The 72,089-nt window shown below is 31.5% G+C and overlaps 4 protein-coding genes across 4 annotated transcripts; 3 read left to right on the forward strand and 1 right to left on the reverse strand.

Moving 5' to 3' along the window:
* The first annotated feature begins 19,073 nt into the window (after window positions 1-19,073).
* On the forward strand, window positions 19,074-30,480 carry LOC134689796 (solute carrier organic anion transporter family member 3A1-like). The gene is made up of 9 exons (XM_063549764.1): window positions 19,074-19,728; window positions 20,451-20,537; window positions 21,866-22,045; window positions 22,437-22,601; window positions 23,674-23,857; window positions 24,510-24,642; window positions 25,883-26,040; window positions 27,208-27,269; window positions 27,976-30,480. The coding sequence occupies exons 1-9, from the start codon at window positions 19,074-19,076 to the stop codon at window positions 28,326-28,328; spliced, it is 1,977 nt and encodes a 658-aa protein (XP_063405834.1). The 3' UTR covers window positions 28,329-30,480.
* Window positions 30,481-35,478: 4,998 nt separating this feature from the next.
* Window positions 35,479-41,506, reverse strand: LOC134689797 (collagen alpha-1(I) chain-like). The gene is made up of 5 exons (XM_063549765.1): window positions 41,416-41,506; window positions 40,392-40,412; window positions 38,086-38,127; window positions 37,163-37,648; window positions 35,479-35,867 (listed from the first exon to the last, which is right to left on the reverse strand). The coding sequence occupies exons 1-5, from the start codon at window positions 41,504-41,506 to the stop codon at window positions 35,479-35,481; spliced, it is 1,029 nt and encodes a 342-aa protein (XP_063405835.1).
* Window positions 41,507-50,388: 8,882 nt separating this feature from the next.
* LOC134689798 (short-chain collagen C4-like) lies at window positions 50,389-57,708 on the forward strand. Its single transcript, XM_063549766.1, has 6 exons — window positions 50,389-50,473; window positions 53,809-53,840; window positions 54,183-54,255; window positions 55,261-55,281; window positions 56,989-57,030; window positions 57,392-57,708. The coding sequence occupies exons 1-6, from the start codon at window positions 50,389-50,391 to the stop codon at window positions 57,706-57,708; spliced, it is 570 nt and encodes a 189-aa protein (XP_063405836.1).
* LOC134689799 (putative uncharacterized protein DDB_G0288537) lies at window positions 57,709-59,032 on the forward strand. Its single transcript, XM_063549768.1, has 2 exons — window positions 57,709-57,836; window positions 58,717-59,032. The coding sequence occupies exons 1-2, from the start codon at window positions 57,709-57,711 to the stop codon at window positions 59,030-59,032; spliced, it is 444 nt and encodes a 147-aa protein (XP_063405838.1).
* The last annotated feature ends 13,057 nt before the right edge of the window (window positions 59,033-72,089 follow it).

The raw sequence follows: 72,089 nt of genomic DNA on the forward strand, positions 1-72,089 counted from the left end.
CTTTTTTCATTTTATTATGCTGTGTCACATGCTATAGAAATAAAGTATAATTGCAACACAAACTTGAATATAAATTTGATGTTTAACGAAATAACTTAGACATTGATTCGTCTTGAGTCTAACAATGTTGTTAATAGGTAAGATTAAATAGAAAGTATAACAAAGGACGATGTTCAAACCTCGGAAATTTATTCAATTCAAATATACAAACCAACGTAACGAAAAACTGGCACAATTCAGATTAAAAGTTAGACTTCATGACATTGCTCATTGTTGAAGGCCGTACGACGAACTATAGCTGTTAATTTCTGTGGCATTTGGTCTCTTGTGGAGAGTTGTTTCGATGGCAATCATATCAAATCTTCTTGTTATATGATGAGCGTTTCCTAACATGCACTTAATTGTTTATGAGTTCAGTGAGTTTAATACAACTGCTTTTGAATTGTTATCCCCAATTGGTAACATCTTCTCGATAGTCTCGATTTAGAAGTGTCATAATTTAAAACGGATACTAATTTAATTTTAAATAATTTAAAATTGTCCATGAGGGTCTATTTACCCTTTCAGAACACCTGAGATCACCCCTAGTTTTTGTTTGAGTTTGTGTTGCTAATTCTTTAGTTCTCTATGTTGTGTCATGTCTACTTGTTAATGGTGTCACGCCACCAATTACGCCCTCAAATTTAGAACGCATGTGACGGTAGGCCTACTCGGATAAAAACCAGTGCATTTGAAGTCATTGTTTACTGAAAATAACCAACAAATTGGCAGAAATGAAACTTTTGATGAAAGACAAATATATTAAGACCATTTTGAGCTAAAATTTACTTATTTATAAGTTTGTATTCAAAATAAAGGATTAATGCACTCCATAGTATACTAATTTAAGATTTCCAGAAAAAAAGGGGTTATTTTCAGTGGTACCTCTATTCGGAAGACCTTTTCTTTTTTACACGATTGTAAACACCTGTTGAAAATTGGCCTGTAGAAAGCTGATACATGAAAGATTCAGGATATACCTGGTTTCTATGAAGTTAAACTTAAGGTAAAATATTTAGAAAGCTGTGAAAATTATAAAACAAATTGGTTAAACAGATAGGGACTTTTAATTGGTGGAAACACACCTAAATGTCTGTGTGTCTTTTTTCATTTTTAGCGATGGTGTTGTCAGATTATTTTCGATTTATGAGTGTGACTGTCCCTCGAATATCTTTCGTTCCACTTTGTGAAGATTATTTGATAGAATTTTTTACTGTATGAATACCAATAAGTGGTATATTAACTTATTTATTCGATTAAATTTGACAAAAAAAAAAGTAAAAAGAACCATTTATCATACAATTATTTCGTATGCAAGCTATAGTCCAGGTTTACCTTACCATCTTTGTTTTAGGCAAACACGGTATAAGTCCTCTTTTGTCGTGTCCTTTTCAGATCATTTTTGACTGAAAAGTTAGAATGACCTTTTACAAATGGTTGAGGTCACTCGCAAGTTATTTATTTTCTATCGTCACATCCCAATGTCTTTATCCCCGTATTTCTGACATCCCAAAACGCATGTAATTCCTTCATGAATGATATACCTTTTATTGACTTTGTTCCATGTTTTTGTTTGGTTTTCTTCTTCTAAAGTTATATATCTCGTATAGTATACTGGTGCATGTAAACGAATCCTACATTATGACTGATCCATATTCAGGAAGTAGATTTAAAAATGATTTTCTAATGAATACGTATGGACGTACAGAGGGACAAGCATGTAGCTGAGATTATTCCGGTTGCACGTCTGTCTGTGTATACCTTCGTGTAGAAATAAGCCATGTATAAGAATGGATAAGTTTGAAAAAAATTGTGTGTTGAAAAGAGGAGAGGCAAACGCTGAAAGTGACAATAAAAAAACTATTTTCTATGTAGTGTAATAATCTAAAATTAAGTGATTGTTCTCTTTCATTTTCATTTTTTAGTTTCAATTTTGTCTTAAAATCGGAGGGGGCATACTTTTGTCCTTTTTTTGCCCCTGTATCTTATACGTACACTACTATTATGACATATTTGTTATAAAAGCAATGCCTCGAGTAATTTCGAATACCGGTATGAAAAATGAGACTGTTCTATGACGACTTTTATTTATAGAAGACAATAATTTATGAAATACAAATTATTGTATTTATTGGCTCTTAGTAAAGTTCAATAGCGTATTTGAATAAAATTTCAAAGAATTAAATTTACCACATTACGAACAATTCTTAGCTCATCTTTAGAACATGTAATGTAAACTTGTTGAAATGAAGTTAGTTTAAAATTTGCCATAGTAAGCTTTAAAAATTCCTTCTTTTAAATTTGTCTTTTAATTAAGATTTATCATGCATGTCTCTAAACAAAGTATGCGACGCGTAACAGCTTATAAGTCTAGGTGTTCTCATATATGCATTTGATACGGTGCATTTATTATGGATATGTTTCAGACAGCAGTGTATTTTGGTTTTTTTCTTGCTCTATTTTTGAACATGTCAAAGTAAGCTTTAAGAATTCGATCTTTTAATTTAGATTTATTATGCATGTCTCTATACAAAGTATGCGACGCGTAACAGTCTATAAGAAGTTGTTCTCTTACATGCATTAAATCCGGTGCATTTGTTATAGATACATTTCAGACTCCATTTTTAAAATAAAATCTATAAAGCATAGAATTTTGATTTTTTTCAATTAAAAACGTAGATTCAATATATTTTTCACTTCCAACGATAAGGTAAAACTTATTTATAATGTATAGTTCGGCGTCCGCAAAAAAGAAGCCAAGTAGAGTGTTTATAAAATTGAGAATGGAAATGGGGAATGTGTCAAAGAGACAACAACCCTACCATAGAAAAAAAAACAGCAGAAGGTCGCCAACAGGTCTTCATATACTTTCAATTTATAACAGACTTTTAAAAAGCTTGTTATTTTTAATCAGAGTGTCAACACGAGCAATACGAACGCCATCACGAGATGGTTGACCGTTATGGAATACTAGTAGCCGTTTCACAAATGATATCGGATATGTTCCTTACGTCGTAACAACTATTTACCGGATTTGTTATCACATAAGCAACACCACGGGTGTCACATGTGGAGCAGGATCTGCTTACCCTTCCGGAGCACATGAGATCACCCTTAGTTTTTGGTGGGGTTCGTGTTGTTTATTCTTTTGTTTTCTATGTTATGTCATGTGTACTATTGTTTGTCTGTTTGTCTGTTTCATTTTTAGCCATGACGTTGTCAGTTTGTTTTAGATTTATGAGTTTGACTGTCCCGTTGGTATCTTTCGACCCTCTTTTATAGCCTGCTATAGAGACAGCTGAGCTTTTGAAACATGTAATTAGGTTTAAAACACCGGTAGCATTAGTGTGTTTCAACATTGGATAAAAGGAAAAGTCATATACATTTAGATTAAACGTGCTATGCTGTCCTCGTGCTGATAGTTCATTACATTTCTAGCGAAATGTATTTTTTTTATTTTATTTACACTTTTTTAATGTCTTACTTTATTTCATCGAAGAAGTCTATCTTATATACTGTTTGTTTTGTAAACCATTCACAACTTAAAATTGGTTTCAATGTTAAACTTTATATAAACTACAATACATTTTTGTTTTCGGCGTTTTTGTTAGCTCATTTAAATGTTTGTTTGAATGACAAGTCAATTGTGGTTTATGTCTAAGTTTACACAGTATGAGTTATTTTTTTGTCACATAACTATCATGTATATTTGGGTTGTAAAACCATGTTGTCAATTTAACAAAACTTAAAAACTTAAAATACATTAATGAACGCAAATTTATACAAAAACCTTTGATTGAATAATTATCTAGATAATAACATTATACTCCCGATCATATTATCAAATATTTGGGTACATTTTTTACTATCGTAGACACACGTGTTGTCAGCAGTGTGTAAGGATATTTTCTAGGTAAGGTTTGTTAGAATCGTGATTAAGGGTTTCCCGAACAATTATTATGGTTTTCAAATGACTAAGGAGTAATAATGCTTGATTTCGATTTTTGCAATTCATCGGGCATATGTACCAATAACTGTAATAGCTATTCGGAAGAATATTTCACTGTGTGTGCACCTTATCATGCAGGTTGTACATCATCTATGAAGGTACATTTCGTAATATGTTTTTGTCTATGAAGAAATACCATCAATAATGCATCGCATACTGACTAACACGCGTAGCATATTATTTAAAAGTGTGTACCACATGTTTGAGTTTACTTCAAATAATCAAGGGAAAAGTTATTAATTTCATTTTTATAAGTTTAAGGAGTAAATCATAAACAAGGTTGACAACCTAAGGCCAACTGAAATTTATGTTCATTTTAGGGTAGACCAAAAACTTTCTGCCAATCAGAATACGTATTACATCAAAAATTAGTGTTCGGGAGTGAGTCAAACTCAATTGGAACATATCGGTAGAAAAAATATAATATAAATCATGGTCAAATTTTACTTTTAACTTTGGATCATTATTAGGGAAAGTTGAGTTTAGAAAAATTTAAGAGTTTTGTTCGGCCCCCTTTAAAAAAATAGTTCACAAGCTTCTGTGTATTATGTCGCCTCGAACGTACTAGGGCAAGGATATTCCAAAAACCCTGTTCCATAAGCATGGAGAGTGATTCTGTTATTATTGTAACTATTCATCATAGTTGACAATATTTAAGGCCGCAATTCTTTCTAACCATACTTTGTAAACGTTGTGTCGCCTTTGTTGTTCTTTTCTAAACGCTACAAAAGTAGAAACAAATACATACTAGTTTAATAGAGATTTCTAATCAAATGACTTTACTCGACATAAACGACCTAACTCAACGTATTTCGTTCTATAAAATTGAAGTATGACTGAGGGGAGCATTTACTGCATGCATGTTTTGCTCTTTAAACAAGCACTGTTTGCTGGAATATACTGTAAGTAAACATCAACAACAACTATTTTTTTTAATCTTTAAATATTTGGTCTTTAAAATGGCAATACAACTTTGAATTAGAATGCATATGAAACTTTGAACTTTTTTTCGACACAATCATTACAATGGAACAAGAACTGTAAGTTAGACACTTGTATTCAAATACACCCATCATTTCTTGTCATTTTTCTCGAAAATTATGAATTTTTAAATTTTCCAAGACAAAATTTAGCATGAAAATATAAAAATAATAAATTTCTAACGAGAAGGTTACCTTTTTATAGTTTTTACAAGTTTTAATGTTTAAAAAAGATTCAAACACACCCGAATGTAAGAGGTGTACCAGATTTAAAAAAGATTTTTCTTTAATTTAATTGAAGATAATTTGATATGGGCAGCAATTCATATCATTGATATATTTATCAAAAAGATATTTTTTTCGTCTTTTCCTATACTTATGTATGGAACGAGTTTTTTGCCATGTATACCTAAGCATGCATTTGCGGATACAGGGGAAGAGTGCATTTTTTCCCCTTTCGATCGCTAAATATTTTTTGAGAATATCCTTTCTTCCACAATATCTATACAAATGTTTAGCGTAAAATCGTCCAAATTATCTTTTGCATCGCTCCGCTTGTCAATATAACGTTAGCACAGTAATGCGTTCGGATTAAATAACATTATTATATGATTTTAGAACAGCAACCATTTGCCTTTACAAAATAAAATCACCAACATGTATGTATCTACAGAAAAGCCTAGACATTTTTTTCTTATTTTAAGTTAATTCTATAAATTTTTGCACCATACATTAATTTTATTGACCTAATATTTGTATGTCCGGTGTAACATTTCAGATTACATAAAATTCATTTTTCTACGTTCTGTTGTAATTTTGCACATACAATCTGTGAAATGTGGTATATCAGCTTCCTTCTAGATTTATATCATTTCATCATTCCCGTTTTTTTGGTATTGGCTGAAATTTCAAGCAAGCCTTCAACGAATTATTCAGCAGAGGAACCTGTCTTAATGTGTTATGGGGAAGGTCTATAAAATTTTTAGTTTTATTATTATCCCTATAAAATAATCAAATAATATTAAAACTATACGCAATAGAAAATTCTGTAAAAGATAAACATTTTTAAAGTTTCAAATGTATAAAATCGATTATCGGGAACTACACTTCATTCAAATATCTGTGATCCGCCCATAAGCACAAATTGTATTGCACTAAAATAAAAAAAAAATGAAATGATTGTGGTTCGTCTTTAATAAATATTTTTTTAAAAACAACAATGTCTGAACATTAGGCATATCGCATTAGATTAAAAGTTTAAGACTACACGGAATTGGATTTTTCCGTGATTTAGTAGCTCACTGAACACAGAAATGTGATACTCCAGCTATAGTACTGATGATGACGATGATGATGATGATGAAGAGGAGGATGAAGATGATCAAGAGGAGGAGAATAAGGAGGAAGAGTTGAAGGAGTAGGAGGAGGAGGAGGAGACTAATGTATGTTTATATACAAAAATGTAACAACTATGTAAATTGGTCATCTCATTCATTTTTAATCAGAGACACGTGGGAACAGCCAATTACCATATACTATAAATTGATAGTTGACAGGTCAGTGTGTATATGCAGATTACCAGTTTGTCAATTGCTAATCAAGTACACCTTCCAAATTATAAGCCTCGGTCACACTTACCGGATAAGACAAACGGACGCCTAACGGACGCTTAACGGACGAAAACAAAATTGTTACCCGTTGGGAGTCCGTTGATGTACTAACCAATTAAAACGGATGCTTAACAAATTCAAAACGGACATGCAACGGATATGCAAAGTACGAGAAACGGAAACGTACAGGACAGAACGGATGACGAATGTACATTCATCGGACGAGTACCGGCGAATTAAACGGGCACATAACGGAAGCGTACCAAATAAAACGGACGAATAAGATATACGGAAAAAAATAAAGGCGACCATAACAATACATATTGATCGCATAAATATTTAAAATGTTTCCATATAACTGGTTTTGGTGTGTTCTTCAAAATGCCGCCAAATGGCAGTCTCTGGCCTGAAAAAGAGCTGCTTGATTGTGATAAAGTGCCTTTTTTCTAAGATCGATTATGAATAAGAATTCATGAACCTTAAGAAATCTTATTGGCATTTCAATGGACATTTATCCCTTTCAGATTCGTTCATCATCCGTTTTATCCGTTATACATCCGGTAGAAGTCCGTTTCACATTCGTTCAACATTCGTCTTATCCGTTAGCCGTCCGTTAGAAGTCCGTTGATAAATTTATCTGCCAGACCTACAACTTAACAGACACGTAACGGATACAAAACGGAAAGGAAACGGACGAGTACTGTACAAAACGGACGACTACCGGACGTTCAACGAACATTTCATTCGTTGGACGTCTGTTCAAAGTTTTGAACATGCTCAATTTTTTTCACCGGAAAAAACGGACGTCGACGGATAAAACATACGCTTAATGGACATGCAACGGATATGGACAGACATCTTACGGATAAAAACGGACGTCTAACGAACATAAATCGATTGAAAAATAGTTATACGTTCGAGCTATTTGTTAAGGTGTGACCGAGGCTTAATGAATTTGTATACACATTGATTTACATACATTATTATCAATAACAATATACTTTTGTATTTAATGCTTGTTGACTTTCACTTGAAAAAAAAAATGTAGGTCAACTATTGAAATTGAAAGAATTACAAGATATATATTATTTTTTTTAAAATATAATCTTCCCATTGACGTGCATTTCCCCGGAGATTGCAAATTGAGGAGATTAACTGCAGGAGAAGATAACATTTGAAATGATGCTTTATAAAGTATGATGCAATTCCATTTATCAACTTTAACAGAGACACATTCTACTTCACACTTTGAGTTCATTTTTTCTAATTTTCTAAAATTTCTAAAATAAATTGTATCTAATAATAAATACTCACGAAAATTAAATATTAAATAACATTAAAAAACGAAAAGAAGAAGAGACATTAATCTTATAACGACAAACAAAAGCAATACAAATAACAAATAATAACAGGCTCATAAATTTTGCCAAGTATATCGGAAAAACAAAGTCATGGTCAAAACCATGTAAGACAACTCAAATGATTCGTATGATATCAAAGTTATAGATACGTATATCTACGTGGTCTTATGACAGGGAAGTTAAGGCGGGAACATCAATAACCAAGTGCCTATATAAAAATCATCATTTCTTTCATTTTTCTTCATCTTAGAAATATTTGATATTAATAAAATTGATTATGAATGGGTTTCATAGTTTATGAATAGCTTGTAAAAACTTGAGTTACGCATTTAACAAAATATTCGGTTGGCTATAACCGGTCACGTTAGGTGCGTACATGTACGTCGTGTTAGTTATGTATGTCATTTTATTGGAAATCTCTAATAAGTCTTTACTGACCCTGTTTGAACTTTAAATAATGTATGCACATGTTGTTGGTAAACAGACTCTTTACAAAGGTAGAAACATATACTTCGGTTAATCAGGTTGAAGTAAGAAACAAATGTACCGTTTGTACTAACAAACGACAAATGACAAACTGCGGACGCAATTTTATCGTTGAAAGAAATTATCAAACATGTGTCGATTTGCATCGATTTTGTTAGAAAGAAATGCACCCTTTAACTTTGTATTAAAATTACATCACCTGAATTATTTCTTTTCAAATGTAAATTTATCGCTGTACCTTTAAATATACAAAGATACTGTTTTCACAGTATATATAGTCACATTTCAACGATTCATTTTTTAAACCTGAGGGGTATATGTGTCTTTTTTGTTGCAATTAGAGCTTTTGAAAGAGGTTATCAGTTTATTTATCTATCTATCAAATTAAATGACTCCATTATCGAAATCTTTTTCCCCTCTCTATTTTTATTACATAACCAACATAGCTTAATTACAGTTACAGTTTAAAAATAACAGTTAAAGCATCATTTAGTGAAAGATTTTGACAGAGGTTATCAGTTTATGTATCTATCTATCAAATTAAATGACTCCATTATCGAAAACTTGTTTCACCTTTCTAATTTGATAACATAAAACAAAAAATATCTCAATTACATAAATATTTTAACAACAACAGTTAAAGTGACATTTAGTGACATCCGACGCCGAAAACAAACCCATCAATTTACCCTTCATCCTGTTAAAAAATATCTCAGTTAAGATGTGATCTCTATTGGTATGTTATATAAACAAGGGGGAGATGGTTATTTTTTTTCCTCAACAAAATCTGAATCGCAATTTCAAGAAAAATGTATTGTGGTTAAGCAGCTGACAAAAAATATTTTGATTCCAGATTTTCGTTAATTTCTGACCCAGACTAAAAAATATCCCCCACACCCCTTTTAATGTTGAAATATAACATAACCAAGATGTTGTAAACTTTCAACAAACCTCCTAAGACATTGTCCATCATTTTACAGAAAGTAGAAAGAATCCTGACAGTTTAATATCAACGTTTTTTTGTCCTTGAATAGAATTTTGGGAAACGAAAATAAATCATAACTTCATTATAGACAACCCACGTTTTAGGATAGAAAACCATTAGTGTTTCAAATATGATGTTTAGTTTATGGATAGTAAAATTACTTTACAAAACTTAACGACAGACGCACGATTTTTTTTATAAAACCCATCAGTGGTAGACGTAAGATATGTAAATCAACTACAAAGTTAAAGAGCGTTGATAACATTTTAAACAGATTCTGCAAAGTGTGGTTTAAGTAATGCACGTTGTTTGGATAGTTGACCAGAAGAGTTTCAAAATCTGATTTGTTAGGTAATAAACAGTAAACTCACACTAAAAGACTAATCAGGGACATGTTTTGTCAATACGTGCGTTATAGCCTGTTGTTGGTGACCGCAGATCTTTTGATACATGTAAATAGGTCTCAAACACTTGTAGCTTTAGTGTGTTTCAAAATTGAGTAAAAGGAAGAGTGATATACATTAAGGACTGAGGCTTTATGCTTTCCTAATGCTGAAAGGTAAAATCTGCAATTCTAGCAAGATATCCTGTTAATTTCATTTACACTTGTTTTAATGTCTTACTTAATTTTATCGATCAAGTCATTACAATATATTGTATGTTTTGTCATCTACACACAACTTCATATTGGTGTCGTTGTTAAAGCTAATATAAATTACAATATGCTTTTTTGTTGGTGTTTCTGTTAGATCATTTAAAAGTTTGTTTTTCTTAATGTCAGGTCACTTGAGATGTGTGTCATTTAAATTTTTGTCAAATAACAATATAATGTATATGTGGGTTGCACAACCATTATTTAGCCAATGATGTTATACATGTACTCCAAATCATAATATCATATATTTGGGTAAGTTTTCATAGTTATAATATGTATAATGATACATATGAATAACATTTTTTTCTCTCAAGACAGCAATAGGCTACCCTACATTGTCGTAGATAAACGTGTTTGCAATGGTGTGTAAGAATGTTTTCTAAGTAAGATTTGTAGGAATCGTGGTTTCGGGTTTTCACGAAATATAATTATGGTTTTCAAATTCATGACTACGGATTAGTAATGCCTGATTTCGATTCGCCAATCCGAGGTTTGCTAGTTTAAAAACCATTATGTTGGATTGATAATCAGCTATCTAGGTCTGATATCAATTTATCTAAGTTTTAGGTTGAATGTTGATAATTATAAGAGAAAATTTGATAATTCTAAGAATAAAGTTGATAATTTTAAGAATAAAGTTGATAATTTTAAGATAAAAGTTGATAATGCTAAGAGCAATTTTGACAATTCCAAGATCAAAGTGGAAACTATATGAAAAGAAATAAATGAAGTTGACCCTCTTTGATAAGCTTCAATTATATGTGTTAATACTTTTTACTATCAAAAATAGAAAATACTTTTCTTGAATCGGTTAGAATATATGCCCTTAATATAATTTTAAAAACAGTCAAATTTTCAAAGGTGTAGAATATCTATAAAATTGTGTTGTTCAACCTCCAAAATAACACGTGTTCTTTTTCGAATTTTATATAATTTCGTATAGTAGGTTAATGATATGATAGTTTATTCTCATAAAACCATGCAAATGCATGTTACAAGAGAAGTTATAAGATAATATACATAAAAATAAAAATGCATTAAAAATGCATGAAATTCAAAATTTCGGATGAGAAAACATATAAAAGAGTATATATTTATACATAGTCAAATGTAAAAGTTAAAATCGTATAAAGAACTACTCTCTAGAAGTATAGATAAACACCGAACTTTGAAGGGAAGACACCATAATTGATATCCTATCATATATACAGGTATATAATATTTACATTTCATTTCATACCCTGCATGCTTGAATTTACCAAAGTATGTTCTGTAGTTATACTATACATTGCAAATTCTGTCACTTACATACAATTCATATTGGTGTCGTTGTTCAATAAAATATAAACTACATTATGTTTTGTTTTTGGTGTTTCTGTTAGATCATTTAAATGTTTTTTTAATGTCAAGTCACTTATGATGTATGTCATTTCAATGTTTATAATGTATATTTTGGTTGCACAACCATGTTGTCAACTTAACAAAACTTGCAAAACTGGAAATACAATAATGAAAGAAAATTGAGACGATAACCTTTGATTAAATAATTATGTAGCCAATGGCGTTATACATGTACTCCAGATCATAATATCATATGTTTGGGAAATTTTTCATAGTAACAACATGTATTATGATACATATGAATAATATTTTTGTTCTGTTTTAAGAAAGCAATACGCTATCCTAAATTGTCGTAGATAAACGAGTTGCCAGCGGTGCTTTAGAACATTTTCTAAGTGAGATTTATAGGAATCGTGGTTTCGGGAAAACCGAACTATTATAATGGTTTTCAAATTCATGACTACGGATTGATAATGCTTGATTTCGATTTGCCAATCCGAGGTTTGCTAGTTTATAAACTATTATGTTGAATTGATAATCAGCTATCTAGGTCTGATATCCATTTATCTAGGTTTTAGGTTGAATGCTGATATTTATAAGAGAAAATTTGATAATTCTAAGAACAAAGTTGATACTTCTACGAGTAAAATTGATAAATGATATGAGCTGTTCCAAGATTAAAGTCGAAATTATATAAAAAGAAATAATTAAAGTTGTCCCTCTTTAATAAACTTCGATTATATGTGTTTATACTTATCCCTAACAAAAATAAAAAATACTTCCCTTAAATTGGTTAGATTCTATGCCTGACATATAATTCTAAAAGCAGTCAAATTCTCAAAGGGGTAGAATATTCATAAAATTGTGTCGTTCCACCTCCAAAATAACACGTGTTTTTCGAATTTTATATAATTTTGTATAGTTGGTTAATGATATGGTAGTTTCTTCTCATAAAACCATGCAAATGCATGTTACAGAGAAGTTAAAAAATAATATACATAAAAATAAAAATGCATCAAAAATGCATAAAATTCAAAATTTCGGATGAGAAAACATATGAAAGAGTAATATTTACATAGTCAAATGTAAAAGTTCAAATAGTATAAAGAACTAATCTCTAGAAGTATAGATAAACACCGAACCTTGAAGGGAAGATACCACTATTGATATCCTATCATATATACAGGTATATAATATTTACATTTCATTTCATACCCTGCATGCTTAGATTAACCAAGGTATGTTCTGTAGTTAGATTATTTGTAAAAATTGTTTTTCTGTGCAAATCAGATATTTTTTTCTGTAAACAATTAATTGTGGTTTATTTAAGTTGAAGTTAGTTTTTGTATCATTAATTAGTAATATATCTAGATGAGAGTTACGTTACATTATAAAAATAGAACTCACATGTTATATAAAAAATTGGTTGATTGAATTCGTATCAATAAATTAATTTTACGGATAAGTATTCTGTAGACGAAACGTGCGTCTGGCGTAAAAAAAAGTTTATCTTGCTATCTGTGATATAATTTAATTTCAAGATGCTAAGCTAGTATAGTTTGTGTTAAAAAAATTTGTTACTCAAAGTATTCGTCTAAGACAGTTTGCTGCTCTTAATCAATTTTTTAATTTAATATAGGATTTCGCTATACATGAACTTTATCTTATACTTAATGGAAAAATGAAATAAAAAATTGGGCCCATCGTTCATTTACGCTCACAATCTTCTTTCGAAAAAACATACATTTTTGTAAAGGACTTTTTTATGTTGAACTAAAAGGAGAAATAGAGGTAATATCGAAATAAAAAAAAGAACTTAATTACAGAAATCGCCAAAATGTAACAATATATTAGTTTAAGTACATTTTTTTGAAAATTACAATAAAAAATATAGGTCACCGATGAGTTAAAAAAAGCTATTTCAATTTCAATACCAGAAAATGGCATTTCTGCACCAAAGGCAGATAATTTGGAGCTTTTTAATGATGACATTTTTTTGGGAATTTGTTTTGTACCATATGATTAAGTAACAACTACTTAAGGTCATTAATGAAATTTGTAATGAAACATAAATGTTAAAATATTGTAAAGCCAGGCAAAGATATTCTATTCAATAGAAACATGTTAGTAAGTATAAAATGTGAAATAGTTGTATTTTTCTAAAAATATTTAAATATCAATATTGGTTAAAATATAAAACATTTGTCTAATTGCAAAATATATATAATTTGTTAAACATCACATAATGGGATCTCTATCTGTAGTTAAACGTATTACATTCAACTATATTTAATTGTATTGTACACTCTGATAATGCTTGAGCAGATTTTAAACCGTAACGCAAACTTTGAAGGGTATATACAAAACTAAAAGTCAAACATTAACCAAATTTGTCTGAAACACTTGTTTACATGTATGAAGGAGAATGTGTTTCTTATCGAATTGACTGTACATGTATCAGTCATAAATATTTGATTTGGAGGTTAAACAACCAATATGCATACTACAGTTTAATTGAGGTCTGGAGCTTGCATAGGAATCTGATGTACAGTAGTTGTCGTTTGTTTTACCCTTTCACGTTCCGCCAAATTGGACGTAAACTTATGGAAAGACACTATCAAAGTTCAATCGCAAATAACATTCGCACTGAGGCTTACATAAAGGTCGTTTTAGGTCCATTTGAGAGATAATTGATAAAATATTTCAAAAAATATAATATATCAGAATTTTTGTCTTTTGAAGTCACGTGTTATCTGTCCAAAAGTCACGTGACTTGCAAAAAAAAAGTAAAAAAATACAAAAGTCTTCCGAAAAAGGTCGTGTGGAGACTTTTATAAGGGCTAATAGGATAAAGTTTAGGTGTCAAAGCAATGTCCTAAGTCTGATAGACACAGGAAAGTTACCATTATGGTATAGTTGGAGGAAATACGTGCTATTTGCCCCCAAACGTTGATGCCGGCAACATGCAAAATAACGGTTTTCAGCCGTTTTTTCGTCAAAAATCTTATAATTGACACAAATTTTAGCTTAAATTATGTTTTTCCAAGCAGCACATAGGATTTTGACTTTGAAAGTAAAGATTCAATGAATTACCAATAATTACTTTGGTGTTTTGGACCTATGATGTTTTATTTTAAGGGGGGTGCAATTAGGACACACATTCTTTAAAAACATACAAACATTGTTTTTGAGTTGACTTTTGTATGTATTCATGACCCTCTTTTTGAAATTGAAAGTAAAGTTAAGTTAAGTTTCATTTAATATAGGAAATTATTTTTTCACCTCCGGCTTTGAGGTTCGAACATGCAACCTTCCTGCTGTGGGCTAGTGCAGCTTCCCACTGAACCACGGGAGTTCCAGTTTAAAATATCGAAATTTTAATACTTAACTCTTTCATAAAGCAACGAAGTGAAAGTAATCAAATAATCAGCCTGTTTACTGTTTTCGTTTAGAAATTAAGTCTCGATATAACATAGAATTGTTGTAAAACCCATTATTTTGAGCAAATATAGGATGATATCATACTGTAGTCTGCCATTTTTTTCTAGACGTTTACCGGTTTCTTTATTTGAACAAAAGTGTTTTCGACATTTCCATAACCAGGCACCTCAGAAACAATGTTCTGTTACATCTATTTCAACTTCGAAAAAAAAAATCATGACTTTTTGTCTTTTTTGTCTTTTTTTCAATTAATTTGGAAAGAAATGACCACAAATTGAGAGTGCATTTCAAGTAAATGATTCCGTTGGTACACTTTCAATCACTTTTTTCACTTAAGTACAAGTTTTAATCATACTTTGAATAGTTTCCCTCAAAAATACACGGCGAAGTTAATAAAAAAAGTCATATTGCCCCTAAAATCAACAGTTTATTTTTCCATACTCGACGGAATTATTAAGTTCAAATTAAAAAAAAACACGGTTTTTACAGGAGAAAACGTTGTCCGTTAGGGGCGATTTGATACCAAACCGTACTCGGAAGAAGTTTTAGGCACCACTAATCACACAGCTGTGATATAGGGGATTGATTTGAGCCATCAACCACTTCTGTACGTCAACAAATGTCAAATATTCAATACTTTGCGCAAGTAAGTTACCCAAAAATATAGCCCATCGGTACCAGAGTACCGATGGGAACAGGAAGGGGTTAATATGTAATTTCTCGTTTCTCGTTTTTTTTATATAGATTATATCGTTGGTTTTCCCGTTTGAATGGTTTTACACTAGCTTGTTGTTCGGTGTGATTGACATTGACCTATAATGGTTTCTTTTTTATTGTTATTTGAATGGAGAGTTGTCTCATTGGCACTTACACCACATCTTCCTATATCTATGTCAGTTTACTGCTAGGAGTATGTTGTTCTTTTTGTATTATTGTCATTTTATTTTTTGTATTTTGTTACATCTTCTGACATCCGACTCGGACTTTACTTGAACTGAATTTTAATGTGCGTATTGTTATGCGTTTACATTTCTACATAGCCTAGATGTATAGGGGAAGGGTTGAGATCTTATAAACATAATTAACCAGCCGCAAGTTTGCGCCTGTCCCAAGTCAGGAACCTCTGGCCATTGTTAGTCTTTTATAATTTTTAATTTTGGTTTTTTGTGTATAATTCGGAGTTTCTCGTTTGAATTGTTTTACATTGTCTTATCGGGGCCTTTTATAGCTGACTTTGCGGTATGGGCTTTCCTCATAGTTGAAGGCCGTACGGTGACCTAAAGTTGTTAGTGTTTATATCATTTTGATCTTTTGTGGAGAGGTGTTTCATTGGCAATCATACCACATCTTCTTTTTTATATTTAGTGTGACTTCCTTTATTAGTGTATTAGTATGCATATTTTTTATTGGGCCAGCTGAAGGACGCCCCCGGAAGCGGGAGTTTCTCGCTACATTGCAGGCCCATTGGTGGCCTTCGGCTGTTGTTTGCTCTATGGTCGGGTTGTTGTCGCTTTGCCACATTCCCAATTTTCTATCTCAATTTTACCTGTGTATTTTATTTGTACAGTAGTCAAATAGTCGGTGTATGTGTCTTTTGTCTCATTTTTCAAATTTTGAGTTGGAAAGCTACTTATCACGTTTCATTATTCCCTTAGGTTTGAAGGCTGATATGATGAACTTCAAAACCATTAATTTGGAATGGGTGAGCAGATATGGGAAGGAGGGAAGGGGGGGTAGTCAAAGGTCATCAAAATTTCCAAAAGAAGAAATAATACGATTTTGGCCATTGTTTCTTGAAATTTTATAGCATGCGCCTACGTGACCTGAAAAGAGATGGGTCCGATTACTTTCAATTTAATTGATTAAATTACAATTATTTTATCATTTGTATGATTAAAGTATTACAACATTTCGGAAAGTGTCTGATTGAATTAATGATTACAATAGCAAAGTAATCATAATTACATCTCATTACAATGAATTTGAAAAAAAACCATTTTGAATGATATGAATGAATTAACATTACAATCAAATTGTAAACAAAATACAAGTCCTATAAATCATTGCATTTAACATGTTCGGTTAATTTTTAAATTTTTAACTTTTAATTTAGTTTGTGCTAATTCGATATAGTTTTCACATATCTGATTAATCTGTTATCATATACATTGTCCTACAGCTATACTCAATTGGAAATTGCAATAAAAACCTTAATTGGTTTCCTACATGTACCTGTCAATTAAAAGTTGACAAAAATCACAATATTAACAAAATATCATAATTTAGGATTAAAGAAGAGGATAATATTACGTGAATATAATAGCTATTATTGTATAGCAATATAATATTTCCCCCAGAACGTAACAAAAAATGTTAGCGTGCAATAAATTCTGATATTGCACTAGTGCAATAAATCTTCAAAATTCATGACGTCATCAACGTTCAAATCTTAGATTAAACCCATTTTTACTTTCAAATATTATATTGCTATACAATAAAAGGAATATTGCATGAATATTGGGGAATATTGTCCCTCCTAGAACATATATTGCACTCGCAAGCTCGTGCAATATAAAATTCTACTCGGGACAATATTCCTCAATATTCATGCAATAACCCTATATTATCGAATATCTATATATATACATCTTTAAATTGTGAATATATGTACAATATCTTTTACTGAGGCCAGTGCAATATATGTTACTACTTGTATAATATGTCTCTCCTTAGGCTATAAATTATTACTTTTCAATACTTTAACAGTTTATTTTTTTCTGAAGTATAAAAATCATTTAACATGCTTTATCTTAGCTTGTTAAAATTTATTAAATAAGAATAAAAAAATTGTTCATTTATTGACCATCAACACAGTTTAGGATTTTTGTTCATTGTATTCAGAATGTAATCAAAAAGTAATTAGGATAACAGGGTATTTTGAAAAGTAATTGATTAAATTAAATAACATGTAATCAGATTTTTGCCATTGCCTGATTAATGATTAAAATGATTACATGAAAAATTGTTATCAATTACAGCTGATTAACGATAACAATTACAATTACCCCAAGGCTGGACCCGAACAGTTCCTATGACATTGAAATAAAAAAATCATGGGTCACTTTGGCGCAGGCAAAAAATAGTTGTACCTGCGAAGTTAATAATAATTACAATATCTGAATAATAACAAACAAACTTCAAACCTCAGGGAATATTTAAACATAATTAGTAGCTTTCCGAAAGAGAATTTGATAAATGAGAAAATATGGGGCCTAAAACGGGCCATATCGTACCTTTTCCTTTACTGATAATTGATTAGCACGCGGCATTTGGGATAAGAGAAACAGATGTCGGCTCTTAGTCACAATGATTGGTATGTGATTGTAGCCTAGGACCTTCTGAAATTATATTTTCAAAATCTGGCTCATCTTGTCGATGTATCACATACAGGATACATATTCATTTCAAATAGGCATGAATAAGGTGTTTCTTTATTTTTATAACTGTTTTCACATTTTTTGACCGTTGTAAGACAAATATTTCTCCTCACTAGTAAAAATTCTGTTCTTGGCTAAGGATTGGTTGAAATAAAATTGAGACGTTAAATTTCTTGTTTTCCTCTGCGTGTTCTTATTCTGACGTCATAAAAAATAGGCGACAATGACAGATGACGTCACATCAAAAGTACACAACTTTCCTCAAATCTTTGAAAAGAAAGGATAAAAATAATTGGAGAAACAGATTTTACCACTGTACATGTTGTTACTCGTGTAGTCCGAAATTTCTCTACTCTCAACAGTTTGATTTTAATTATGTAAACAGCTCGACAAGCCTCGCGCTTTTAATATTTAAATGTAACTGTCTCGAGTGTAGAAATATCATAATACATTTGTTGCAGTTGTTGAATCTATATGTCACTAGACAAGAAAATAACAAGACATTTACAGATTAATAAAGACAAAACTAGCTCATATAGCCGTGTTTATAACGTATGTCATGTAATGCAAATTTCGACAATCAAAGTCTCTTCCACTCTAGCAAAGGTTAGAGTATTTGAAAATCCAAAAACCTTCTTCACATATAAAAACGACTGAACTTTAGTTTGTTAAAGTTTTTTTTCACCTTTCAGATTCTATCTTTCGACGGAATTGTAACCCGAGTCCGTCATGACTTCAAAGACACAGTGTGGCATTGGACGGTTTACACCTGATTGTTTGCAATGTTTTGCAAAGATCAAATTCTTTGCTATATTTTATTCTATAGCAGCGTTAGTTACATCGACTCTGTCCGTTTATATAGCTTCACAGATTACCACCCTTGAAAAACAGTTTGGATTTACTAGTACCCAAAGTGGCTTATTAATGAGCTGTAATGACATTGGCTACCTGGCTGTAACTCTGTTTGTCAGCTATTTTGCAGAAAAAGTTCATCCACCTCGTGTTCTATCCTTTTCAACTATTCTATTTGGTGCGGCTGGATTAATTTGTGCAATACCATATTTCATGTCACAGATGCATTCTAAAACACTTTTGTCAAAATCGTCGAACTTAAATAGAAGTAATGCCTTACGAGCTGGGATGGCACCAGGACAATTGTGCCGAGCGTCATCAGCGTTCATCCAGTCAAATTCTGCAATGAACTGCAGTTCTAATTCTAATCCCCCTGCATCAATTGGTGTTGCTAACGACTTTACTCCTGTTGCCATGGCAATTATTGCAATTGGAATGATAATACAAGGAATAGGCAAGTCACCAAGACAAGCTTTTGTTACAACATATATCGACAACAATGTTGACAAGACAAAAACAGCTGTATATGTTGGTAAGTTTTTGTTTTACTTTAACGTGGATAACATATTTTATTGCACTCTATTGCTGCTAACAATTTCATTAGTGTACATCATTGCACTAAATATCCCTGATATATCAGTTATTAGGTATCCAGGGAGAATTTCTAATAAAAGTAAATTGATGTTACATTACAATATTACAATATTTTAAATGATTTCATGTTTACCGGAGAATTTCACTTCCGTCCGATAGTGGTTTTAATATTAGATAAATGTACATTGTTTTTGCCATCCTCATCTTTGTGATTTGGTAAGTTTGTTAATATGCATACAACTGTCATAATTATAAATAGCATGTCTTACTTATCATTTTCTTCAGGTAATACCTGTTTCAAGTGTGTTCGTTCAGTTATCTGATATAGTATAGCGTTTTGGTTTCGTAATCTTTTATAAACTTTCCCTTTTTTATCATTTTTTTTGTTAATACTTCTTTTAAATTGCTAAAAAAAAAACATAAACTGAATAGAACTTTTACTGAAAAATCGGTGAAGATACCAAGGAAGCAATTAAACAAACTGCGAAAAAAACCTAATTGCAAATAAAATCATAATCGCTTAAAAGATAATCATAAAAAAACCATAACTTTTCACATGCCGAATGAAATTTATCTAAGAATGTTGCATTTTAAATCACAGTGCATATAATTTAAGTTTCTGTATGCCTAAACCTAGAAAAAAATAGTATATTGTTACAGGCGGTATCATGGCAGTTGCTATATTTGGACCAGCGCTTGGTTTCGGACTCGGAGGACTGTTCAGCAGAATGTATGTAACTTTAGAAGGTAATGTGCGATCTAAAGTAAGTTTGGTTATCATGAAATGTTAAAACGTTATAATGTTATAAGCGGTTAAGTAGTAAGTAGCAGATTGTGAATACCTTATACACTACTTGTATATGGATATTGAAAATGCACAGTTGCCTATCAAAGAAGCAATGTCTAAAGTTAATATACATCAGATTATGGGTATGAATGTTGATACGACATCCTTCAGTCCAAGTCAAAATGCATAAAAAGTGAGATCATTTAACACAAAGCTATGTTTCACATTGAACAGTAAGCTATGAAGAGCCGCAGAATGACTAGTAAAAATCAAATCAGTAAAACCAACAGTCTGATCTATTTGAAAAAGGAGAATCCATTAACAAAACACAACCACTGAACCACAGGCTAGAAATGATAAAAAAAACAATCTCAATTTTCATTTTTGATTCAAAAATATTGTATAAGATCAAACGGATTAATAGAACAATATTTTTAATGATATGTGTCATTAAATTATTGAAAAAAAGCGGCTTAAGATTTTCATTTGGTCTGTGTTGAAGAGTTGTCTCATTGGTAATCATATAACATCTACGTTTTTGTTTTAAAAACATTTACTCGTGGCAATACTTATGTTTGCTGTTCAAATTGTTGTTTTAAAGCTGTTTGTTAGTACATTTGTAAATTTGACCTACCGAATTAGACTATTTACCGGATCTGTAATCACATAAGCAACACGACGGGTGCCGCATGTGGAGCAGGATCTGCTTACCCTTCCGGAGCACCTGAGATCACCCCTAGTTTTGGTGGGGTCCGTGTTGTTTATTCTTTAGTTTTCTATGTTGTGTCATGTGTACTATTGTTTTTCTGTTTGTTTTTTTAATTTTTAGCCATGGCGTTGTCAGTTTGTTTTAGATTTATGAGTTTGACTGTCCTTTGGTATCTTTCGTCCCTCTTTTGTAACAAAACAGTGAGCAATCTGAAACCGATATTCGTAACGCATATATCGATGAATGTCATCTTGACCTTTAGTTACGGCAAAATCACGAGTTTGTATCTAAAGAAGTTTTGCAAGGCCTTTATCAGTAAGCAAGGGTTCTCAGGTGCTTACTATTGAATGAGAACTCCTTCAACAAATTTAGTTTTTAGACATAAGTTATAAGCATTTTTAGAAGCTGATTTTCTGTTCCAAAGTATAGGTATCGACATATATATAATTGTATACAGACTCCCACTTTTTACCTGAATATTAAGCTTGAGAGTATAAATAGTTCAACTTATGTAGTGTTTTAACAATATTGAATTGAAATAAATAAAGAAGATATTTATTTGAAGTTTATAAATTGCAGATGTTGATATTTCGCCACGTGACCCTAGATGGATTGGTGCATGGTGGGTAGGATTTTTAACATTTGGAGCAGGAAGCTTGATAACTGCACTTCCTGTCATGTGCTTTCCAAAAAGATTCCATGAAAAAACGAAAGAAACAAAAGAAGTAAAGAATAAAAGAAAAACGCGATGGATAGTAGGTAAAACAGATGAGAATTGATATATTTATTGTTATTCATGAATAATAGATTTCCCAAAAATCGCTCAAAAGATTCCCAAAAAACACACAAACTTATTTTCATTAGTGGATGTTATCACGAGAGTCGTTGTTTTGTCGACAATTACAACAGCATTACTTATAAGTTAGATTGCAAAAAAATGAAAAATCGGGCATAATTTAAGTGCTATAATTTTTTTTTTATTTTAATAACACACTGGGAATAAAGCTAGAATGAAGGGGAAGGTTGGATTATATGTAATGTTACTGTAATAGAAGCGAAATGATTTTAAAGTTATAAAACAACATCTTTCAAATGTGTATATCTTTGTTTTAAGATTTCAATGTTCTCACAATTATATGTTTATTTTCAGGATTTTTTAAAGCTATATACGCACTATTTCGTAACAAATTTTATATGCTGATCTTGTTTAGAAAATGTCTGACTTTGATTATAGTAAGCGGAAGTATTGCATTTGGATCAAAATACGTCGAGACGCAATTTTCATTACCAGCTTGGCAGTCAAACTTGGCTTTAGGTAAACAAATTAAGGATGTGCTAAGGTGAAATCTAAAAAAATCAAGAAAGTAAAATTGACACTACATGTCGAAAGAGCACCAGCTGAGGACCAATTTAGCTAAAACTATTGAGAGGTCATTGAGCACTTTTTTGAGATATTTAAGTGTTAAAATATGGCGGAAAAAGGCTGACTTACACTTTTACCTTACATTTGCATTGGTATCACTTGGGTCTCAAATTGAAAGAACAAAAATCAAGAATCTGCTTACATTATCTAATAAAAAGAAAAATGGGTGTTCTGGGGCAAAACATTTTACCCTGTATTGATGGGGAAATCTGACACCCATTTGCAAAACTTCACTTAATATCATTCCTAAACTGTAATTATCAGTTACTACCGGTTTTTTGTGTTTCACATTTACAAAAAATCGGTTAAATTTCATGATGAAATTCCTACAAAAGTGGGTTAGAAGTGTTTTGAGAAAGAACCAGAAGACCAACCACATAAGTTATAGACGGTCATGGAATCTAAGAGAGCAAACAAATTCAAACGGACAATAAATGTCCCTTTTATATCAGAACGGCTTGGTACAAAATCAACACTCAACTGACGTAAAACCATAAACGCAACTTTTACTGGTTAAATAATTCCTATATAAACACTACCGACCTAACACCTGGCAACACTTATTGTTAAATGACCTTCTACCATGACATTAATCATGTCTTTAACCCCCATTTTTCGCAATAGTAATTTTAAAGTATAATGATAATAAAAACAAGCATTAAACATGCATGGGCATGATCCTAAAATTTCCAAAAGATATCAAGACGTTTGTTCTCAATCTTTTACAAGTGTACTCACTACATGTCTAGATCTTAAGCGGCCCTGTGTTTAGACGTTGTGAATTATGTCAACAGAAAATATCAAAGATATACCATCGACACCTACATAATAAAGTGTATAAAAAGACAACACTTAGCCTTAGGATTCTTACATGGGACGTAAATCCATATAATTAATGGTTATTTCTGTACGCATGAGTACATTCTGGTTTTACGTGTATTTGACAAATTTGTTTTAATTGCAGGTATTGGTCGTATCATGACAATATCTATAGGAACTTTCATAGGAGGATATTTTACGTCAAAAAAGAAGCTTTCGCCACTAGGATGTAGTAAATTTATCTTCATCTTGTCATTCTTCACAATGGCAAACTACGCGATAATTATGTTTCTTGGTTGTGAGACTCCAGAAATTATTGGATATAACAGGTATGCTATATAAAAGAAGATGTTTTATGATTGCCAATGAGACAACTCTTCACAAGAGACCAAATAAAAAACTAAAGGTCACTGTATGACCTTCAACAATAAGCAAAGCCCATAACCCATAGTTAGTAATTAACGATCGCTAGCTCTTATCTGACTTTCGTATACAAATGTGCGTATTTTAACTCTGCATAGATATCAGGCTTACATAATATTGGTCTTTATTCCTTGTAACAAATAAAGGATTTAAATTCGAAGAAACTAGAGAAATATTTTGAAAAACATTTAAACGTAAAATATTACAAACAAATACAAGTTAGAAATAAAAACTTATATAAAATCGAAATAATCATCAATCGGTCTGAGTACGTACAACTAGTTATTTACAGACGTCTTTGATCAGTCAGCTTTTGGACAAATGAATCAGAAAAGTAATCAGGATACTTTTTGTTGGTAAACAAGTGGATTGTAAATATCTATCTTCAAAAAAGTTTAATATTGATAATATGTATGCCCCATCTAAAAATAATTACAGGTATGACATACCAATATTATATTATTTCGTTCTGAAAATTCTTCAAGTAAGCACCACATGTACCTTAACAAATCAATCAATCAGTAATGCGTCTTTCTGTTCTTTCTTTTTGATTTTCAGAAAACTAAGCAATACATCGAACATATGTGTAGATAACTGTAATTGTAATTCGGAAGAATATTTCCCTGTGTGTGGTTCGGATAACAATAACTACTTTTCACTTTGTCATGCCGGGTGTACATCATCTATGAAGGTAAATTTCTTATTATGTTTCTCTCATTTAACATCAATAATGTAATGTACACTGAATAACACGCGTGTCGCATTTTATTAAAGTGTACACCACATGTTTGAGATTATTGTGCACATTTGATTGTTGATATTAATTTAAACTTTGTATTAGAATAACATCACCTGTATTATTTCTTTTTCAAATGTAAATGTAAATATTCAAAGATACTGTTTTCACAGGATGTGGTCCCATTTCAACAATTAATTTTTTAAACCTGAGGGTCGTACATGTCTTTTTGTCGAAATAAGAGCTTTTGACAGAGGTTATAATTTAGTTATCTATCTATTCAATTAAATGGCTTCATTATCCAACACTTTCACGTCTCTATCTTGATAACATAAAACCAAATATCTCAATTACAGTAAAAATATACAAATAACAGTTAAAGTATCATTAAGTAACGCCAGATGCCGTAAAAAAACATCCATTTACTTCAACATAATTAAAAATACCAATACATTTATCATTCAACATAATAAAAACTATCGAAGTTAAGATGTGATCTATATGAGTATTGTATTACAAGGGGGAGGGGGTGGTTATGTTTTTTTCTTTCAAAAAAATAAATCTGATCCGTAATTTCAAGAAAAAACAATATGATGGTAAAGTAGATAGCAAAATATATTCTGCATCCATATTTTCTTTAATATCTGACTCAGACAATCAAACTCTTCAAAACCCCTCTTGCAGTTAAATGATTACTCCTTTAAAATAAGTCAAGACCAATTTGTTGTTAACTTTAAGCAAACTCACCCAGACATTATCCCCTAATGAAAGGAAAGTAGAAAGAATGCTGACATTTTTTAAAAATGCTCCTTTGTCCTTAAACAGAATTTGGGGAAACGAGAATACATCATAAATTTCATTATTCTGTTATCATGGTTATCTGAATAAATGTATCAATACTGTTCACTAGATATTAGAATATCACATATTTATAAGTATTAAGCAATTTATAATAATGGAATAGCATGCCCATTTCTACTAGATTAACTTTTAAGTTTTCGAAAAGCGTCAACCTTTAAAGCAGAGTAACATGTGGTAGTAGTATGAAATAAATAATATAAGGAGTTCTAAGGAAAAGAAAATAATAAACAACTTCGAAATTCGTAGCTACACAGAAGAACAAATAACCGTTAAATTAAAGTTAGCAATGTGTATAATACTTTGGCATTATTTATTTATTTATTTTTATTAAAAGGGTTTTACCAACTGTACATGTATAGGAGCAACAGCGACAGCTCAACCTGGGTTATGCTCTACTGACTGTCCTATGTTTTTCCCTTATATCATTGTTTCCTGTGTGTTTGGAATAATTGAATCGTTTGGTATAATGCCAAGTTTGATATTCATGATGAGGTTAGTCTATTATGCATCGTATGTGAGGGTATGCATTGGAGGGGGGCTTCAGTTCTATATTTTTCATCGTTACCCCCCAAAAATATATTCTATATATTGTGTGTTCTTTATTCTATTTTCCTTAAGTTTTAGCTTCTCTTTTCTCCATTGTTTTGTCCATTTTCTTTATTCCTTAATTTTCAAGGTTCATTACTTTTTATTATGTAAACCCCATCCATACCCTTATGTACATTGTATCATGTGTTATTTCTCTTCGTTGGAAAAAAGTTCTTATTAATTTTTATTTTGGGAGACTTTTCACTACAGTGTTAAAGCTTATATTAAACAAACTGACGTATCGAGAAATTATAGTACTGAACGGCAAGATACGTAAAACACACTAACATGTTTCCGAGCGACAATCACCTGATGAACTATAAGTACTTTGACATTTACTATTTTTATGCTATATTTACCGTTTCCTTATGATATAGATATAGAAAATGTGGTGTGAGTGCCAATGAGACAACTCTCTATCCAAATAACAATGTATAAACGTAAAAAGGTACGACCTTCAACACGGAGTCTTGGCTCACACCGAACAGCAAGCTATACAAGACCCCAAAAATAAATAGTGTAAAACAATTCAAACGGGAAAACCAACGGTCTAATCTATATAAAACGATAAATATGTATGAACAGACGACAACTACCAGATTATAATTCTGAAATTCTTGTAAGTAATAATACTATTCGCCGTTTCCGTATATCGTATTCTTGGTTATTATTGTAAAAGCCTACACCAAAATGATGTAATTGGTTTAAAACGTCATAAACGAGGTAAACTCAACCAATGACTAAACGTTGTTTTATTTTGATGAACGAACAATTAGATTACTCATACTGTGGATTCATAAATATTCGTTGGATACCAATTTTCGAGGATTTCGTGGGTACAGGAGAACCACGTAGTAAAATGTTCAACGAATAACAAATGTTCTAAAGGAATGAGTGTAGACTTTGCCAAAACCACGAAATTAAATACGCACGAACATGTATATTTTCCTCAAACCACGAAAATTGATACCCACGAAAATAAATGAATCCACAGTAGCCCTTTAGATTATGAATGGCAAAATGTAAAAGTACAAAGAAACAATTGTAATGCTTTCTATTTCTTTATTTTAGATCAGTTAAAGAAAAACAGAAAGGAATAGCCGTTGGTTTTTCAGCTTTTATTTCAACATTTGGTAAGAAGTAATTGTATTCTGAAATACAACAAATATATCAGTAGGAAAACAGCGGGTGTCGATTGTAGCGCAAAATCTGCATACCTTGATTAGGGCCTAAATTTTTTAGGGGTACGTTTTGTTCAGTTCTCACGTTTCTATAAAGTCTTTGAAAGAAAGGCGAACGATACCAAAGGTGCATGCATAATCATAAGTTGAAAATAAACAAACAACGTCATGACTAAAAAAAACAGCCAATAAAACAGGCAACACTACGCAACAGTAAAAAAAACAGTACAGCACAGTACAAAAAACAACAGTACAGCACAGTACAAAAAACAACAGTACAGCACAGTACAAAAAACAACAGTACACAACAGTACAGAAAACACAACATTGAAGTCAAAGGTAGGAGCAACCCGAATGTATTTGATTTCTTATTACGAACCCCGTCATGTATTCAAAGTGGTATCAGGTGTACCAGATGCATAAGCAGATTTGTTTATTTCTTAATCATGATGACGTAGTCGTTTTGAATCGGCCTTGTCCGAAAGAAAAATCATTGTAAATCATTATACATCATCATGTTATTCTGATTTTTGTCTGAATACAAAACTCATTGTAAATCATACATCATCTTTGTATACTCTGTTATAATCACAAAGCGGGATTGGATTTAAAGTATCTTATTGAATTTATGGCTTAATACCCAACAAAATCTTTTCAGGTTGGTTCCTTGGACCAGTTATATTTGGTGAAGTTATTGATATGTGTTGCGAAATATGGAGTTCTCGGTGTGGGGTAAAGGGATCATGCGCATTGTACGATAATGTGAACTTCCGGTATGGCATCTTTGGTTTCTGTCTCATACTGAGTTGTTTTATTATAATACTTGACCTCGTTAACTACTTAATTGCAAGAAAGAAAACAGACTGGAATATTGGAAACACAGGGCGAAAAAATGAACTCGACATTATCGAAAATCAAGGATGTATTGACGATGGAGGAGACGATAACAACAAAAACATTCAAACAGTCAATGAGAAAACCGAATTAACAGAAACAATGATTTTTCGTTAATGAAGTTATGCACAAATTTCCTTGTAATACACACACCGTTTACATGAAATATGTCTTCTCTCAATGTTTCGGCATCATTTCAGACTTTTGAGGAGAGACAAATGTGTCTCGTTTTCAATGTTGATATATATCTTTCATATGACAATGTATGAGATTCAAGGTTCAAGATTTGATTTGCTCAATCAAGAACCTTCAAAGGAAATATACTCAAAATATAACAGTTGTAACAAAACAAATTATATCATATTCGTAGTCCACAAATTATTTTTCAGATACAAATGTAGGTAAATGATATATTTTATTGCATAGCAACATAATATTTCCCACAAAAAAGTAACAAAAGTTAGTGTTCAATAAAATTCCAATATTGCACTAGTGCAATAAATGGTCAAAATTCATAACGTCATCAAAGTCAAAATTATAGCTTAAAACAATTTTTTCTTTCGAATATTAAAAAGAGATACAATAAAAGGGTTATTGAATGAATAATGAGGAAAATTGTTCCTCGTAGAACATATATTGCACTCGCAAACTCGTGCAATATTAAATTCTACTCGGGACAATATTCCCCAGTATTCTTCCAATAAAATATATTGTCATATGTATCACAGTTATACAGTGGAATATTAGCAGATAATTTAATTGGAAGGTTTTTATAAAATAAATTGTCTTATTCTATTATTATATATATCTTCTATATTCATTTACTACATAAATCTCGTAAGACAGGGCAAGTTAAAAAAAAGAATTAAGTTATATAATCAAGAAAAACAAATGCTGATTAAAAAGAAACACAATCGTTTGTTGCTGTGTTACGTTTTTTTTGGTTTTTTTTTTTGGTACATCAAGACAGCTTTCAGTTTTCTAGTTTAAATTGTTATACATTGTGGAAAATCATTGTGATTTCGGGCCATTTCAAACCTGACTATTCGGTATGGGCATTGCTCATTATTGAAGACCATATGGTTACCTACATGTAAAGATGTTAATTTCTGTGTCGTTTAGTCTCTTGTGAAGAATTGTCTCATTGCAAATAATACCATATCTTCTTGTTTATACATATATTGAAAAAGAAAATAAATCTCATTCTCAAAATGATCAGAGAAATATATGTCAATATTAAACTCATCATAGATACCAGGACTAAATTTTATATATACGCCAGACGCGCGTTTCGTCTACAAAAGACTCATCAGTGACGCTCGAATCCAAAAAATGTTGCCAAATACAGCTAAGGTAATATATGCCTGAGGTAGAAAAGCCTAAGTATTTCTAAAAATTCAAAATTTTGTAAACAGTCAGATATTCTTTTTATACATAGCATACACATTGATTTTATTAAGAGTTGCTCACTGAGGATAGAAAATCTTAAACATACGAGGAAAAATGTCAAAAATTGAAAGAAGTGTGTAAATTCACTAACCAAACAAAAAGATTTCTCGAACTATATTAAAATATTATATACATTTGTACATACCCAAAATCACTGTGTCATTCATTCATTTATTTTGAATTTATTTCGGGTTTAAAGGAGTAGGTCCGGTAAGGACTCATTTTGGCCTCAAATTTTAGTTTCATCTGACGAAAGATTTTGACCACTTTTTAAACTTAAGTGTCTATTTCACTTGATTCAATTAGTTTTTGTGAAAGATTTTAACTAATTTAGTCATTAAAAACGATCCGATTAAAACTCAAATATGAAAAATCTCTCAAATATTCCGAAAAACGTCACGCCTCAGATGGTATTTGTCAAAAATGAAAGTGGCCGCGTCCGTGTGCATCCACAACCTTTATATATGTTATGTATTATCATAAAATACAACTAACATTTCAATATTAAGGATGAACACGAATTCGGCCACTTTCGTTTTACACGGAAACCGTCTAAGATTTAACTTAAATGATAGAATTTTGAAAATTTCAGTAATTTAGCATGACTTAATGGTGCTACAACCCGATATATGTGCATTATATTGTCAAAAACAGCCCATATTTATGTAGAAGAAGCATTCAACTGTTCAATAAATAACTAAAAGTTTACATTTTAACAATTTTGTAAAACTGTTATATTTTGAGGCCAAAAAGAGGTCTTACCGGACCTACTTCTTTTGGATATTGTATTTTCAATTGTTATTTAGTATTGTTATTTGTGTGTCCCGTTTTTCAGACTGTACAATAGTGCCTTTAAGAAAGTCTATTAAACTGTACATGTCCTGTATAATTGTAATAGTTTTATTATGTAAAGTACTTTAAACTTGTCTGATTCATAACATATTGTATCTTTGAGCAAATAAAATTGATATACACTTACGATCGGTATCTTCAATACTTCCATAGTACTATGTCCATACCTATTTTAGAGTCATCATCTTCTCTTTAAGTCGGGTTGCTGTCTCTTTGATATATTTCCGATTTCAATTCTCAATTTTATTGTTTGTTTTGTTAGATACATTGGTGGACAAGTTAATCAAATCCACACGCATAAATAAATAAATTGTTGAGTAGCCATTTTATTGACGTATTTTCTACAAAAGAGGGACCAAAGATACCAAAGGGACAGTCAAACTCGTAAATCTAAAACAAACTGACAACGCCATGGCTAAAAATTAAAAAGACAAACAGAAAAAAAATAGTACACATGCCACAACATAGAAAACTAAAGAATAAACAACACGAACCCCACCAAAAACTAGGGGTGATCTCAGGTGCTCCGGAAGGGTAAGCAGATCCTGCTCCACATGCGGCACCCGTCGTGTTGCTTATGTGATTACAAATCCGGTAAAAAGTCTAATTCGGTAGGTCAAATTCATGAAAGGGAAGGGGATTGTAGTTACGACGTAAGGAACATATCCGATATCATTTGTGAAACGGTTATTCCATAACGGTCAACCAACTACAAATAACGTGTATTGTAGTATGCTGGTTTTACAAAATAATGATCAGATGTATTAATTCATGTCACACTTAAAAGTCAGTACACACTATATTAAACTAAACTCCAACAAAGGAATAGCGCTTTCATGTTGCGTTTTCATATTTTTGATAGCATTATGAAATATAAGAACACTCTGTTTTCTTTTGTTTTAACTGCTTTCGAAAATAATAAAAAAAACTTTACCTTTGAATTTGCCAGACTTTGACGAAATAGACGTTGATGAAAATAAGAAAGCATATTAAATTCTCACTTACGACGGGATTAACTTGTCATGTATGGATGTAGTTTTTTAAATCTTTGAAAAGGTTTAAAACGAATCCCATTTGTAACCTATATTCAAGAGAGGCGAAAGATACCAGATGGACAGTCAAACTCATATATTGAAAATAGATTAACAACGCCATGGCAAAAAAAAAACAAAAAAAAACAGACAAACAATAGTACAGAAGATAACAGAGAAAACTAAAGACTAAGCAACACGAACACCACCAAAAACTAGGGACATGTTGTAAGTTTACAATGAGGCACTTTTCCCTCAGAGTTAAAATGAACATGTATAAGCAACTACATGCTACATTTCGGTCTTCAACAATTAAAAAAAAACATGACCATCAAGGTTGGCTTTAAAGGCCTTCACATAAAACTTGCGCAACAGTTCAAACATGAATGGAGTCCGTTGGATGGGATCAATTCGATGATGGATGTGTATTGATATTTGTATCTTAGATACGTGACTTTTTCATTGGTTAATATTGGTTAAGAACTAGCTGTCAGTAATTGCGAATAGTCTCTGATCTGTACTTAGTGTCTTTTATTGTGGGGGGAGATGTTTAAGTGCCAAGCAACGTTTTTATGCTTTTGTAAAATGTGAGTTTTTGTTGTATCCATCTGATGAGTGCAATTGATTTCTATAGTTTGTTTTTATGTTGTTATGTAGCAACATTGTCTCAGATGAGGTGAGAGCTATGCGCATATAAACATGATAACCCCGCCAGATTTGTATGTGCATTTCAAAAGTCAGGAGCCTGTAGTTCAATGGTTGTCGTTGGCTCGTGTTTGTCATATTTGTTAAATAAATGTCGAAACCTGTTTCGTTAGAAATTAGACCGTTAAATTTCTCAATTGTATTGTTTCATAATTTTATGTCGGTGTTATTTTGAATTCAACTATTCGGTATGAGTTATTCACATACTTGAAGTCCTTACGGTAGTCCATAACGAAACGCGAGTCTGGCGTTATTAGAAACATTATCCTGGTATCTATGATGAGTTTATTCATTTAAACTTGGCGGAATGTTGATTCATATATATAATTAGCAATCATATCACATCTCTATATTTGTATGTGGAATCTTGTTTTGATTAATTGATCGTTATTTGGTTTATCACTCTGAATCAAAAAGTTATAAGCAATGAAGTGTAAGTGATTTAATCCTTTGAGATACGCACCTGCACAAAATAATACGAATATATTATTTTTTATCTTCCTAATAAAAAGAGTTGGGCGCATGCACTATCCACTTTTATTGGCCTTTTTTTTAAATTTATATAGAGTGACATTCACTCTGACAACAAACCCGATAATGACCAAATAATTGAATTGAATCGTATACGAGTTTTTGTGACATCTTTCACATTTGTTCACATTTTGTTTATGTTTAAGGTTTGCTCAAATCGTTTAACATTAAGACACATTTAAAAGATGAAAGATTATTCAAAAAGAAAGGATGATTAAAAATATCAAATATAGCACAACAGAACACACAAGCCATCAACACCGAACTCCTAAGAACAATATAACACTTAAATAACAAACAAACACCAACAAGTCAAGGTCAAAATTGTTGACTAAGTTTCTTGCACAAAATATGTTGCAGTTTAAAAAGTTAAACCATTGCAAAAAACTTCCCCTTTTCTTAAATATATCATAAATCAAATAACTTTATACATACTATACATAAAACTGGTATTGCAATAGGGTACGTCGAGCCACTTACGAAGATATGAATATATGAGGGAAGTACAAATCAAAATTAATGGAATATCGTCTAAAACTTTAGTTGCAACTGATTTTTTTAATTAGGGACAGTTATTATTCAAAAAAGTAATATCCCATGAAGAAAGATAAATCTTACTGAATACACGAGAATATCATGCATGTAGTACTTGCTGTCGAACGATTGAAAAAAAAATCTAATTGTCAGTTGTTGGTATATGTATAGTATGTTACCCTAAAACAATCTTCTTTTTCAGGCACGAAAACGTTATGCTCATTAAAATCAGTTGCATTAGAACATATTCTCATGCATATATGTTTTAACAGCGGTATACTATTGCAGCCTTTGTATATATAACATAACAAGTCATTCTAAAATTTACACACCAAAGCAGCAAGAGAATAATTGCCTTACAAAATAAGGAAACATTTGTTTTAGATTTTCAGTTTTTAGCTGGGTTTTTGTTGCTCAGTCCTTTGCTTTACGTTTTTGTTGTTTGAATGTGTTTTTGTGTTTGTTTTATACAAAAATACATGTCTATAAATGTTGTACACCAATACATAAATGTTTGAAAATAGACAATATTGATTGTTATTATTAGCTTTTCTAGATGCATTTTTTATCAAAATTTCATTGTGATCGAACTTGTGAATTCAAGTGCAGACGTTTAAAATATTTCGCAGATAGCTTATCTTTTTTTGGTACAATATTTGTATTCAACATGTTCAATGCAATCATTCATTGAGCTGAAATCCAGTTGAAATTAAACAAAAGAAATGGAACTCTTTATTAGAGCTGGTTAAAAAAGTAATTTGGATAGATTGAAGGTGTACACATCTGTCTTTGCTAATTGGTCGGGTTGTTGTCTCTTTGACATATTCCCCAATTCCATTCTCGACGAGTATTTTAAATTAATGTATGCATATTATAGGATTTTTGCATCTCCTATACATATTTTATTTAAATCATGGCATGCAACTTCGTACTACTTGATCTCCTTGCCCTTGAGTACCTGAGAGCACCCCCAGTTTTTGGTGCGGTTTTTGTTGCTTAGTCTATTTTTCCATGTTGTGTTGTTTTTTTTATCACTTTTCCATTTTCTTTTTTAACCATTACGGTGTCATTTTTTTTTCGATTTTTGAGTTTGAATGTCCCTCTGGTATCGTTCGCCTATCTTTAAAATTTAGGAGAACAGTTGATTGATGTAGGCATGAAATGAATCTATTATGTGCATTGGCATGCATTTCACCGAAAAAAATTTAAAAAAAGATAGAAAAATAAAGATTTTTATAAAGCGTTAATTTACATATAGGCAAACGGCGACAGTTTTTTTGTGAAGAAAATTGAAAAAAACGGCAAGAGTGTCACCTAATAGAGAAATTCAAATACAAGTTTGCATATACAGGCATTTTTGAATTGGCTGTTTTGTCTTCAACAAAAAAAATCAAACATATTTGATTTACCAATCTAAACTATCAACCAAGTTCACTCGTGATAAAGTTTTTCCAATCCAAAATCGCCAAAAGTTAAACCACTACTGATCTACCTTTTAAGTGATTGCATTTTCCAAGACGATTTTGAACGGTGGAATCCGCCATTGTTTCTACCGGAAATGTTTTCGTGGAGTTCAAATTCAGAAAAATTGCATAAAGCGCGGGAAACGTTACCACATCAGTGACAAGAATATTACAGGAAACTCCTAAAGTGACGCATGTCATATGTAAACAAAGGATCCTCATCGAAACGAAGATGTCGGAATTACAATGAAAATCATTCTTGAAAATGTGAAGGTCAGGATTATCACATTGCAATCACTTAAAAGGTAGGTATCTATAAATAGAAGGTAGAAGTGTCCTTTCGTGGACAATGTTGATCGTATATGTATCCCAATGCAAATTTTAATATATCTAAACAAGAAAGTGATGACAGAACGATTTTAAAAAAAAAAAAGTATAAATGCATGTTTCGCACTTTCGTTTAAAAAGAATGAGGTTCAACAAGTTGCTTTAAAGTATGTAAAAGTATCTTTTGACTATATTTTTAAATAACTTCACAATGGTACAACTGTTATCAGTATAAAAAGAGAAATAGTAAAGTTCGTGTAATGCATAAAAATAAGTAGGAGTGCTTTTGTTCTATTTTATTCTACATCAATACATGCTGGCGGCAATTTTCTTTAAAGAATAAAAATGCACATCTTCCGGTTGCATTCGCTCAATCTATTCTGATCCGTCCGATCCGTCTGATCCGTCCGAACCTTCTGATCCGTCCGAACCTTCTGATCCGTCCGTTTCCTCTGATCCGTTCGATTCTTCTGATCCATTCGATTCTTCTGCTCCGTCCGATTCTTCTGATCCATTCGTTTCTGCTGATTCGTCCGATTCGTCTGATCCGTCTGATTCTTCTGATTCGTCTGATTCGTCTGATCCGTCTGAACCTTCTGATCCGTCTGATTCGTCTGATCCATCTGATTCATCCGAATCGTCCGATTCGTCTGATTCTTCTGATCCGTCTGATTCGTCTGATCCATCCGAGTCATCCGAATCGTCCGATTCGTCTGATTCTTCCGATCCGTTCGATCCTTCTGAGTTTTCACATTCTTCCTCACCTGATGGATTAGAAAACAAATCCGTTGATTATATTGATTGATACTTTATTCTGGTAGATTGTGAATTATTGAGTATAAGTTACAATTGCCTTTGAACAAGCTTTCAGTGACTGCCAATACTCTAATATATGTGCTTTGTGTCTAATTATAATGCTAGTATGTTGTGTCATGAATCTTTTAAGTTAAGCCAATTAAAACTGAATTGTTTTTATGGTTTTTTTTCTCATATAAAGCTGTTACATCACTGTTCCTGGTAAGAATAGAAAAACGCGCTCACTAACATATTTAATTCCTCATCATTCTTAATTTGTCTTTCTAAAATTTTAAAGAGGTTCACAGTTGAATACCAGCATTGGTTCCCAAAATTTTTTGAAAGAGTAACAGAAGGTTAATGGTTTACAAAAGTGTTTAATAAGTGCGAAGGTTGAGGTGAATTATAAAAGTATCGAAACCAGTACTTGAGAAGTTGGAGGTGAAAAGTAAAGTGAAGCAGGTACGGACGGATTAAGAGGGGAATGGTAAGGTAACAACACAGATTCCTAGGAAGTTAGAGGTGAACAGTAACGTATCGAAACCTGTACTTGAGAACTTGGAAGTGAACAGTAAAGTACCGAAACTGGTTCTTAAGAAATCTGTTGTGTTAAGTAAAGGTACGAAATGGTATAAATGTTAATATTCCATGAGGTACGAAATGATCAAGATACGAAATGGTTTTTCCGGGGGTACAAAAAGGGGGTAGGAAATGGTTAAGGTACGATTTGGCCATAATTCAGCTGTTTAGGAAGTTACATAAACATAATAACGGTTTAATAGCAAAAAAGGAAAAAACAATATGGAATTGACGATAACAAATAACGGTCGTCAGAACTCGATTAAACTGGTTGAGCAATACTATTGTATTACAGGGAATATATCTGATCAAAATTTAAATGCCTAACAGGTCTGTTACTATAAACCAGAAGCTTACTACGTACTTAACACCAAATTATCGAGACTAAATACTAACATTCGGACTTCTATTCCTTTTTATAATGTTAATAGATTATATTTGTGTTGGAACAGACAATATTAAAAAGAAACATGGTGAGTTAGTTTAAGATATCAAATTTAAGCGTATTACTTCTCAGAACACAGTCATGACATGGAGGAAAAAAACGAAGCAAATTTAAAACAGACATACATTTCGGTTCATCATATGCTAATAGAACAATATTGTAATAAAGGACCTAGCTTATTTAATCATGCAATTGAATACCTTGGTTTACACAACGACACAAATTTCAAATTTTAAATACCATTACATCCTGAAGAACCAGAATCTCCTTTTGGACCAGTGGGTCCAGGTGGGCCTGTTTGTCCAGATTCTCCACGACTTCCACTGTTTCCTCGACCCCCTGTGCGACCAGCATCTCCTTGTGTTCCCCGTTGTCCTGTAAATCCCATATCTCCTTTTGGTCCAGGAGGTCCAGTCGGACCAGATGGTCCAAATTGCCCGGTTTCTCCAGCGGTTCCAGTTTCTCCAGCAGGTCCTCTTTCTCCTTGTTCGCCTTGGATACCATTATCACCTGGTGATCCCTGTTCTCCTATCTGTCCGTTCAAGCCAGGTAACCCATCAAATCCATTTTCTCCAGTTTGTCCAGCAGGTCCTCCTTTACCAATTTTACCAGTTTTCCCAGAATCTCCCATGTCACCTTTTGTTCCTGGAGACCCGTTCAACCCTCGAGGTCCAGCACGTCCTGTTTTTCCTTGGTCTCCAGCTCGACCAGGGTATCCTCTCATTCCTACAAAATTTGAAACCATATAAAATGAAAACAGAAGCTAAGATTTAGGAAATACTGTTGCTAGGTCTACTTATTTTGGTCTTTATTGACAACTATTTGAATACTTTCGTCCAGTCTTTAAATAGTTGTAAAACACCAAATAAACATTATAAAGTCTTTAAAACTAGAGATTTTCTTTGGTTATCTATCAAACGTTGGTTTTAAAATTTGATCAAAATGTAACTTTTGGTACAAAACATATATTTACAGTCTGTACATTCATTTCTAGTACTGTGGGTACATTTTTTTTCATGGCAATCATTTTATGAATTGAGGAATACTTTATGGTTGTTTGATTGATGGTTTTGCTTTAGTTCCTATAGGAAGAAATTTTAGTATATTCTTTTTACATTTTGATTCCTAGTGATAATTCTCAATGAACCTACAGTACGTCTTACCTTCAGCACCCTGTTTTCCAGGAGGACCGGGTACTCCTATTTCTGAAAATGGATAATTTAAATTAGGTTTTTTTTGTTCTATTATTCGTGATTGACATAATCATTTAAAATGCATTGAAATTTGTACCTTCCTGGACATTTTACCAATGTCACTTTATATTATCATTGTTAATTCATTATATGCAACTATACTTCGTTGACTTAAAATTGACAGCATTACTCTTTTGAATATGCTTTGCCCTTTTTTCTATTATTTTTTGTTTGCATTATCGAAGATAGAATTTATAACCGCCAGTATTTGAAGAGACCACAACAAAATAACCATAAATGAATTGCATTTAGGCGTATATAAATATCAAATGAAGGTGAACTAATGCAGAAATATGTTTCTATTTCGTTTAGGGATGGCAAAATCAAATGACAAATAATTCAAGCGAATGGACAACAACTGTCATATTTCTGACTTTCTACAGGCATTTTCAAATGTAGAAAATGGTGGGTTGAGCCTGGTTATATAGCTCTTAACCTCGCGCTTGTACGCCAGTCTCATTCAATTCCGAGAAAGTCAAGAATTCGAATACAAGATTAGTTCTCGGATACTCGTTTGGTTTATATAAATCTCCTATTTCTCCTTACATTTCGTCACGCGGTAGTTACATTTGAAATGTGCTTTTTTATACTAATAAAATTAATATCTATCCACAACGTTAATATGTTTAGTTTGATATAACTATGTGTTTAAACTTTGAATCGGGTTTAATTGTAATTGCAACACAGTACCAGCATAGTTCATTCCTCCCTGGAGGTTTATTTCATGTACAGGACTGGTTGTAACAAAACATAGAAACACAATATCACCTGAAATTGTGACTTGCACCTGTATACATAAAAGCACTTTAAAAGGAGGATCCTGGGTACAAAAATTTTAGCAAAAAATTTAACATTTATTTTTTCATTACAAATTTTATTCATTACACTATTAGTTGTTACTTTATAATATGGTACAAAAAACAACCCACAAAAATGATTTGGTTTGGCCCCAGATGACTTTAAAACTTGAAAAAGCTCCAAATTATCTCCCTTTGGTGCGAAAATGCCATTTTTTGGCCTTAAATTTGAAATATCTTTTTTAACTCATCGGTGACCTATATTTTTTGTTATTGTTTTCAAATAAGCTGTACATAAACTAAATTATTGTAAAATTTAAGCGATTTCTTATATTAGGTAATTTTTTTATTTTGATATTTCCTCTTTTTCTCCTATTAGTTCAACAGAAAAAAAGGACATTAACAAAAATGTATGCTTTTTCCATAGGCAGATTTTAGCTTAATTGAACGGTGACCCCATTTTCTTATTTCACTTTTCTTTTAAGTATATGATAAAGTTCATTTATGAAAAAATATAGCGAAATCCTATATTAGAAGAAAAAAATCATTTATACTCAGGAGCCCCCTTAAGTTAAGAAAACTAATCATGCTAATTTATGACTAATTCATCGTTGCACTTGAAAAAAAAAACGTCCGTTTACACAAATCTTAACTTAAGTAGTTTTATGCAAGAATTAAACGAGGTACCCTGCGCAATTGATTAGAGATATCTGAAACGTTGTTTGTACATATTAATACGTTCATTAATTAATAGTTCACAAGCCGTTAGCTAAATATTGTTTGTAAATCAAGACGTGTTTTTATTTGTAATTGTTTCTGATTTGGCTCATGAATACACAAACCATAATTGCTTCAATGATAAATCATTTTTTTAGAAACGATTGTCCGATATTTATTGTTATGTCGACACAAAAGAGAACTGGCAATACACATAACCCAGGATCAAGTTATAGTTTCTATTCAAACAGTTTGAGTTCTGCAAACATATGTATATTTATACTTACCCAACAAACATAAAAACTTTTCACTAGACGTTTAAGATTTATCCGAGTTCTCGAGTACTCGCGAGTACCATGACTAAGTATTCGAGTGTTAAATTTCAAATTTTTTGACATCCCTAATTTTGGGCTTTGATTGATTTCTTACCTTTGTATTTTGTTTACATTTAAGATTACTGTTGTATATTCAGTTTTTTTCCCCGAATCATATCTTTCATGGCTAATTTTCTCTATATGTACCATGAAAATAACATCACGACATCAGTTGGCTTTCCGTTGGTCAGGAAATAGTTGACCATCAATAATGTTTTATTGAACGCATTTGACAATATTACCAGTAATTTATTAGATTTTGAAACCGCGAACCAATTCCTATGTTAGTACTGTATTTATTTAAATTACAATCATTATATTAACTTACCAACGACTTCATAAGGTTCATCTGTAAAAATAAACAATAAAACAATTCACTTTAGTGTTGGTATATTTCTTGATTCATCGCAGTCAACCTTAAATAATTTCTGTGTGAATTTAATGTTACTAAACTAAAATGATCTATCAAACGAGTCTTACCAACGAGTCTGAACTTACATGAGCAACACGACAGGTGTTACATTTGAAGCAGAATCTCTGTACTAAGCAGCTGAGATCACCAACTCTTCCGATGTTGTATCTGTTGCACAATCTTTAATTTTTTGCATTGTATTATGAATAGTTTTATTTGTCTTTTCGTTTTTCCATGGGGTTGGCAGCTTTTAAAATACTCATAAGTGTGAACTTCATTTGTTGTCTGATTACAGGGTACTTTCATCCACCATTTCAGACTCGTGATTTATTTGGTATATCTAATATAATATTCAGCAAATGCTAATGAAAAAGAACTCGAATTTCTTTTAACAAGAAAAAAGATGAAATGCCAAAAACAGATTGAAAAACAAAAATATCACACACAGATAAATTTGCCCATTCTAATAGCTATTTATATTTCAAGAAAATATGTACCTCCCACAGGAAAAAAGGCAAAATATTAAATTGTTCGTTATAATAGGAACTGACAAATAGACTTTTGTAAGAGAACTAACACATTTATCTTATTTGTGTTCTTATCAATGATCGACATATACGTAGTCTGCGACGGAAAATACTGTAAACAAACTTATTTTCGCGGATACTGTATTTCGCGTTTAGCCTTTATTAGCCTTTTTCGCGGCGATTTAATTTCGCGATTTTCAAATTTGTTTTATGAAACTAAGTAAAGAAAGATCAAGGCTTTACATATTCGCGACGACATATTTTCGCGTTATTTTTGTACTCGCAAAAGTCGCGATAATTATTTGCTCGCGAACATTTGTTGGTTTACAGTAACTCGTTTCAATTGATCAAACGTTAATAGGTCACAGTAAGAACTGGTAAATAGACTATTGAATGAGAAAGAAAATATTTACCTTGTCTTTGTCCTTGTCCATTATCAGAGTAGTCTTCGAAATCGTTAGTATATCTTTTCACACGATCTACAACCTGTTTTGGGTGTAACATTGTATTTATAAAGATAGTAAATTATAAGTATAAATGAATATTTTCAAAACTTATATCATGAATTACCCGATTCAGAATCTAGCGCTTGTGATGCCATTTTCCTGTTTGTACCATGAAAATAATTTCACGACATTGGTTTAATCAAAACGTTTATGACGTTGTAATTGAATCAAAAAATGCAATTATTTATTGCTTTCATTGCTAATAAAAAATTTCTACGAGCAAAATGCAGTTAAAAGATAAAAATATACAAAATAGGATTTTCTTGACAACAGATAATTCCACTTCTTTTCATATATTGAAAATTAATACTATAAACTAAGAAATATCCTACCTCATCTTTATCTTGTTGTTTTGTAAGTTTGCCTGCAAAAAAAATCAGAACTCTAAATATCAATATTTGTCTATGATGCTATTTGAAAAAAAACTTTCACTGTGACTGATCTCATAGTAAGATATGCTTAATACAGTAATTATTTGTAAACACTCGCACTATATATTATAATTGTAAAGGCAGTGACCAAGAAGATTAGGATTTGTATCCCTTAACATACTGAGCATATACATTTACATTATTGATAAGATTGAAATTGAAAAGCTAAAGGAGATTTAGGTTAACTTTAACTGAAGGGTTAATGTTAAGGTTGAAGTCCAATTAATAAAAAAAAGTATAAACCCATAAATTACATACACTATATTTCTGTTGAATAAATTGATAGTCAAACAGCATAACCATAAGTATTTAAGAATAAAATTGAGAATGGAAATGGGAAATATGTCGAAGAGCAGATATCAACCTTCTTATTTTTGCACGATATGGATAAAACACAAGATTTTCTTTGTCTATATTTTATTATATTGAAGACAATTGAAAAAATTACTAATGATATTACAATGTGAGTTTGATTTAGTTTAAAATATTTTGAAATATCATATTTAAACACTTTTCTGCATAAAATTTAACATTTGATGATGCGTTGTTAATACTTTTTACAGGTCATCATTTATGTTTAAAAAATCTTAATCGAAAATCAAATGAGTAGAGTATATATTAATATATTTGCACACGATATTGATTTGCACGTTTATAAGTCACATCAAATAGTCATATTCAATTTTGTATTTGTTTTCACCAAATGTACAGTATAGATAAGATTCGTCAAAACCATGAGGAATTATGTTAAACAGATATAAAATAAAATATCAAGTATCTTAGGTAACATAATTACGCATACAAGAGGGACGAAAGATACCACGGGGGACAGTCAAACTCATAAATCGGAAATAAACTGACAACGTCATGGCTAAAAATGAAAAGGACAAACAGAAAAACAATAATACACATGACACAACCTAGAAAACTAAAGAATACACAATATGAACCCCACTAGATCGATGTACCTTTAAGTATCTTGCCGTTTCGAAGTTTCAAAATTTCTATTTTTACCTAAGAATCAGACATCAATTTAACACATGTAGCAGTCGTGATATTTTACTAACTTTTGAATCGTAAGATATTGTCGTTTCTTTTTATACAAATTTATCACAAATTTAGACTTGTCTTCAATTGATTTTTACTCTATTTAAAGCTCTTTCAACTCTGGCTTCATTTGTTGGTAATTTTGATAAATGCAAACGTGCTAAATTTGAACTGCTTAATTGAAAAATCAAATGAGAAATGCTTTGCTATTTAAAACCCACAAAGAGTAGACAAAAGTGAAATGCCCCTAAAAATACCCCTTTTCTTTGTTTCATGTGGTGAAGTCATTTAATATCTAGTTAATAGTTTGTCATGCTTATGCCTTTCACAGCCGATTACACATTATTGGTTTTGGTCATTGTTAAAGGTCTTCGTTGATATTACGTTGTTGGTTAAATTGAATAAACCCAAAGAGAATACGAACAGCAACATAAAAGTAAAATAAAAACGACTGAAAGAAACAACATTCTACAAAAACAATGGAAAACAAAACTTGATCTCTTAAATTCCGAACTCAACGTCGACATAGGATGCTATGGTATAAATAATAAATTAATTTTCGAAAGTAAAACCTTACCAAGTATCTTATGCGTAGATTTAGCATCAGTCTGAAGAGCAACAAGCGCTGCAAGGCAATACAATAGATACAAATACATTGACATCTTTCAGTGTGATTGAATACTATGGAGAATACTTCCAAAGTGTTCCGTTTAAATACTTCTTCTAAGCATTATAATTCTTTTGTTTAAACATTAATCCTTTTGAAAAATAATCATTTTAAAGTTTTTAGCAACATGCCCCTCTTTGTTTATTCATTATGAACACATTTTTCGACATTCATTTTCATTTAAAAATATCAAAAATATTGTAAAGAGAATTAAAGCCTATAAAGTTATAACCTTGAAAAATTAAACCAAGTAAACAAAATAATTAAAAGCTATATATAGCTAGCACGTTGAAAAATCAAAGGCATCAACGAGCAAAGTATACATTATGTTTTTATATAATGTGGTTGTGTTTTTTAGTGGGTGTTATAGGTTTTGTTCAAGAAGTATTGTGGGTCAATGTAATCTTTCAAAATGCAGTTGGAATCGCGAATCCAACATTTTACACTGTTTTGTGTATGTATTATCACAAAGTCCAGGCATTACTATTGGAATTTATCAGAACGTCATTGTCCAATACTATGGCTTCAAAAAAACAGGTTTAATCCACCACTTTCTACATTTGAAAATGCCTGTACCAAGTCAGGAATATGACAGTACTTGTCCATTCGTTTTTTATGCGTCTTGTTATTTGATTTTACCATGTGATTATGGACTTTCCGAATTGATTTTCCTCTAAGTTCAGTATTTTTGTGGTTTTACTTTTAAGCACTAACATTTATTACCAGCTCTATAACATGTATAAGAGTGAAGTGGAACTTGTTTGGTAAACTCGACGGGTGTCACCTGTGATGTAGTATATGATAACCCTTCCGGAGCACCTGGGTTCACCCTCGAATCTTGGTGAAGTTTGTGTTGCTAAGTATATATCGTTTTTATCATGTTTTGTGTTCGATTGTTGTCTTTTATATGTTTTTAGCCAAGGCCCAAGGCATTTTCAGTATTTGTCTACTAGTTTTAACTTATTTGATTTAAATATCCCCTTGGCATCTCTCGCTTCTGGTTTACAATAGCATTTTGTTACAACATTAGCAAATTATTTCACAACTCTTTGAAACTCCGAAAAAATACCCTGCGTATAACTAGATACACCCGTAGCGGGTTTTACCAAAATCAATAATTTTCCTTTATGAAATAAAAAGCATCTTACAGCTAAAATTATTAAACAGAAGATAACTAATTCATTATACTTGCCACAGTCGTATCATTCTTGTGTTGACATATGCATTATCTGAACAGATTTGAAATTTTTCGAAAACCAAAGGATTTTCTTATCCTAGGCATAGATTATCTTAGCCTAATTTTGGCACAACTTTTGGGAATTTTGGATTCTCAATGCTCTTCAACTTTGTATTTGTTTGGCTTTATAAATATTTTGATATGAGCGTCACTGATGAGTCTTATGGAGACGAAACGCGCGTTTGGCATACTAAATTATAATCCTGGTACCTTTCATAATTATTTGATTAATTTCGTATTAGGTAGTGCATTATTTTATGTTAAAAGCTGATTCAGATGTCTTAAAAAATGCTTATTTACTGTTGTGTTAAAAAACACAAAAATCCGATAATCATTTGAATTTCAAGAAAGTAGAAAAAGAAGAGAAAACTAGCATATAGAATAAAATAAAACTTGATTTTTTTTTTTATCAAATTCCTCACAAGAATCCAAAAAACAATGGCATCAATATTCATAATAAGTTCCTAAAAATAAAGGCGAAAGTTTAAGTTTGCAATAAGTTCTTTTGAATAATAATTCTTTAAAAAGTACAATTATAACAAAAATATCAAACTCCAAGAAAAATTATAAACAGAAAGTCCTAAACCGAATGGCAAAAATAAAACAGCAAACACATCAAACGAATAGATAATAACAGTTTAATGAATAAGCATACACTAAAATATCGGGCAGACATTTTGTATCAGTATACATGACGGTCATTGTGTATCATTATACATTATGTATGAGTATACTGCACAGACCATATGTATCAGTATAAAGGACAGACATTATGTTTCAGTATATAGAACAGACAGTTTGTATCAGTGTACAAGACATACATTATATATCAGAATACAGGACATACAGTATGTATCACTATACAGGACGGACATTATGTATCAGTATATATACAGGACAGGCAGTTTGTATAAGTTTATGATGTCTTTACACTAAATCGATTGTATGTTGGATGTGTACGGATTGAGTGTTTAGTCTTAGAGGTATGATTTTTTTATTAGTTGTAAGTGGCTTTGAACTAGCTGTGAGATAACTGCGAGTACTCTCAGATCTGTTTATTGTGTCCTTTTGTGTCGGGATGTATAAGTACCCGGCCACGTCCACTTTTTTTTTGTCTAACTGATGAGTTAAGCCTTTTTCAACTGATTTTTATAGTTCATTTCTAATGTTGTACTGTTATACCACTGTCCCAGGTTAGGGGGAGGGTTTGGATCCCGCTAACATATTTAACCCCGCCACATTATTGATTTATGTTCCTGTCCCAAGTCAGGAGCCTGTAATTCAGTGGTTGTCGTTTATTTATGTGTTACATATTTGTTTTTCGTTAATTTTTTTACATAAATAAGGCCGTTAGTTTTCTCGTTTGAATTGTTTTACATTGTCTTATCGGGGCCTTTTATAGCTGACTATGCGGTATGGGCTTTGCTCATTGTTGAAGGCCGTACGGTGACCTATAGTTCTTAATGTTTGTGTCATTTTGGTCTCTTGTGGATAGTTTTCTCATTGGCTATCATACCATATCTTCTTTTTTTATATATAAGACATACATCATCTATCTGTATGAAGGACAAACAGTATCTTTCAGGACGAGCATTTTAAAGATATAGGAAGATGTAGTGTGAGTGCCAATGAGACAACTCTCCATCCAAATAACAATTTAAAAATTAAACCATTATAGGTTAAAGTACGGGGCCTTCAACACGGAGCCTTGGCTGTATACAGGACTGACATTATCGATAACTATTGGGAAAAGACAGTATATATATAGAATAACCATACATAGTCTCGAAATATCAATGTTATTTGTACAAGGCTTAGAAACAGATAGAAAGCGAGGCTGTGCCGAGCATTTCTACCTGTTTCGAGCCGAGTACAAATAACAGATTGATATTTCGAGACAATGTATGGTTATTTTTTATATACTGCAGCTCTTAAAACTGTTCTAAGTATTTTGGGTAAAAACATCATTTTTAATTTGAAGCGATCGACGTTAAATTTCCGCGAACATGTATGTTTTATTGACGTCATAAATAAAACTGTACGAAAACACATTGTCAACGTCATAAACAAGGTGATATACGGTCAGTGACTGTATATGACATATAAATATACAGTCAATGCAATTTGACTGCTCAAATAGCACAGCTGCAGTATATATCAGTATACAGGACATACATGTATCATTTTACAGGACAGGGATTGGAGAGATAATATATATTAGTATACAAGACAGACATGTATCATTATTCAGGACAGAGATTTGAGAGATATTGTATATCAGTCTTAAAGACAGACATTTTGCATCAGTGTTCAATTTCCAAAATGACAAGATCTAATTGATACATGTTTTAACAAATTTATTCCAGATACCCAACCTACAAGTATTAGTAAAATGAAATGGATGGTCGTTTCTTCTGCATGTTTATACAAACTCATTCAAGATACCCAACCTACATGTATCAGTAAATTAAAAGGAATGATCGTTTCTTCTGCTTGATTTAACAATGTATAATTTCAGATGCGCAATCTATATAATTATGTATGTGTGAATGCGAGGGATCATTGTTTCTTCTGCATGTGTTAACATGGTTATTCCAGATACCCAGCTTTATATGTATTAGTAAAAACGAGGGATGGTCGTTTTTTTCTGCATGTTTTTACAAAGTTAATTCAGATACCAAGCCTACATGTATATTATTTAATAGGAGGGATGATCGTTTCTTCTGCATGCTTTAACAAGGTCCTTTCACATACCCAACCTACATATATATTAGTTAACACAACGGATGGTCGTTTCTTCTGCATGTTTTAACAAGGTCATTCCATATCCCCAGCCTAAAGATATATTAACAAATATGAGGAATGATCGTTTCTTCTGCAGGTTCTAACAAAGTCATTATTCTAAGCATTAAAATTCTATTATTTAAAATTAATCCTTTTGAAAAATAATCATTTTTAAGATTTAAGCAACATGCCTCTCTTTGTTTTTTCATTATGAACATATTTTTAGACTTTAACTTTCATTAAAAAATATTAAAACAATTGTAAAGAGAGTTTAAACATATAAAGTTATAGCCTTGAAAAATAAAACTAAGTCAACAAAATAGTTAAAACCTAGCAGGTTGATAAATCAAAGGCATCAACGAGCAAAGTATACATTATGTTTTATTCTAAAATGTGGTTGTATACGTAAGTAGGTGTTATAGGTTTTCTATGGGAAGTATTGTGGGTCAATGTCATCTTCAAAATGCAGTTGGATCATCAATTAATCGTGGATCCAACATTTTACGCTATTTTTATTTTACAGAAATGTATTATCACTAAGGCCTGACATCGAGAATCGTAATTTATCAAAACTACATTGTCCGAAACTCTGACTGAAATTGATAACCGGCCCTTTACGAATAAAGTGGAAATTGTTTGTTAAACACGACGGGAATGACACGTTGAGTAGGATATTGTAACCCATCGCAGAACTTAAAATTAATCTTGGCATAAGTTGGGTTCATGTTGCTTAGTATCTATAATTTTTATCATCATTTGTATTCAATTGTTTGTCTTGTTTGTTTTTTTTCGTTTTTTTCCAAGGTCGAAGGCATTTTTAGTATTTGTCTACAAATTTTAACGTATTTGATTTGAATATCCGTTTGGTATCTCTCACACTTCTGGTTTAAAAAAACTATTTCACAACTTTTTGAAACTCAGAAAAGAATCCTGCGTATCATTTTTATGTTAACATTTGTGTTTTGTGAACGTATTTTGTTTATTTCTATATTAGGTTATGCATTATGGTATTGTAAAAGCTGATTCAATTGTCTTTTATATTGCTTCTTTGCTTATGTGATAAAAAAAATCAACGTAAACACTTTAATTCAAAGGAAGTTGTAGAAGAAGAAGAGAAACTTAGCAAATAGATACAAAAAAGAAGACTTAAATGTTTATCAAATTCATCAAAATAATCCGCAAACAATGACATCAATAATTATATTTTGTAGAAAATATAGTTGAAATGTTTCAGTTTGTAATGCGTTTTGTTCAAATATATTTCTTTAAAAAGTACTACAAAAACTATCAAACTCTGTATGTTCTATACATACGACTCAAAGGTCACATATCACAAATAAAAAACAATAAAAAAATCATTTAAAACATTTTAAACAGCATTTAACTGTTGGTTCTTTAGAAATGGTAAAAATCCATATTAAAGCAGTCAAGATGTATATATATTAAAATGTATATCAATATTAAATGGGGGTCTAGATGGGTAATAGAGAGTATTAAACTGATGTAATAGCATTAAATAGTCAAAATAATAAGCATGGAGAGAACTTGCAAAATGAATAAAACATAGAGAAAAATGGGGAGGTAAAACAATGCTACATAATTAAGAAAAATCAACCATTGAAGAGCTTGAGGATCCAAAGGTTCAAAAAGTTGTAATAACATGAAGAAGAAACGATCATCCCTTTTAATTTACTGATACACGTAGGTTGGGTATCTGGAATGAGTTTGTATAAACACAACAGTAAATAAGCATTTTTTAAGACATCTGAATCAGCTTTTAACATAAAATAATGCACTACCTAATATAAAATTAATCAAATAGTTATCAAAGGTACCAGGATTATAATTTAGTATGCCAAACGCGTTTTTCGTCTCCATAAGACTCATCAGTGACGCTCATATCAAAATATTTATAAAGCCAAACAAATACAAAGTTGAAGAGCATTGAGAATCCAAAATTCCCAAAAGTTGTGCCAAATTCGGCTAAGATAATTTATGCCTAGGATAAGAAAATCCTTAGTTTTTCGAAAAATTCCAAATCTGTTCAGATAATGCATATGTCAACACAAAAATGATACGACTATGGCAAGTGTAATGAATTAGTTATCTTTTGTTTATTAATTTTAGCTGTAATATGCTTTTTATTTCTTAAAGGAAAATTATTGATTTTGGTAAAACTCGTTACGGGTGTATCTAGTTATAAGCAGGATATTTTTTGAGTTTCAAAGAGTTGTGCAATAACTATAATACATACACAAAACAGTGTAAAATGTTGGATTCGCGATTCCAACTGCATTTTGAAAGATTACATTGACCCACAATACTTCTTGAACAAAACCTATAACACCCACTTAAAAACACAACCACATTATATAAAAACATAATGTATACTTTGCTCGTTGATGCCTTTGATTTTTCAACGTGCTAGCTATATATAGCTTTTAATTATTTTGTTTACTTGGTTTAATTTTTCAAGGTTATAACTTTATATGCTTTAATTTTCTTAACACTATTTTTTAATATTTATAAATGAAACTTAATGTCGAAAAATGTGTTAATAATGAATACGCAAAGAGGGGCATGTTGCTAAAAACTTAAAAATGATTATTTTTCAAAAGGATAAATGTTTAAACAAAAGAATTTTAATGCGTAGAAGAAGTATTTAAACGGATCACTTTGGAAGTATTCTGCATAGTATTCAATCACACTGAAAGATGTCCATGTATTTGTATCTATTGTATTGCCTTGCAGCGCTTGTTGCTCTTCAGACTGATGCTAAATATACGCATAAGATACTTGGTAAGTTCTAACTTTCGAAAATTAATTGATCATTGAATACCATAGTATCCTATGTCGACGTTGAGTTCGTGTTTTAAGAGATCAAGTTTTGTAGACTGTTGTTTCTTTCGGTTGTTTTTTTTTATGTTTGGTTTTTGCTTTTATGTTGCTGTTCTCTCTTTGGATTGTGAAATTTAACCAACAACTTTACATCAACGAAGACCTTTAACAATGACCAAAATCAATAATATGTAATCGGCTATAAAAGACCTAAGCATGACAAAGAATTAACGAGATATTCAATGACTCCACCACATAAAACATATAAAAGGGGTATTTTTAGGGGCATTTCACTTTTGTCTACTCTTTTGGGGTTTTAAATAGCAAAGCATTTCGTATTTGATTTTTAAATTAAGCAGTTCAAATTTAACATATTTGCATTCAACAAAATTATCCACAAATGAAGCCTGAGTTGAAAGAGCTTTAAATAGAGTAAAAATCAATTGAAGAAAAGTCCAAATTTGTGATAAATTTGTATAAAAAGAAACGACAATATTTTACGATTAAAAAGTTAGTAAAATATCACGTATATATACATGTGTTAGTTTGATGTCTGATTCTTAGGTAAAAATAGAAATTTTGAAACTTCGAAACGGCAAGATACTTAAAGGTACATCTAGTGGGGTTCGTGTTGTTTATTCTTTAGTTTTCTATGTTGTGTCATGTGTACTACTGTTTGTCTGTTTGTCCTTTTCAGTTTTAGCCATGACATTGTCAGTTTATTTCCTAATTATGAGTTTGACTGTCCCCCTTGGTATATTTCGTTCCTCTTGTATGCGTAATTATGTTACCTAAGATACTTGATATTTTATTTTATATCTGTTTATCATAATTCCTCATGGTTTTGACGAATCTTACCTATACTGTACATTTGGTAAATAAAAAAACAAAATTGAATATGACTATTTGATCTGAATAAAAAAACGTGCAAACCAATGTCGTCTGCAATGGAGTAGGTTCAGTAAGACCCCTTTTTGGCCCCATAATATAGCAGTTTTACAAAATTGGTTTAATGTAAACTTTTTTTTTTAAGGTATAATGCCTCTGCTACATTAATTTAAGGTTATTTTGGTATTACAATGCACATACATCGGGTACTTGCATCATTAAGTCATGTGCAATTACTGAAATCTTCACATTTTCAGCATTTTAGTTAAATTTTTTGACGGTTTCCGTCTTACATGAAAGTGGCTGAATTTGTGTTCATTTTTGATTTTGTAATGTTAGTTGTATTTTATGATAATACATAACATAAATAAAGGTCGAGGATGAACACGGATGCGGCCACTTTCATTTTTTACAAAAAACATATGAAAAGTGATAGCTTTTGGCATATTTGATAGATTTTTCATATTTAAGCTTGAATCGGAGCGTTTTTGATAAGTGAATCAGTTAAAATCTTTCACAAAAAATAACTGAATCAATTGAAATAGACATTTAAGTGTTTAAAAAGTGTCTTTCGTCAGATGAACTTGAAATGTAAGGCCAAAACCGGTACCAGGCCTACTCCTTTATTAATATTTACTCTACTCATTAAATTTTCGATTAAGATTTTTAACATAAATGATGACCTGTCAATATAAAGGAAAGCTTTCAAGCATTATATCATTGAAGTAATTTGGGTAGTACCTATAGTGTGTTATTTTCGCATGTGTAAAATTTGGCGATTGTCTTTCAAGAAGGTATTCGAAATATTTTGGCTGTTATTATTTTGGCAGATCTAAAACTTCTGTCACTACCTTTGCATTGGTCATTTTAAATTGGCGAAAGTTATTCAGACTTTTTTTTTATCCGCGAAAATAAGCACAAATTTGCATCCCGAGAAAATAACCCGCTATACGGTATTCGTTTCATCATGTAATTATATTATCTATTTAAACTATATATTCAGTAATATTTGTATGTATTTATTAGGATTAAAGAATGCCATACTAACCATTGTAAATTATACTATTGAATACGGATAAGGCTATCAACATGAAATTTTGAAAACCTTTCAAATTGCAGTTGTTACTATTTTTAAAGCATCGCAAATATTTATCAATTGAAAGTTCTAACATTTGTGATATGTTTAAATGTATATACTTAATGTTTAAAACTCCATATGTTTTTAAGATCACTGTTAATGATAAAAACATGATTCATTTCTGTAGCTATGCGATCGTATAATCGGAATACATATTTATAAATACATTTGATTATCATATAATTACTCCAAATATCTTTCACAACATTATTTAATCTGCAAATTTGCGGAACCAAATGTTTGTTCTTCCCTCGCATGGATTTGAACTCATGCTAATGGGATATGATAACAACATCGAATGCACTGTGTCCACCGCTTTAGATCCCTTTACCATCTAGACTGAACTAATAATTCAGCTTTCGGTGGCATAGTATTACTTTTCCTCGTCAGTAGGATCTAACATTGTAACACAGTACATTTTGTTTTAGACAATGAAGATGAAATAATTGCAGATTAGCTAAATAAATGTAAATGATCGAAAGATACAATCACAGACATAATTTCTTTAATAAAAACGTCTAGACAAGTGACAACTCTACAACAGATCTTATATACATATAAATGTTTTATATATATATATATATAAATAAGCACTTAATGCATATTTTGTGTATGGCTCCTGTATCTATTTGCATTTCACATGAAATAAATAGTCATACACAACACATCATCAAATGTTATATTTTATGCAGAGAAGTGTTTAAATATGATATTTCATTTTTTTTTATAACTTAATCAAATTCCACATTGTAATATCTTTCTACATTTTTCAAATGTCTTCAATATACTAGAATATAGACAAAGAAAATCGTGTGTTTTACCCATATCGTGCAAAAAAAAGAAGGTTGGTATCTGCTCTTTGACATATTTCCCATTTTTATTCTCAATTTTATACTTAAATACTAATGTTTCTGTTGTTGGACGATCAATTGATTCAATAGAAATATAGTGTACTTAATTTACGGGTTTATACTTTTTTCTATTAATTGGACTTCAACCTTAACATTAACCCTTCAGTTAAAGTTAACCTAAATCTGCTTTAGCTTTTCAATTTCAGTCTTATCAATAATGTAAATATATTTGCTCAATATGTAAAGGGATACAAATGCAAATCTTCTTGGTCACTGCGTCTACAATTATAACATATAGTGCAAATGCTTACAAATGATTACTGTATTAAGAATCTCTTACTATGTTATCATTCACAGTGAAAGTTTTTCAAATAGCATCATAGACAATATTGATATTTAGAGTTCTGATTTTTTTGCAGGCAAACTTACAGAACAACAAGATAAAGATGAGGTATGATATTTCTTAGTTTATAGTATTAATTTTCAACATATGAAAAGAAGTGGAATTATCTGTTGTCAAGAAAATCCTACTTTTTATAGTCTTATCTTTTAATTGCATTTTACTCGTAGAAAACTTTAAGAAGCAATGACAGCAATAAATAATTGCATTTTTTGATTCGATAACAACGTTTTGATTAAACCAATGACGTGAAATTATTTTCATGGTACAACAGGAAAATGGCCTCACAAGCGTTAGATTCTGAATCGGGGAATTCATGATATAAGTTTTGAAATTATTCATTTATACTTATAATTTACTATCTTTATAAATACATTGTTACACCCAAAACAGGTTGTAGATCGTGTGAAAAGATATACTAACGATTTCGAAGACTACTCTGATAATGGACAAGGACAAAGCCAAGGTAAATATTTTCTTTCTCATTCAATAGTCTATTTACCAGTTCTTATTGTGACCTATTAACGTTTGATGAATTGAAACGAGTTACTGTAAACCCTCTTATTTTCGCGAGCGAATAATTATCGCGACTTTCGCGAGTACAAAAATGTCGCGAAAATATGTCGTCGCGAATATGTTAAGCCTGGATCTTTCTTTATTTAGCTTCACAACGCAAAATTGAAAATCGCGAAATTAAATCGCAGCGAAAAAGGCTAATAAAGGTTAAACGCGAAATATAGTATCCGCGAAAATAAGTTTGTTTACAGTATTTTCCGTCGCAGACTACGTATATGTCGATCATTGATAAAAAAAGTCTATTTGTCAGTTCCTATTATGACGTTTAATTTAATGTTTTGCCTTTTTTCCTGTAAGAGGTACATTAATATTTTCTTGAAATATAAATAGCTATTAGAAGACATGTGTATGATATTTTTGTTTTTCAATCTGTTTTTGGCATTTTATCTTTTTTCTTGTTAAAAGAAATTCGAGTTCTTTTTCATTAGAATTTGCTGTATATTTTATTGAATTCACCAAATAAATCACGAGTCTGAAATGGTGGATGAAAGTACATTGTTATTAGAAAACAAATGAAGTTCACACTTATGAGTATTTTAAAAGCTGCCAACCCCATGGAAAAACGAAAACAAATAAAACAATTCATAATACAATGCAAAAAAACTAAAGATTGTGCAACAGGTACAACATCGGAAAAGTTGGTGTTCTCAGTTGTTTAGTACAGAGATTCTGCTTTAAATGTAACACCTGTCGTGTTGCCCATGTAAGTTCAGACTCGTTAATAAGACTCGTTCGATAGATCATATGTAAGTTCACATTCGTTGATACGACTCGTTCTATAGATCATTTTAGTTTAGTTACATTAAATTCACACAGAAATTATCTAAGGTTGACTGCGATGAATCAAGAAATATACCAACACTAAAGTGAATTGTTTTATTGTTTATTTTTACAGATGAACCATATGAAGTCGCTGGTAAGTTAATATATAAACATTGTAATTTAAATAAATACAGTACTAACATAGGAATTGACTCGCGGTCAAAAAATCTAATGAATTACTGGTAATATTGTCAAATGCGTTCAATAAAAAAATTGTGATGGTCAACTATTTCATGACCAACGGAAGCCCACTTGATTTCGTGATGTTATTTTCATGGTTCATATAGAGGAAATTAGCCATAAAAGATATGATTCGGAAAAAAACAACCTGCATATACAACAGTAATCTTAAATGTAAACAAAATAAAAAGGTAAGAAATCAATCTAAGACTTAAATTAGAGATGTCAACAAATTTGAAATTTAACCCTTGAATACTCAGTCATGGTACTCGCAAGTACTCAAGAACTCGATAAATCTAAAACGTCTAGTGAAAAGTTTTTTTTTAATTTTTTTTTTTAGGTAAGCATAAGTATACATATGATTGAAGAACTCAAAACGTTCGACTAGAAAACATAACTTGATCCTTGGTTATGTGTATCGTTTGTCCTACTTTGTGTCAATAGAACAATGAATATCGGACCATCATTTCTACAAAACAATGAAAGCAATTATGGTTTGTGTTTCCATGAACTTAATAAGAAACAATTACAAATATAAACCATTTTCCATTTACTAACAATATTTAGTTAACGGCTTGTGGGTTATGAATTAACGAACGTGTTAATCTGTACAAACAACGTTACAAATATCTCTAAGCAATTGCGCAGAATACCTTGTTTTTATTCTTGCATAAAACTACTTAAGTTAAGATTTGTGTAAACGAATGTATTTTTTCATGTGCAACGATAAATTAGTCCTATGATTTTATTTATTTGCTTTTATGTATACAGGTGCAAGTCACATCTTAAGATGATATTATGTTTCTATATGAAAAAGAAGATGTGGTATGATTGCCAATGAGACAACTATCCACAAAAGACCAAAATGACACAGACATTAACAACTATAGGTCACCGTACGGCCTCCAACAATGAGCTAAGTCCATTCTGCATAGTCAGATATAAAAGGCCCCGATAAGACAATGTTAAACCATTCAAACCAGAAAACTTACGGCCTTATTTATGTAAACAAATGAACGAAAAACAAATGTGTAACACATAAACAAACGACAACCACTGAATTTACAATTAAACCCGATTCAAAGTTTTAACACATAGTAATATCAAACTAAACGTATTAATGTTGTAAATAGATATTACTTTTATTAGTATTACAATGCACATTTCAAAGGTAACTGACGTGACACGAAATGAAAGGAGAAATATAAGATTTATATACTGTGGATTCAATTATTTTCGTGGATACCAAACGAGTATCCGAGAACTAATCATGAATTCGAATTCTCGGCTTTCTCGGAACTTGAGACTGGCGTACAAGTGCGAGGTTTAGTGCTATATAACAAGGCTCAACCCACCATTGTCTACAGAATAATCATTAGAAAGGAAAGATGGTAGTCTGAAATGGACAAAATTATAGAAAAAAAAGGGCAAAGAACATACAAAAGAGAATTGCTGTCAATTTCAAGTCAACAAAGCATAGTGGTATATAATGAATTAACACTGATAATATGAAGTGACATGGATAAAATGTCAAGGAAGGTACACATTTCAATGCATTTTAAATGATAATGTCAATCAGGAATGATAGAAAAAAAAAACAATTTAAATTATCCATTTTCAGAAATAGGAGTACCCGGTCCTCCTGGGAAACAGGGTGCTGAAGGTAAGACGCACAGTAGATTCATTGAGAATTATTACTAGGAATTACAATGTAAAAGGAATATCCTAATATTTCTTCCTGGGAAGAGAACTAAAGCAAAACCATGAATCAAACAATCATAAAGTATTCCTCCATGCATAAAAGTTACATTTTTATCAATTTTTAAAATCCGTCTAAAACAAGGTTTGAAAAATAATCAAAGAAAATCTCTAGTTTTGAAGGTTTCAGAATGTTTATTAGGTGTTTTACAACTATTTAAAGGCTGGACGAAAGTATTCAAATAGTTGTCAATAAAGACCAAAATAAGTAGACCTAGCAACAAGTATTTACTGTTTTCATTCCATATGTGTTTAAAATTTTGTAGGAATGAGAGGATACCCTGGTCGAGCTGGAGACCAAGGAAAAACAGGACGTGCTGGACCTCAAGGGTTGAACGGGTCTCCAGGAACAAAAGGTGACATGGGAGATTCTGGGAAAACTGGTAAAATTGGTAAAAGAGGATCTGCTGGACAAACTGGAGAAAACGGATTTGATGGAGAACAGGGATCACCAGGTGATAATGGTATCCAAGGAGAACAAGAAGAAAGAGGACCTGCTGGAGAAACTGGAGCCGCTGGAGAAACCGGGCAATTTGGACCATCTGGTCCGACTGGACCTCCTGGATCGAAAGGAGATTTGTGAATGACAGGACAACGTGGAACACAAGGAGATGCTGGTCGCACAGGTAATCGAGGAAACAGTGGAAGTCGTGAAGAATCTGGACAAACAGGTCCACCTGGACCCACTGGTCCAAAAGGAGATTCTGGTTCGTCAGGATGTAATGGTATTTATAATTAGAAATATTTGTAGTAGTGTATGCCAATGTATTCAATTGCATGATTAAATAAGTTCTTTATTAAAATTTATTCTATGGTCATATGATTAACCGATATGTTAGTCTGTTTTACATTTGTTTCGTTTTTGTCCTCCGTGTTCATTATTTTTTTTAGAGCAGTAATATGCTTAAATTTGATACCTCAATCATTATGTTTCTTTTCAATATTGACTGTTCCAACATAAATGTAACTCATTTTTATTATGAAAGAAAACGAAGTCCGAATTTGTATCTAGTTTCAACAATTTTGCTTTAAACAACACATTTATGGGGTTAAAATTGCGTATTTAGCTTCTGGCTACTAGTAATGGACATGACTGGATAACATTAAACCTGTTAAACAAATACGTTTTCCGTAATACAATATCATTATAAAACTAGTTCAATCGAATGCTGATGATCTAAATTTGTTAACTTCAATTCCCTATTGATTTGTTCGTTTTTGCAATTATACCATTATTATTCTGTTTTGCCATATGGCAAATAAACTACTCAAAGATCTACTTAACTGTTCACGACAAACTTCATTAGTTCTTTTTACATTATTTTACTGTTCACTACCAACTTTTTAAGTACCAGTTTGGGAGCGCCGCCTTATCATCTCCTTATCTGAGACAGTGTTGAACTAGCTTTATATCAGAACAAAAAAAAACACATAGAAAAACATGAGTTGTAATTGGGCTAAATTAAAAGATTAATGACACAATACAACTTGCATTATAATTAGACTCACAGCACGGATATTACAGTATATGCTGTCACTGAAAACTTGTTCAAAGACAATTGTAACATATAAATACTTCATATTCTCCCAGAATAAAGTATCAATCATTACATCTAACGGATTTGTCTTCTAATCCATCAAGTGCAGAAGAATGTGAAGAATCAGAAGAATCAGAAGAATCGGAAGAATCAGAAGAATCGGAAGAATCAGAATCAGTAGAATTGGAAGAACCGAATCAGAAGAATCGGAAGAATCAGAATCAGACGAATCAGAAGAATCTAAATCATCAGAAGAATCAGAGTCAGATGAATCGGAAGAAACAGAATCAGAAGAATCAGAAAAATCAGAATCAGAAGAATCAGAAGAATCAGAATCAGAATAATCGGAAGAATCAGAATCAGCAATAATAGATTAAGCAAATTCTCCTGAAATGTGTGTGTTTTTATGTCTTTAAAGAAACTTGCCGACAGCATGTATTGATGAAGAATAAAATAGAATAAAAGTACGCCTCCTTATTTTTATGCATTACACGAAATTAACCGTTCCCCTATTTATACTGATAACAGTTGTTCCAGTGTGAAGTAATTTACAAACATTCTGAAAAGAAACATGTACATACTTTAATGCAACTGGTTTAACACCGCCATATTCTATATGTATATGTCCAAAGCCTGTAGTACAATGATTTGCATTTGTAAGAAATAGTAAATGTATTGATTTGATATCGAAAAAACAAATCGGCATCATTTTGAATTCTTGCTTGATTGGTAAGATAATACATGAAGACTGCAAAAATCAATAAAAGTAAAGTTTTTAATTATACACTAGATTATTGAATATTTTCATACATTTGACGTGATGTTACATTCTGTAACTCCTGCAGGTGCTCATGTAAGAGTTTGAAACATATATTTAGACTTTTTTGTAAAACAAATCATTGTGTCATCCCTATCTTGGATATTTTAAAATTTGCTTTGGGATACATATATACTGAACGACTTTAGAAACGCAACACTACATTATTCTTTTGTTAATTTTGAATGAATGTCTCGTCGTCAAAAGCCATGACTGCTTGTTACAAACGCCAAAATGATTGTTAGAAAGGTCATCAAAATCTGTCTGACATGTTTTAGGTTCTGTTTTACGCCTTCTGATTTTGCATTTGTTCAACCCATTTATTGGTGTTGGCAATTAAGCGGTTGGAACTTGAGGGCTTTAAAGGATTTTCTTCAGTCGATTCTTTGGAAATTAAGTTGACAGGAAACATTTATGGCTTGTATCTGTACGCAATGGCATTCGCCAATTTGATTAACAGTTGACGTTGCGGCCGTAAACATGTCTGGCAAATGACGTTGCGTAATCAAATTCTGTTGACGTTTCATTGTCACTACACGTTGATCTGTTCATTGTTGGCCAGGACAAATCTTGTCTACTTGTATCGTTGTCGGAAGGAAAGTAAAACGACTTTCTGAAGTCATACAGTATGGTTGCAGCACGTGTATGTGTTCTTGTTTACAGTATTCTTAAGGGATGGTTCAGTTTTTTTATTTCTCAGTATTGGCAATACGGAAATGCAACATTTTTTAACTGGTTTAAGTGAGGCAAATGATTGATAAAATTGTTTCACAAAGCAAAAAAAACCTGACACAATCTTTCATTGGTCCAAAATTTTGCTCAAGAAAATTAGTGCGACTTAAAAAATTCGGCATGTTCAATAACCACAGGTCGATCAGATTTTGATTTTTTGTCAGTGAAAGAAGTACGGAAAACATGAAAAGTATTTGTAAGAGAATTAAACAAGATTTAGTAAAAATAATCAACAAAATGAGTGTTGCGTTTTTAAAGTCATTCAGTATACGATCAACAAGGACAACGAAAGGACTTATCGTCTACGCATTCGAATGTTGCAAAATCTTGCAAAATCAAATAAAGAATATTTACGCTAGAAGGTGATATACGATTCGGGAGAAACACTTGGAGGAGGATATCGTTTATCAATTACATGAATCATTGTCGGTTAAATGTCAATAACTGGAAGAAAAAGGAAATCCATACTTTTAAATCGAAAGATAATTTGTTATTCAACTAGCAAGAACATTATGAAGATTATAACTTTTCGATGCGGACTGATAAACCCGTTTACAATAAAAAAAAAATAATAACCAAAATGACACATAAAAATAAGGAGATGTAGAATAATTGCTAGTGAATCAACATTCCGCCAAAGTTCAAATGAATAAACTCATCATAGATAACTGGATAATATGCCTTTACGCCAGACTCGCGTTCCGTTAGGGACAACTGTTAAGACTTAAAAAATTGAGAATAACCCATACTAAATAGTCGGCTTGAAATTCAAATAGCCCTAACACGAAAATATGAAACAATACAATTTAGAAAACTAACGGCCTCATTTATTACAAAACAGTTTATGAATTTGTTTTTAACAAATATGACAAATAAACTATGAACCTCATGTTCCTGACTTGGGACAGACACATCTGAAATGTGGAATAAATAAAGGCAACAGTAGTATACCGCTGTTCAAAACTCGTAAATATATGGACAAAAAACAAAAAGGATAGCATACTAAACTTGAGGGAAACGCATTAAATATAAGAAAGGAACAACGACACACCATTAAAATGTAACACACACAGAAATGGACTAAGCATTAGACAAAATCCGATTAGAATAACAAATATAACATCAAAACCAAATACATGTATTTGGGATAGAAAAGTACTGTGACACGTATTATAGTAATGTGAATTCACACTCAACTATCAGAGAAAATAAATGACACAACGGAACACAACGTTAAATTTTAACACACACAGAAACGAACTATAATAAAAATGGCCATTATCCTGACTTTGAAAAGGACATTTTTAAAGAAAAAAACATGTTTATGAGCGCGCCCCTCTCCCCTTACCTGGGACAGTTGTGTAGCATAAAGTTGACGTAGCTGGGTACTACTACATCATACCCCTCCTCCCCCCAACAGATCTGAGACTATTCGCAATTACTGACAGCTAGTTCGAGGTCAATACAAATCAACTGAAAAAATCACGTATCTAAAATTAAAATATTAATACCTGTTCACATCCACCTTCCAGGACAATATAATACAATTCTAACGAAAAGACTGATGGCCTAATTTTTCCATTAACAATGAACGCTAAACAAATATGTAACTCATAAACACACGACAAACACTGAGATACATGCTCCTGACTTTGGACAGGCACACGCATACATACAGAATATGGCGGAGTTGAACTGTTAGTGAGATCCAAACCCTCCCCCTTATCTGGGACGGCCAACTATGAGGACTATTTTCTTTTAATTGTTAAAGACCGAATTGTGGCAATGCCATGTAGTTGCTTACTTCATTTTCATTTTAACTCTGATTGATAATAGTCTCATTGTAAATCATACCACATCTCCCCATTTTTATATATAATGGTAATTCATTATTTACCCTCGATATATAACAATAAATGACAAGTTTATCCTGTCGTAAGTGAATAATTATGTTTTCTTATTTTTCACAACGTCTATTTAGTCATAGTCAATCTAATACAAGAGCTAAGTTTGGTTCATTCGAAAGCAGTTATATATAAAAAGAAAAAATAAGTGTCCTGCTATTTCATAATGTTTAATGAAAATATGAGAAGACACATGCGGTATGGGCTTTGTTCATTGTTGAAGGCCTTACAGTGATCTATAAATGTTAATAACTGTGTCATGTTGGTCTCTTGTGAAGAGTTGTCTCATTGGCAATCACATCTTCTTTATTATTTGAAAGCGCCATTCCATTGTTGAAGGTTCGTTTAGTATATGTACTGACATTTTTGTGTGAAATGAATTAATAAATTTAATCATTATTTTGTAAAAACAGTATGCTACAATACACGTAAAAAAAATGTTGAAAATACGTGAATAAATTGGAAACCTAACGACTTATTTTATGTATGCGTGTGGATTTTATCAACTTGTCCACCAATGTATTAAACAAAACAAATATCAAAATTGAGAATTGAAATCGGGAATGTGTAAAAGGGACAGCAATCCGATGAAAGGAGAGGATGATGACTCTTAACTATTTTGAATAGGTATTGACAAATTACAATCGAGGTATTGAGGATAACATTGTAATGCTGCGTTCACATGTAATTCGAATTCGAGTCGCGAAAACTTTTTCAAATTTGTTTAATTCCCATTAACATGTCCAAACGTTAATTCTATTTCGAATTGCAACTTGCGCGTGAAATTTGATTTACTGTCCGCACTACGTTAACTATTTATTCGTATCAACAAAAACGGATTTTATTGCGAATTGGTTAATGCGAATAAGCCAATTTGAATCAATTCGATTAAAAAGTAATAGTGTAAGAATTCGATTAGCAATTCGATCGCATTCGATTCGAATGCAATTCGAAATGAATGTACGTGTATAATAGTCATACGTTTATAACAGTTTTATTTGCACAAATATACAAAATTATCGATATATCGTACACAAGTTTAAACTCCTTTACACATAACTGTTACAAATTATACAGAGCATGTACAGTTCAACAGATCTTTCTTAAAGGTAATATTAAATGAGACTATTGCACTGTCTGGGCATGATACGCCCGAGGTCTTGTGTGGAAGTTTAATGCAAAAATCATAAATAGTTTCTGAGAAAGTTTTAAGCAATAACAATATATTGTTTTTGAGACACGGCGAGACATATGAAACCCCCACCCTGTCTTTTTTGTTTAAAAAACACCTAAATTTCACTAAAATAAAATTTTGAATCAAAACCAAAAAGTATACAGATCTTTAGATTAATATAACAAAAAAGTGTGTAAAGTATTAAGCAATGAAAATAAATTATTTTTGAAATACTGCGCAACATGTAAAAAAAAAACTCCCGTGTTTAACAAAATACTCAATAACTAAAAAATAAAGTTTTGAATCATTACAAAAAAATATACAGATCTTTAGATTAATATAAAAAAGAAGTGTGTAAAGTTTAAAGCAATAATCATAAATTGTTTTTGAGATACGGCACAACATGTAAAAAAAACTCCCTCTTTTTTTACAAAATACTCAATAATTCAAAAATGAAATCTTCACTAAATAGTAAAAAGATCTTGAGATTAATATCACAAAGAATAATTAGTGGAGTGTAACAGGGTAAAGCAAGAGAAGCTTGGACTCTTGGTGAAACTTGTAACAAGCAAGATTAGATGAATAAATATTATTATGTTGTTAAAAAAAAATATCACAAAGAATTGTATAAAGTTTAAAGCAATAATCTTTAATCCTTTTTGAGATAGGCGCAACGTGTAAAAAAAAAACTCCCCCTTTTTATCAAAATACTCAATAACTCAAATATAATATTTGGAATCATCACCAATAGTATATACATATACATGTATTAAGATTAATATTACTAAGAAGTGTTTAAAGTTTTAAGCCATTATCATGAATCGTTTTTGAGATACGGTGCGACATGTGAAAAAAAACACCCCTGTCTTAGTTATAAAGTGCCGTAACTCAAAAAAGTTGAAATCTTATTTTCTCCAAAAAGTATCCAGGTCATTTGACTACATAAGAAACAGCTATATTAAGTTTCATAAAATTTGGATAAGTCGTTCTCAAGTTAAGGTGCGACATGTTTACGTCGGACATACAGACGGACAGACGGATAGACAGACAGACAGACAGACAGACAGACAGACAGACAGACAGACAGACAGACAGACAGACAGACAGACAGACAGACAGACAGACAGACAGACAGACAGACAGACAGACACACAGACAGACAGACAGACAGACCGACCGACCGACCGACCGACCGACCGACCGACCGACCGACAGACAGACAGACAGACAGACAGACGGACTGACACCGGACATTTGTTTACCATAATACGTCCCGTAAAAATTTTGACGGGCGGCTAACAACGGGCCAGACAATTAACAATACAAAATTGCAATTGAATAACAAATATCCCAAATTAATAATTAAATAATATTATATACACTTTTATAAAAAAAAAAAATTTTACAAAAATATTTTAAAAAAAGGTGGACACAGTCATATTGTTTATGTACAAATGTATATACTATTTTAATATTGAACTAGGAATTTTTTGACAGGATTATGAATTTATAGACTTCTTTAAATATTTCACGGTTTTCCTCGTATGTTAAATTTTTTTCTAGCCTCAATGAGCAACTCTTAATAAAATCAACGTATATGATTAATGTAAAAAGAAAAAGGAGATTCGTTTTTTTTTCAATATATGTATTAACAAGGAGATGTGGTATTATTTGCAATGAGACAACTCTTCACAAGAGACCAAACGACACAAGAATCAACACCTATACACGTAGGTAACAATGTGGCCTTCAATAATGAGCAATGCCCATACCGAATAGTCAGGATTAAAATGGCCCGAAATCACAAATGTATAACAATTTAAACTAAAAAAACTACAAAAAAAACGTAACACTGCAACAAACGATTTTGTTTTCTTTTTAATCAGCATTTGTTTTTCTTGATTATATAAGTTAATATATCCATTCTTACTTCCCTGTCTGACGAGATTTTTGTAGTTAATGAATATAGAAGATATATAGAATACGACACTGCATTTAAGAAAACCTTCCAATTGAATTATCTGCTTACATTCCACTTTAAAACTGTGATAAATATGATCATGATGATACTATATTTTATTGCATGAATTTTGAGGAATATTGTCCCGAGTAGAATTTAATATTGTACGAGCTTGCGAGTGCAATATATGTTCTACGAGGGACAATAGTCCCCAATATTCATGCAATAACTCTTTTTGTTCTATATCAATATAATATTCGAATGTAAAATATGATTTAAACTACAATTTTGACGTTGATGACGTTGTGAATTATGAAAATTTATTGCACTAGTGCAATATTAGAATTAAGCAAAGCAAATCTTGAACCTTGAGTCTCATATATTGTCATATATTGTCATATGAAAGGCATATATCAACATTGAAAACGAAACACATTTATCTTTCCATACAAGTGTGAAATGATGCCTAAACATCAATATGATCAAGAGAAGACATATTTAATGTAAAAAGATTGTGTATTACAAGGACATGTGTGCTAATACAATATTAACGAAAAATCTTTGTTTCTGTAAATTCCGTTTTCTCATTTGCTTTCTTAATGTTTTTGTTGTTATCATCTCCCCAATCGTCAATAGATCCATGTTGTTCAGACATGTCGAGTTAATTTTTTCGCCCTGTGTTTCCAATACTCCAGTCTGTTTTCTTTCTTGCAATTAAGAAGTTAACGAGGTCAAGTATTATAATAAAGCATCTCAATATGAGACAGAAACCGAAGATAGCATACCGGAAGTTCACATTATCATACAATGCGCAGGATCCCTTTACTCCACAGCGAGAACTCCAAATTTCGCAACACATATTGATAACTTCACCAAATATAACTGGTCCAAGGAGCCAACCTGAAAAAAAATTGTTGGGGTAAAAGCCACAAATTCCATAAAAAAACTTCAAATCCCATCCCGCTTTGTGATTATACATTGTAACAGAGTATACAAAGATGATGTATGATTTACAATGAGTTTTGTATTCAGACAAATATCAGAATAAAATGATGATGTATAATGATTTACAATGATTTTTCATTCGGACAAGGTCAATTTAAACGGACTCCGTCATCATGATTAAGGGATAAAAAAAAATCTGCTTACCCATTTGGTCGCCTGATACCACTATGAGTACATGACGGGGTTCGTTATTAGTTATCAAATGTATTTGTGTTGCTCATATTTTTGACTTCAATGTTGTGTTTTTGTACTGTTGTGTATTGTTGTTTTTTGTACTGTTGTTTTTTGTACTGTTGTGTACTGGTGCCTGTCTGTTTGACTGTTTTCTATTTTAGCCATGACGTTTTTTGTTTATTTTCAACTTATGAGTTTGAATGTCCCTATGGTACCGTTCGCCTTTCTTTCACAGACTTTATGGAAAAGTGAAGACTGAACAACACTTCCTAAACAATTAAGGTGGTCTATGGGGCTCTAATGAAGGTATGCAGATTCTGCGCTACAATTGACACCCGCTGTTTTACTACTGATATATGTGTTGTATTTAAGAATGCAAACACTTCTTACCAAATGTTGAAATAAATGCTGAAAAACCAACGGCTATTCCTTTCTCTTTTTCTTTAACTGATCTAAAATAAAGAAATAGAAAGCATTACAATCGTTTCTTTAGTACCTTTACAATTTGCCATCATGATCTAAAGGGCTACGGGTAATCTCATTGTTCGTATATCAAAATTAAACAACGTTAATTCATTGGTTGTGTTTCCATCGTTTATGACGTTTTCAACCAATCACAACATTTGGATGTACGCTTTTACAATAATATCCAAGAATGTGTTATACAGAAACTGCAAATAGTGTTATAACATACAAACATTTCAGTATTATAGTCTGGTAGTTGTCGTCTGTTTACGTAGTTCATACATATTTCTCGTTTCTCATTTTTATATAGATTATACCGTTGATTTTCCCGTTTGAATAGATTCACACTATTCATTTTTGGGGCCTTTTATACCTTGCTGTTCGTTGTGAGACAAAGCTCCGTGTTGAAGGCCGTACCTCGACCTATAATGCTTTACTTTTATACATTAAAATTTTTACTTGGAAAAAGAGTTGTTTCATTGGCACTCATACCACATCTTTCTATATCTATATCATAAGGGAAACGGTAATTATAGCATGAAAATAGTAAATATCAAAAATTAAAAAAAGAAGATGTGGTATGATTGCCAATGAGACAACTATCCACAAAAAACCAAAATGACACAAACATTAACAATTATAGGTCACCGTACGGCCTTCAACAATGAGCAAAGCCCATACCGCGTATATGCAGCTATAAAAGGCCCCGAAAAGACAATGTAAAACAATTCAAGCAAGAAAACTAATGGCCTTATTTATGTAAAAAAATGAACGAAAAACAAATCTGTCACACATTAACAAACGACAACCTCTGAATTACAGGCTCCTGACTTGGGATAGGCACATACATAAATAATGTGGCGGGGTTGAGCATGTTAGCGGGATCCAAACCCTCCCCCTAACCTGGGACAGTGGTATAACAGTACAACATAAGAACGAACTATATACGTATAGTCCATAAGGTCATTTTAACTCGGAAACATTTAAGTGTTTTCTACGTACCTTACCGTTTAGTTCTATAATTTCTCGATACGTTAGTTTGTTTCATATTAGCTTAAACACTGTAGATGAAAGTGTCCCAAAAAATAAATTATTAAGAACTTTTTTTTTTAACGAAAAAAATAACACAACATACAATGTATATTATGGTATGGAAGGGGTTTACATAATAGAAAAGAATGACCTGACAAATTTAGAATAGAATGGACAAAACAATAAAGAAAAGAGAAGCTAAAATTTCAGGTAAATAGAATATAGAACACAAAATATATAGAATATATTTTAAGGGGTTAAAATGAAGGTATATAGATTTTGAAACCCCGTCCAATTCACACCCTCATATATGATGCATAATAGACTTACCTCATCATGAATATTAAACTTGGCATTATACCAAACGATTTGATTATTCCAAACACACAGGAAACAATGATATAAGGGGAAAACATAGGACAGTCAGTAGAGTATAACCCAGGTTTAGCTGTCGCTGTTGATCCTATACATGTACAGTTAGTGAAACCCTTTTAATAAAAAATAAATAAATAAATAATGTCAAAGTATCATACACATTGCTAATTCTAATAAACAGTTGTTTGTTCTTCTGTGTAACCAAAATAAAATGGTTATTATTTTCTTTTCTTGCGGTACAAATGTAGTACATCATAAAATTGTGCGTAGTGTCAAATAGGACTGATTGCTTAAAAATCAGAGGGCAAAGGATGATATCATTTCAATTTTAGTATGTTTTTCATACCACATGTTATTTTGCTTTGACGGTTGGCGCCTTTCAAATACGTTAAAGTTTATATGGTATAGAAATGGGCCAGCTATTTCCCCTATCATTAATTGATAAATCGAAATATGTGATATGCGAATATCTTGTACACAGTATTTATACATTTATTCAGAAAAGAATATAATGAAATTAATGATTTATTCTCGTTTCCAAAAATTATATTTAAGTACAAAAGAGCTTTAATATTAACTGTCAGCATCCCTTCTTCTTTCCTTATAATGGTGCACAAAGTCTTGATAGGTTTGCCTAAAATTTCCAACATATTGGTCTTGATCTATTTTAACTTCAAGAGGAGTGTGGGGGAACTGTTTTGATTGTCTGAGTCAGATATTGCAGATAATATGGAAATTGTGGATCAGAAGTTTTAGGGAAAAAAAATAACCCCCCCCCCCCCTTGTTATAACATACACATACAGATCAAATATTAACCTCGATATTTTCAATTATGATAAAAAGATCTTTTTGTACGGCGTCTAATATATGTTACTAAATAATACGTTATTTGTATATTTTAACTGTAAATGAGATGTGTGGTTTTATGTTATTCAAATAGAGAGGTGAAAAAGAGTTGGATAATGGAGCCATTTAATTTAATAGATAGATAATTAAAGTATAACTTCTATCAAAAACTCTTTTTTCAACAAAAAGACACGTATGACCCTCAGGTTTAACAAATTATTCGTTGAAACGGGACTCCATCCTGTGAAAACAGTATCTTTAAATAGTTAAAGGTACAGCGAGACATTTACATGTGAAACAGAAATTTTTCAGGTGATGTTATTTTTATACAAAGTTTAAATTCGTGACAGCAATCAGATGTGCGCAATAATCTCAAACATGTGGTGCACACTTTAATATAATGCGACACGCGTGTTATTCAGTGTGCATTACATAATTGGTGTTTGACGAGAGAAATATAATGAGAAATTTACCTTCATTGACGATGTACACCCAGCATGACAAGGTGAAAAGTAGTTATTGTTATCCGAACCACACACAGGGAAATATTCTCCCGAATTACAATAACAGTTATCTACACGTATGGTCGATGTATTGCTCAATTTTCTCAAAATCAAAAAGAAAGAAAAGAAAGAAACATTACTGATTGATTGTTTTGTTAAGGTAAATGTGGTGCTTACTTGAAGAATTTTCTGCACGAAATAATATATTGGTATAGATATTATAGATATTATCATTAATTAACTATTTTTAAGATAGATATTTTAAATGCACTTGTTTGCGGATTTGAGCGTCACTGATGCGTCTTTTGTAGACGAAACGCACGTTTGGTGTATATGCTAAATTTCGTCCTGGTATCTGTGGTGAGTTTATTTATTACCATGATTACCAACAAAAAGTATCCTGATTACTTTTCTTAACCATTTGTCTAAAAGCTGACTAATCAAAGACGTCTTTTAATAATTAAGTAGTTGTACGTACTTGTATTTGTTTGCAATATTTTACGTTTAAATGTTTTTAAAAATATTACTCTAGTTTCTTCAAATTTTAATCCTTTATTTGTTACAAAGAATAAAGACTAATGTTATGTAAGCCTGATATTTATGCAGAGTTTAAATACACATATTTGTATACGAAAGTCAGATGAGAGCTAGCGACCGTTAATAACTAACTATAATAATAACGCTTTGCTTATTGTTGAAGGTTATACAGTTTATCTATAAACCTATAGTTTTTAGTTTTGTGTCTTGTGAAGAATTGTCTCATTGGCAATCATACAACATCATCTTTATATTGTATACCTGTTATATCCAATAATTTCTGGAGTCTCACAACTAAGAAACATAATTATCGCGTAGTTTGCCATTGTGAAGAATGACAAGATGAAGATAAATTTACTACATCCTAATGGCGAAAGTTTCTTTTTTGACGTAAGATATCCTCCTATGAAAGTTCCTATAGATATTGTCATGATACGACCAATACCTGCAATGACAACAAAGGAGTAGGGGCTTTAATGGCCTAAAATGGCCCCAGATTTACAAGATAATAAAAATTCTAACAGAGCAGATTTTTCTCCATAAATTATTAGAATATGAGTAAATGATTTAAAAAAAATGTTTTTATTTAACTAAAAAAGGTTCAATGACGTCACAATAGTAAGTGCAAATGACGTCATTATTGGGAAAATAAGCAAAAATACCGAAAATTTGATGTTTTTTCTAAATTTTGACCACCGCACCATGCTTGCACCAATTAGAAATTTTAACATTTTGACAAGTTCATACATATCAAACTTCGGATAAAAAATCTTTTTGGTGCAAGGTTGGTGCGATAGTTTATTTTATATTTTTCATAGCCAAGCGGAGCAATAAAAAGCTGAAATTTGCCGTCCAAATTAGACCTTTTCATCTTACAAAGTTTAGTTTATACATTCTTATGCCTATAGAAACTTATTTGTTTTGTTTATGAATGTAAAGTGTATTCCTAATTATATTTCCGTAAGTTTATCTGGTTAAATTTCTTTAAAAAATCCGACAGCAATGAACTTCATGTGTAAGGCTGTCAATAACAACTTTGAGGACATTTTTTTAATTATGAAATTTTAGATAGACCTTCAATATAACAAAATCTGTACATTTCTGATGTTTTCGCTAATTATAAATTCAAAATTTGTTGTTTGAATGGGGCAATCTTCTCTCTCTGGTATTAGGGTCAGATCTATGATTTATGTAACGAAAAAGGGGGGTGTATTTTACTTAAATTTCCATAATTGGCGAGAAACACGAGATTTATTTCGAAAATGAAACTACCTATATTCCAATTGGGTGTGTCTTTGTGGGTAATGTGCATAGAGAACAAGTTCTATAAAATTTGATGGTAAAAAACGGAAACGGCATAAGGTAGACTATCCATATATCCGTATAAATATGTATATATAATTATATAAGGACGCCTGAGCCTGTGACACTCTACAACAGATTTATCCATTGTATCACCAGCAGTGATGGTGATACATGGCTGTGTACATTATGTATATACAACTCGTCTAAACATCAACCCAACAATGTAAGATCTGTAAATTTGCAAATGTATATATATATATGGATAATTGACCTTTCCATGCATATAAACAAGAGCCTGAAGTCTGTAATCATACTACATTTCTGTTACCTTATTAAAGGTTATGTTTTGAATAGTTTTATAATCATGCGTAAAAATGAAGTGTAAATTTTAAAATGTGACCCGGCTTTGTTGTTAAGCCCCATTTGTGGGCATTATGTTTTCTGGTCTATGCGTATGTCAGTCTGTTCGTCCGATTGTCCTTGTGTCTCGCTTCAGGTTTAAGTGTTTGGTCAATGTAGTTGAATCTGACATCAGACTCAGACTTTTTTTGAAGTAAATTTTACTGTGTGTATTGTGTGTTTGATTTTTTCCTACT

Source organism: Mytilus trossulus, chromosome 11 (assembly GCF_036588685.1).
Source record: "Mytilus trossulus isolate FHL-02 chromosome 11, PNRI_Mtr1.1.1.hap1, whole genome shotgun sequence".
NCBI classification, from domain to species: Eukaryota; Metazoa; Mollusca; class Bivalvia; order Mytilida; family Mytilidae; genus Mytilus; species Mytilus trossulus.

Coding starts and splice junctions, on each gene's coding strand:
- LOC134689799 (XM_063549768.1), top strand. CDS start 57,709: ATGACAGGACAACGTGGAACACAAGGAGATGCTGGTCGCACAGGTAAT. Junction 57,837..58,716: donor CCAAAAGGAGATTCTGGTTC/GTCAGGATGTAA, acceptor ATATTCTCCCAG/AATAAAGTATCAATCATTAC.
- LOC134689798 (XM_063549766.1), top strand. CDS start 50,389: ATGTCCATGTATTTGTATCTATTGTATTGCCTTGCAGCGCTTGTTGCT. Junction 55,282..56,988: donor TGAACCATATGAAGTCGCTG/GTAAGTTAATAT, acceptor ATCCATTTTCAG/AAATAGGAGTACCCGGTCCT. Junction 57,031..57,391: donor TGGGAAACAGGGTGCTGAAG/GTAAGACGCACA, acceptor AAAATTTTGTAG/GAATGAGAGGATACCCTGGT.
- LOC134689797 (XM_063549765.1), bottom strand. CDS start 41,506: ATGTTACACCCAAAACAGGTTGTAGATCGTGTGAAAAGATATACTAAC. Junction 37,649..38,085: donor TGGAAAACAGGGTGCTGAAG/GTAAGACGTACT, acceptor CAAATTTTGTAG/GAATGAGAGGATACCCTGGT. Junction 35,868..37,162: donor TGGTTCTTCAGGATGTAATG/GTATTTAAAATT, acceptor CTAATCCATCAG/GTGAGGAAGAATGTGAAAAC.
- LOC134689796 (XM_063549764.1), top strand. CDS start 19,074: ATGACTTCAAAGACACAGTGTGGCATTGGACGGTTTACACCTGATTGT. Junction 19,729..20,450: donor AAAAACAGCTGTATATGTTG/GTAAGTTTTTGT, acceptor ATATTGTTACAG/GCGGTATCATGGCAGTTGCT. Junction 23,858..24,509: donor GAAATTATTGGATATAACAG/GTATGCTATATA, acceptor TTTGATTTTCAG/AAAACTAAGCAATACATCGA.